Source organism: Trichechus manatus, unplaced genomic scaffold, assembly GCF_000243295.1.
Source record: "Trichechus manatus latirostris isolate Lorelei unplaced genomic scaffold, TriManLat1.0 scaffold00120, whole genome shotgun sequence".
Lineage (NCBI taxonomy): Eukaryota > Metazoa > Chordata > Mammalia > Sirenia > Trichechidae > Trichechus > Trichechus manatus.
The window spans coordinates 700833-764240 of NW_004444056.1; the positions used below are offsets into that span (position 1 = coordinate 700833).

The 63408-nt window shown below is 38.9% G+C and overlaps 1 protein-coding gene and 1 pseudogene across 1 annotated transcript; one reads left to right on the forward strand and one right to left on the reverse strand.

Moving 5' to 3' along the window:
• Positions 1–22143: 22143 nt before the first annotated feature.
• On the forward strand, positions 22144–54862 carry LOC101342355 (zinc finger protein 782-like). The gene is made up of 5 exons (XM_012557790.2): positions 22144–22188; positions 25183–25241; positions 48186–48312; positions 50147–50242; positions 52369–54862. Exons 2-5 carry the CDS (start codon positions 25227–25229, stop codon positions 54492–54494), a joined length of 2364 nt encoding a protein of 787 aa, XP_012413244.1. The 5' UTR covers positions 22144–22188; positions 25183–25226; the 3' UTR covers positions 54495–54862.
• LOC105756687 (zinc finger protein Pegasus-like) lies at positions 28666–30235 on the reverse strand (annotated as a pseudogene).
• Positions 54863–63408: the final 8546 nt, after the last annotated feature.

The following is a 63408-nucleotide window of genomic DNA, read 5'->3' on the forward strand; positions in this document are numbered from 1 at the left end:
ATCCCATAAGTTTTTTTTTTATTTTATTTTTCAGTTCTCTAATTTCCATTTGGTTCTTTTTTTTTTTTTTTTAAATAACTCCTTTTCTTTGCAGAGATTTTTATTTGTTTCAAGAAAACTTCTTATTGTAGCATTTTATGATGGCTGCTTATAAAACTCATGCCAGATAATTCTAATGTCTGATTCATCATGTTGTTGGCATATGTTGATGGTATTTTCATTTATTTTGTGATTTTCCTGGTTCTTAGTATGAGTGACAGAAATGATGCTGGAGATCGCATGATAGAATTTTGCAAGACCAATGACTTCTTCATTGCAAATACCTTTTTTCACCAACATAAACAGTGACTGTACACATAGACATTGCCAGATGGAATACACAAGCATCAGATCGACTACATTTGTGGAAAGAGACAATGGAAAAGCTCAATATCATCAGTCAGAACAAGGCCATCAATTGCTCGTATGCAGTTTCAAGCTGAAGTTGAAGAAAGTTAGAACAAGTCCACGAGAGCCAAGTACAACCTTGAGTATATCCCACCTGAATTTAGAGACCATCTCAAGAAGAGATTTGACACATTGAACACTAATGACTGAAGACCAGACGAGTTGTGGAATGACACCAAGGACATCATACATGAAGAAAGCAAGAGGTCATTAAAAAGACAGGAAAGAGAGAAAGGTCTGGAATGAATGTCAGAAGAGACTCTGAAACTTGCTCTTGAACATTTAGTAGCTAAAGCAAAGGAAGAAATGATGAAGTAAAAGAACTAAACAGAAGATTTCAAAGGGTGGCTTGAGAAGACAAAGTAAAGTATTATAATGACATGTGCAAAGACCTGGAGATAGAAAACCAAAAGGGAAGAACATGCTCAGCATTTCTCAAGCTGAAAGAACTGAAGAAAAAATTCAAGCCTCGAGCTTCAATAGTGAAGGATTCTATGGGGAAAATATTAAACGATGCAGGAAGCATCAAAAGAAGATGGAAGAAATACACAGAGTCATTATACCAAGAAGAATCGGTCTACATTCAAACACTTCAAGAGGTAGCATATGATCAGGAAGCAATGGTACTGAAGGAAGAAATCCAAGCTGCACTGAAGGCATTGGCAAAAAACAAGGCTCCAGGAGTTGACGGAATACCAGTTGAGCTGTTTCAACAAACGGATGCAGTGCTGGAAATGTTCACTTGTCTATGCCAAGAAATTTGGAAGACAGCTACCCGGCCAACCAACTGACAGAGATTCATATTTCTACCTATTCCCAAGAAAGGCAATCCAACCAAATGTGAAAATTATCAAACAATTATCATTAATATCACATGCAAGCAAAATTTTGCTGAAGGTCATCAGTATGTCAACAGGGAACTACCAGAAATTCAGGCTGGATTCAGAGGATGTGGAGCCAGGGATATCATTGCTGATGTCAGATGGATCCTGGCTGAAAGCAGAGAATACCAGAAAAATGTTCACTTGTGTTTTATTGACTATGCAAAGGCATTTTACTGTGTATCATAACAGGTTATAGATAACATTGCAAAGAATGGGAATTCCAGAACACTTAATTGTGCTCATGAGGAACCTATACACAGATCAAGAGGCAGTAGTTCGGACAGAACAAGGGAATACTGTGTGGTTTAAAGTCAGGAAAGGTGTGCGTCAGGGTTGCATCCTTTCACCATACCTATTCAATCTGTATGCTGAGCAAATAGTCCAAGAAGCTGGACTATATGAAGAAGAAAGGGGCATCAGGATTGGAGGAAGACTCATTAACAACCTGCGTTATGCAAATGAAATAACCTTGCTTGTTGAATGTGAAGAGGACATGAAGCACTTGCTGGTGAAGATCAAAGACCACAGCCTTCAGTATGGATTACACCTCAACATAAAGAAAACAAAAATCCTCACAACTGGACCAATAAGCAACATCATGATAAACAGAGAAAGATTGAAGTTGTCAAGGATTTCATTTTGCTTGGTCCACAATCAACACCCATGGAAGCAGCAGTCAGGAAATCAAAAGAAGCATTGCATTGGACAGATCTGCTGCAAAAGACCTCTTTAAAGTGTTGAAAAGCAAAGATGTCACCTTGAAGACTAAGGTGCGCCTGACCCAAGCCACGGTATTTTCAATCACGTCATACATATGCAAAAGCTGGGCAATGAATAAGGAAGACCGAAGAAGAATTGACACCTTTGAATTGTGGTGTTGGCGAAGAATATTGAATATACCATGGACTGCCAAAAGAACGAACAAATCTGTCTTGGAAGAAGTACAACCAGAACGCTCCTTAGAAGCAAGGATGGCGAGACTATGTCTTACATACTTTGGACATGCTGTCAGGAGGAATCAGTCCCTGGAGAAAGACATCATGCTTGGTAAAGTACAGCGTTAGCAAAAAAGAGGAAGACCCTCAATGAGATGTATTGACACAGTGGCTGCAACAACGGGCTCAAGCATAACAACGATTGTGAGCACGGTGCAGGACCGGGCGGTGTTTCATTCTGTGATTTTTTAATAGTATCCTGGACATTTTGTATCTTATGAGACTGCGAATCCTATTTAATCTTTTTTTTTTTTTAAACAGATCTACCATGAGCACCAAGTGTATATGTATGTTGATCTTCCCACTGGGCTCTGCTGACTCACACTGCTTTGTTGCAGATTGGTAGGGTGGAGTTTAGACCCCTATTCACCTCATTTTCACCTTCCCAGTGAAAGCAGGGCACTGACGAGCACCACCTCATCGCCTCTGAATGGTAGTGTATAATCATCTCACTGCTGGGCTTCACTGCCTCTAGCGAGGGGGAAGCAGAGGACTGACTCATACCACTTTATTGTTGCAGGCTAGAGGTGGAGGGGCAGCTCACCAGTTGTCCTTGCAGATGGGGAGTGGCGTTTGAAGCCTACTTGTGACTATCCCTGCATTATTAAGTCTCAGTGCCAGGTGTAGGGAAAGGCTTAGTTCACTACTGGACCCCAGTAACACTACCCTGATAGGGTAATTGGAGCAGTGCCTGCTTCCAGGCAGGAGATGGAAGATTAGTCGCACGCTCAGCCCTGCGGACACCATCTAGTGAAGGAGTTGGAGAGCTGCTGTTTGCTTCCACTGGGATACGGGGAATTGAGGTTTTTCATTGGTGTTTGCCTGAGTAGAGTGGGTATTTCCAAAAAAGGTTTCTGTTGGTAACCCACCCGTTCCTGGACCTTTGGCTAAGGACAACCAGATTTTTCTTGGGGCTTTGTCTGTTCCTGTGGGTGGTTTGGGTTGGAAGCTTCTGCAGTGCCCTGTTCAGGGTATATGGGAGGTAATAACGAAACCCCCAGGGAACTCATCACCATATAGTCCTCAAGTCCTGTGTCCCTAGACAGCCTGTCTTCTTTATTCCATCTTTCAGGGACTTCCTATCCTCTGAAAGCTGTTTTAGTTGTAAGAGGGAGGACCTAGGAGAAATGGGGCTATTCCATCTTGGCAGAACCAGAAGTATCCCCTGTTGCTTATTTAATGTGAAATTAGTTTTTCTGAACTTTTAGAAAGTGGTAGGATTCAGAAAAATCTTTCAAACTTCACACAGCTTTCTCTTCTGTTGTTTGTGTCCACTGCTCAAAATATGATGGTTCAAATAGGAAAAAAGAATATCTTATAGAAGGTGAAAATTAAACTGGCATCACGAATCAAGAACAATTTTGTAAAATAGGAAAGAAACTATCATAACCTGGCAGCTTCTTCAAGCATTCTAATGAGTGTCCCCAGGCATTGTTGTTGTTATTGTTAGCTGCAATTCAGATGGCTTCCAACTCGTGGTGACCTCATGCACAACATAACTGAAAGGCTGGTGGTTTGAACTCACCCAGCAGCACCATGGAATAAGGTGGTGATCTGCTTCTGTAAAGATTACAGACAAGAAAACCCTATGGAGCTCAGATGATCTACTTTGTAACACATCAGATCACCATGAGTTGGAATTGGCTAGACAGCAATGGGTAATGGGTACCCTTCTTTTAGAAATGTCCAATTTTCTGTTTGTGCTCAAGCCCAAAAGGAATATCTCATGTGAAATTAACACAAAAAAATATTGAAACATATACTGTGTGATGGCTGCTAATAAGGCTTTATTATGAATAATTGAGGAATATGCTCAACTTCCAAGTAACTAAAGCTAATTCAAGTCCCTGGGTGGCAGCAAACGGTTAAACACGCGACTAGTAGCCAAAAGTTTGGTGGTTCAGACTCACCCACAGACACCTCAGAAGGCAAGCCTGGTGATCTGCTTCTGAAAGGTCACAGTCTTGAAAACCCTATGAAGCAGTTCTACTCTGCATACGTGGGGTTGCCATAAGTTGGAATCAACTTGACAGCAACTAACAACAACAACAACAAGGCTGATTCCATCCAATAACTCAGCAAATGGTTTTTATTTTTAAAAACCTAGATCTAATTGCCTTTTTCATAGCCTTTAACATTCCTTTCTTCACAGAGACCTGTAGGATCCTAAAATATAAATCAACTTATCTTTGTTAATTTAGTCTTTTTGTGTGTGTGTGAATACATTTTTTGGTCACCTCATTCTATATAAATGCCAAAAAGTTGACTAATGAAAGTCTGAAAACTTTTAATATGAATATGATTTCCTATATTACCATTTAGATCTCTAGTAATAAATTGAGTGACTACACACACACACGTATACACACTCACACACATTTCCAAACAGTTTCATTTTAAATAATTCAGGATTTTTTGGTATAAAATTTATACAAAAATTTGCATTTATATTCATATTTATAAAATTAAATTTATATTTGAATTCTGGTCATGTCAACAGATTTTCTATACATATACCAAGACAATTCAATAAGGGGAGGATAGTTTATTTCTATAAATAATAATGGAACAATTGGATATTTGTGGGGAAAAAGAAGCTCAACCTTTATTCCCAATTCCATACCACACAGAAAAATTAACACAAAATGGACCATAGTCTTTAATTTAAAAGGTAAAAACATTATGTTTCTAGAAGAGAACATAGGTGAAAATTTTTATGACTGTGAGGTAGGCAAAGCTTTCTTAGATCACAAGTAACACTAAACACACACACAAAAATGATAAATTAGATTTCATCATAACTAAATCTTCTGCACTTTAAAAAACAGTGTTAAGAAAATAAAAAGCAAATTACATGATGGAAATGTTCGATATGTCTTGACTGTACCCATGTCAATATCCTGGTTGGGACACTGTACTACAGCTTCACAAGATGCTACCATTGGGGGAAACCGGGTGGAGGGTACTTGGGATCTCTGTGCGTTATTTCCTTCAACTGCATGGTAATCTAAAATGATCTTGAAATAAAATTTTTAATTTAAAAAATAACACATCACAAACAGGTAGAAGATATTTGCAAAACACACATCTGGATACAAAGGACTTGTATCCCAAATACGTTTTAGAATGTTACAACTCAAAAATAAGAAGACAAAAGCCCAATAAAAGAGGCCAAAATTGGAACAGATCCTTTATAAAAGAAGGTTCGAATAGAAAATATGACAAAATTATGCTGAACATTATCGTCAACCAGAGAAATGTAAATGAAAACCACATCCATTAAAATGGCTAAAATTAAATGACTGACAAGATTCTGGTTCCAGACTAGATGTCGTAAACAAATTCCACTCTGTTCGTTCCACTAGTTATAAAACCCTGGACAAAATTTATAAAGTAACTGACAAAAGACTCTGAAGGTGGAGAGAAGAAGACTGACTGGATATGGACCTTGGGAGGAAAACCCTGCGATGATTTCCCATGGGTTTTTTGTTCTGTTTTGCTTGTTTGTTTTTTCCTATAGGGTTTTTTTTCTTTTTTTTTTTTTTAAATTGCCTTCTATGTATCCCAGCCTAGGCACTGGAGAGGCCCATGACTGGAAATGCCAATGGGCAGAGACAAAAATTCTCCAGAAAAACCCACTCTCTCTAGCAAATGGATCAGGAAAAGGACAGCTCAATAGGACAGGAACGTTTTGATCACTCCTGCCCAATCCAGGAAAATACCGGGAAAGAAGCCCCTTCCCTCTTGCCCTTAACTGGGCACTGAAGCTACAGAGACTGGGGGAGAGACCTTTCTTCGTCCCTACCCTAGAGTAACAGAGACACCTTTGGTGTCCCATGGAAACTAGGGGTAGAGTCCTGACAGTCAGCCCGGTCCAGTAATAATGAGGTGGCACCCCATCCCCAGCCCCCAGCTGTGGAGATTGTGTGCAAAGACTGATTTTCCATCCATGCCCCTCAGTAACTACATAGCACTCTTACCCTCCCTACCTGACCAGCTTTGGAGACTGTGGGAGGGGACTTAGCTTCCATTCCTGCCCTGCAATAACAAGATGGGGCTAATCCCGCTCCACACCAGGTACTGCAGCAGCAGTGAATGTCACAGAATTCTGTTTTCCATCCCTACCGTTCAAGGAAAAGGGATGCCTCTCCCAACTAGAGAATGCAGGAGGATTATAAAGGGGACCGAGCCAGACAAGTGGATTTTATAAACATGTGTATGAAGTCCTGAGCAGAACTCTGACCATCACATGCACAAAATTGACAAGAAACAACACAACAAAAGGTTTGAGAATTGAACACTGGTATGGAATACTGCCTGGGTTTCAGATGGGCCTCTGGACAGCACACAAGTGGGGCAGATGAGAATAGCATTACAGAGGCTTTGAAAACTAAATTAATATCAGACAATGTAGACTTCAAAACAAAGAAAATCACCAGGGACAAACGGAATGATTAAAGGGTCAGGTTACCAAGAAATATAGCAATCCTAAATATGTATGAACCAAACAACAGAGATTCAAAATATATGAAGCAAAAACTGACAAAGTTGGAAGGAGAATTAGGCAAACCCACAAGTATAGTTTGGGACTTCAGCAGTCCTCCTTCAGGAATTGATGGAAGCACTAGACAGAAAATCACTGAGTATATAAAAGAATTGAACAATACTATCAATCAACAGGATCTAATTGAAATTTATTGGACACTCTCACTAACAACAGCAGATTTACACCTTCATTTCAAGTGCACCTGGAACAACAAGATAGACCATATCCTGGGACATAAAATAAACATGAGAATATATTAAAATAATTGAAATAATATAAAATATATTCTCTGACCATAGTGGAATTAAACTGGAAGTCAGTGATAGAAAGATAAAATGAAAATCTCCAAACATTTGTAAATTAAACAAACTGATTCCAGTGTTCCTGTGGTTGAAGAGAATGTCTCATGGAAAAAATGTATATGTGAATGAAAGTAAAAATACAATGTAACATATGTGAGATGCAGCTAAATCAGTGCTTACAGGGAAATTTATACCATTAAATGTTTATATTAGAAAAGAAGAAAGGTCTCAGATCAATAATCTAAGCTCGTAACTCAAGTAAATAGAAAAAGAAGCACAAAAATAATCTCGATGGCTAGAAGGAAGGAAATAATAAAGATAGGAGCAGAAATCAATAAAATTGAAAACAGAGAAAATAAAAAGTTTTTTTTTTTCTTATGAAAGATCAATACGATTGATAAACCGCTAGGAAGACTGACAAAGAAAAAAGGAAGATACAAATTGCCGGTATCAGGGATGAAAGAGGGATTCTAACTAAAGACACCACAGACATTAAAAGCAGGGGCAGATTAACTAGTAAGCATGGTAAGCACCAGGTACAAGATAGTTGGGGGGTGTTATCATGGAAAACTATCTGGGGCATGGCGAGGAGGCCAGTTAGAGCCCACAACTGTTGAAAGACTGGGTAGCAAGATCGGAATGGCCTTGTCAGAAACTAGGTGAAAGGGCAACTAGGAGGAATTAATGGATGCTGATGCAGCAAATGATATAAAACTCAAATTGGTTTTATGACAATTTCCTAAGCATCTCTGATAATCATTATAAAGAAATGTATGCTATCTGGTGTTGGAATGGGTGTGAGGAAACAGCAGAAACTGGTATAGCCTTTCTGAGCTCTATTAATATCAAATTTTTAAATATGTACGTTTTAAGTGGGCGATTCTGTAATTGTGGAATTTGTGCCAAAGAAAGAATCACACAAATATGCAAAGAAGTATGAACACTTATGTTCACTGTGTATTATTTTTTATAGTGAAAATTAGAAACAAACTAAACATCCATCAAAACGAGATTGATTAAATAAACATGATATATCCCCACAATGCAGCTAAGGAAAAGAATGATTTCGTTTTCCATGGCCTGATCAGATAACTAGACGAGAGACAATTTTAAGTGTAAAAACAAGTTGTAAGTAAGTAGTAACTGTGCTTTTTGAGGAACCCTGGTGGCACAGTGGTTAAAGCGCTGGGCCACTAAATGAAAGGTCGGCAGTTTGAACCCACCAGTTTTTTTCCGAGGGAGAAAGGTGTGGCAGTGTGCTTCCCTAAAAGATTTACAGCCTTGGAAATCCTATTGGGCAGTTCTACCCTGTCCTACAGGGTCACTCTGAGTTGGAAAGGTGGGTGGGTGGGTGCTTTTCGAAAAATGTGTTAACCCCAGTCGTGAAGTGTAGTGAAGGATTAATTAACATAGATTGTACTTGGGGGAAGTGGGATGGAGTGTTTGAGAGAGTTTCCACTATCCCATCATGCACTGGTGTTATTTTGACCAAATTGAGCATTTATTTATAACTTTAAAAGAAGTGTTTCTTTATATTAAAAAAACCAGCAGGAAAAACTTTCAAGTGTTTAAGGAATAATATGGTTTATTTAACACAATTTACGGGGGATAAAAAATCAAGTTGCAAAGTTTATTACAAAACGAATACACGTGGTTGGGTTGGCAGTTTATTAAATATACTATCACAATTAGCTTCTGCATTAAAGGTTGAAAAATTTTTATATAGAAAGTTTCATTTAATTAAAAAGAAAGGTATTTGATTATTTTAAAAAATTTTAAAAAACCGTTGTTTACAGAAAATACGTTTTTGGTTTTTCCCAAAGGACGGCGACCGGATATCGAATAGGGTTCATTTTTGCAAGGACGGATAGTCAATTCGCTTAGAAAGACAATTTACTACCATCGAGAGACGACCATTAGACCCCACAGCTCTAACCCACAGCCCAGCACACCCAGGGTAGACGGAGACTCTGTTCACCGTGGCCGGGACGCGGCTGCGGAGTTGTCCCCTAGACCCGGTACCGTGGGCGACGCTCCCAGATCCGGCGGAGCGAGACAAGAGGACGCTCCCAGACGCGGGATCGCAGGAGACCCCCGACTCGGCTTCCCGAGGGACGCGCCCAGACCCGGTCGAGCGAGCCGGGAGGACGCTGCCAGGGAGGCGCAGCGGCTTGGGGGGCTGGGGGAAGCGGGAAGAGCAAGACGCCGCCGAAAGTAGGCTAGTTAAAATTGTGAAAAATAATCCTTTGAATTAGCTCAAAACAATAATACAATAATTGTTTGTTTCACAATTTAATAAACAATTTGCAGATTGGGGGAGTGGAGTCTCCCATGCATGAAGGAAAAACGAAAAACGCTCCCGAGAACTGAAGAGTCCACAGAAGCTTAAATTTTTTTTCTTTGTGAATACAAGTTCCCATGGCGACCATAATTCTTAATGGTTACTGAGTTAGCATTAGAAAGGTAACTGATGAAAATTTAGCCCTGTACCCATTTGTAGCTAACATACCTCTTGCAATTAAAATTGAGGAAGCCCAGCAGAGTCTTTATTAAATCACGAGGTAATGGTTTTGTTATTGACTAGCTGGAAAAGACAAATTTACAATGCTGCAGAGAAGCTTTTAGTAAAAACAAAACACGAGTCAATACTTTTCGGTTTGGGCCAGGCCTTTTTGTGGTTAATTTTTGGTTTCGTTGGTAAGAAAAACCTTTTAAAATCAAACTAAGATTTCTGTTATTAATTTTTTTCTTTCACATATGTCACAAGTTTATTCTCAAGAAATATCTGCATGTACCTTGATTTCTCTGGGCAGCTTTGAGCATAAAAAGGCACAATGATGGAAAGCGAACCTATCTTTTTCTTTTTTTCCTATTTTTTGTTTGCATTGCAAAATTTCCAAACACACAGAGAAGTAGACAATGGTAAAACAAACATCTGTATATACCCATTTCCTCGATTTGATAAATCTTAACATTTTGTCATGTATGCTTTGTACATTTTTGTTTGTTACAATTTGTAAATTTAAAGATATATAACTTCAATCCTAAACACTCCATTATGCATGCCTTTATAAAATTACTACATTTTCCTATATAGTTCTAATATTTCCACACTTGACAGGAGTAACCTTAATGCTCCTTAATATTTCTAATTCACATATCATGTTCAAATTTACCAAATTGTCCTCATCGTTTTTGACAGCTGTTGTTTTTTGTCTGGAATTGATCGAGGACCACATTGTATTTGGAGGTAAAGTTCAAATTTAATCATAACGTGTGGGGACTGAGAGAACCCGGGCAGGACCAGGAGGCTCTGAGAAAACCTGTCCCGACACTGATCACATCTTCCATCCCTCTTAAAAAGCGTACAGAATGCAGAGCTACGTCAAGGCACGGCCCCCGCGGTTTATGTGAAATGTCTTGAATTTGGCAAACTCTCGGCTATGAACTCCGGCAGCTCTGTCTACGCGTGTGCAGCTCCCGCCCCAGCCTTCTGCTTGCGTACTCTGTGCTTCACGTGCAGAAAATTGCAGAGACTTCCGCTTCTGTGTGGGTGCGAAGGGTAGCACCTCAGGTGAGAAAGGTTGGGGCAGGTGTGGCTCCACACGGCCTAGGCACTTTCTGAAAGGGTGGACTTGTGACCTGGGGGCGGGAGCAGGAAGTCCAGGGGACCCCTAGGCGGGACCCGGTGCCCTGGTGCAAGTGGGGCTGAGTCCGGGGTGGGGGTGGGGGGCGGAAGCCCATGCCGGAGTCAGGAGCTGAATGTGTGTTTATAACTTTGAGGACTAGTTTGCTAGAAAGCGCTGGCGTTTGCTCTGAGGTGAGAGCTCTGGAGCAGGATGTTGTTACTAGTTGCCGTAGAGTCAGCTCCCATTTAGGAGACCCCATGAACCAGGGAGCTGAACGACTGCCTCGTCCTGCAACTTCCCCATGATCAGTTTCGGATCTGACACCGTTCCGTTTTCTTTTTAGTCTTGGTCTGGAATCTCCACTGAAACCTGGCCAGCATCATTGCAACACACAAGCCAACATGTATGACAAACTGACAGACTGGTGGCTGTGCATGAAGTGGAAATCAAACCGGGTCTCCTGCATGGGAGGCGAGAATTCTACCATTGAACTACCAGTGCCACACTCTGGAGTCAGGAAGACCCAGGTAAGTTCCTGCTCTGTCACCTGTAAACAGGGTCAAGAGAAGTAACCCGGTAAGAGTCATGTTTCTCGTTTGAGAATGAGGATCTGTATAATTACTGCTTCGTGAGGTTGGTCTGAGAGTTAGATAAGCCATCAACTGTAAACAAGGTGGATACTAAGCACTAAGTGATAAGTGTGATTATATTTAGAACACACTGTTCTTTTCATGGGTGGCTTATGTAAATTTCACAACCATTTTGTGAGGGTGGTATTACCATACACATTAAAAACAACAAAAACTGAGGCTCAAGTTTGTGGAGTGATATGCTCAGGTCACAAGCTAGTGGTGAGGAAGCTTGGATTCAGTGCCAGGTGGGCTTTATTCCCAAGCTCAGGCTCTTTCTAATATCACACCTGTCTACAATCAGCATTGTGTCTTTCACAGCACTTAAAAGAGTGAAATCCTCAGCGATGTTTTGGAAGTGAAGGTAGATGGAATCCCACCATGTGTCAAAAAAGGATTCTGTGATTTCCAATGTCTCTTCAGCTCCTTATGTCAGAAAATGTTCCCGACCCTTCCTGCCCTGGCAGGCTGTCTGTGTGTTAAGTCTGATATTGTAGTGAATCCCAAGAGTCAGGCTTGTGGCCCTCAAATTAGTGTCCCAGGCCCAGGGCCCAGCTTCTAGGAAACAAATTCTTTTTAGAACAAAGCAGCTTTTATGAGGTGGGAATCAGGTGACCTCTGGGAACAGGAATCTTACCTGGAACAGAATGCCCCTCTGACCTTTGACTTTCCAGAATTTCAGAGCAGAAGCAGGAGAGACCAGAAAGGAGCAGGTCCTAGATTTTCTTTGCCAGAAGCAGTTCTTGGTTCTCCTGACCTGACTTGGAGATGTTGCCATCTCTAGAAACCACCATAGACTGGATGACAGTGGAGGGTTTGAGTAAACTTTGAGAGGAGTGAGGTGAGTTGGAATGGCCCGGGCAGGCTACCCAGGAAAGGCCACTTCATTGGAGAGCTTCCACGACTGGGTCTGGGACTGAGGGATAACTAGCCAGAGGTGAGGAAATTGTCCTCACTTATTCCTAAACAAGAAGCCCTGGTGGCAGAAACAGTTAAGCACTTGACTGCTAACCAACAGGTTGGTGGTTCAAACCCACCCAGCGGCTCCATAGGAGAAAGACCTGGTGATCTGCTCCTGTAAAGACTGCAGTCAAGAAAACCATATGAGGCAGATCTACTGTGTTGCCTGGGGTTGCTATGAGTTGAAATTGACTCGATGGCACCTAAAAACAACAACAACATTCCTGACCAAACCATTTGCCATCAAGTCAATTCCTACTCGTGCAACCCCATGTGTGTCAGAGTAGAATCGTGCTCCATAGAGTTTTCAATGGCTGATTTTTCAGAAGTAGATCACCAGGAATTTCTTCCAAGGGGTGAACTCAAACCTCCAACTTTCAGTTAGCAACCCAGTACGTTAAACCGTTTGCACTACCCATGGGGTTACCATGAGTTGGAATCTACTCGACAGCAATTGGTTACCTGTTCCTAAATGGCCCTCAAAACTTTCGTACTTCACTCTTCACAAGTTCTGTGCTGCTCTCACATGTGTCCATTGCCACATGTGACACTAGTGATGTTATCCTGATCTTGCAGAGTCCCAGAATGATGATTCATGAAGGGTTTCCATGGTTATCTACTCTGACTGGTTTAATAGCTTTCAAGAAATGGAACCTGAGAGTGTCAGTGAATGTCCAAGGCCACTTAGTTTGTGTCAGAGCCAGGAATCAAAGATGGTACTGTTCACTCTATCATGGGTCAGTCACCATAAGCATCTGATCAAAAGGACCTTTTCAGAAACTGCAACCCAGTTTAAACATAAATTTTAAAATTTTTTACATAATTTCATATAATTACCTAATACACCCCTATCCTAACTTAAGTGGTACAAAATTTTACTAGGAGAATAGGTGAATGATGCAGTCTTGAGTATTTTTCTGCTCTGTTAATTTTTTATATATGAATATTTATATAAAGTATACATGAATCATTTCATTTAAATAATCTTCTCTTACTAGATATTTAGTTATTGTCAGTTCTTTGCAATTACAAATGTACCTTTAAGAAATATCCTTAAATAAATTTTTTTTGCATTCTTTCTTGAGTATTTCTGGAGGAGAAAGTTTTGTATGTGTAATTTCTGGGTCACAGTGTCTGCTCTGTTAATTTTAGTAAGAGTGTCTTATCATTTGGTGTACTTCAGTTTTACTATTTCGTTTTTAAGGCTTTTTTTCTGTTAATCAGTTTTAAGAACACAAATTATTGCTAAATCAATATAAAAAAATGTTTATATTTGACTGATTAAAAGATGCACCTTCAAGTCCACATGATCCCTTCAGAGTGTTATGTGGATAGATGTTGTTTCTGTACAAGGTCCTTTTCAAGGTTTAGGCCGTATTCCCACAGGGAGGCTGCTCCCCAGCTGTAGTGCTGAGATTTCGGGACATGACTCCAGTTGCTATAAGGCAACCAGACCTCATGACACCAGTCCTGTTTCTGTCCCCACAGCTGAGCCTTCACAATTCTTTACACTCTCTCAAGAGCAGCAAAAAATGAACAAATCTCAAGTGATATCTTCCTTTATTCCCCACTTTATTGTAAAGGATTTGTTATGTTTATAAGGGTCTATGCATTAAATGGAAACAGATAAATAGAAATTGATCAAGTCAGTCTTGAGGGAAAACATGCACACCCATCCCATTTAACTCTGATGTTTCCTGACACCTCTTGGTAACTTTTGTCAGGGTAAGGAAGTTCCCTCCAGTTACTTGTTTCATTAGATTTCATGTTAGTCATAAACGTGCACTGAATTATATTGAATAGCTCTTTTAATATGGTGAATAACATTTGAATTTCTGTGTAGACCTTACTTGGCGATGAGTGTGATGAGTTGCATCTGGCATGTTCCTAGAATTTTGTTTTGCTAATCCTGTATTTAGGATTTTTATTCCTCTATTTATAAGTTCGATTAGAATATACTTTTCTTGTGTTCCTATGCAATTATGGTATCACACTCATAGCCTCATAAAAGGAATTGGGGCACTTTCCCACTTTTTCTTGTCACTTTTTTTCTTTAATACGAGAAAATTACTTGGTCTTTGTGAATTTTGTGAAACTCATCTATAACTTGGGCTTTGTGGGGATTTTTTGTGTGTGCAAATTTTAGTTATTAAATCAGTTTATTGAGTGGTCATATGTCTATTCTGGTTTTTTTTTTTTTCCTTGATTTTATTTACATTTTCATAGTAAATTGTACATATTTATCTAAGTTTTAAACTTTATTTTCATGAACTTTCTCGCAGTATTCTCTTATATTTTTGAAGTCTTTATTTGTTTTTAGTAATTTAAAAAGTTTTTTAGCGTAGACACTGCTGTTCAGAAATGGAAAGTAGAAGTAGAGTCGAACTGCCCCATAGGGTTTCCAAAGCTTTAAATCTTTATGGAAGCAGACTGCCCTATCTTTCTCCCTCGGAGCTGCTGGTGGCTATCACCTTTTTTTAAATAAGTAATGTCTTCATATGTGTTTATCAGTTTGTTGTACTATGGGGCCTTGCATGTTGCTGTGATGCTGGAAGCTATGCCACCAGTATTCAAATACCAGCAGGGTCACCCATGGCAGACAGGTTTCAGCTGAACTTTCAGACTAAAACAGACTAGGAAGAAGGACCCGGCAGTCTACTTCTGAAAAGAATTAGCCAGTGAAAAGCTTTTGAATAGCCCTGGATATTCTGCTGGTTGGAAGGCACTCAAAATACGACTGGGGAAGAGCTGCCTCCTCAAAGTAGAGTCAACCTTAATGACATGGATGAGTCAAGCTTTTGGGACCTTCATTTGCTGATGTGGCACGACTGAAAATGAGAAGAAACAGCTGCAAACATCCATTAATAATCAGAACATGGAATGTATGAAGATGAATCTAGGAAAATTGGAAATAATCAAAAATGAAATGGAACGCATAAACATTGATATCCTAGGCATTAGTAAGCTGAAATGGACTGGTATTGGCCATTTTGAATTAGACAATCATATGGTCTACTATGCCAGGAATGACAACTTGAAGAAGAATGGCATTGCTTTCATCCTCCAAAAGAACATTTCAAGATCTGTAGTGAAGTACAGCGCTGTCAGTGATAGGATAATATCCATACACCTACACGGAAGACCAGTTAATATGACTTTTATTCAAAGTTATGCACCAACCACTGAGGCCAAAGATGAAGAAACTGAAGATTTTTACCAACTTCTGCAGCCTGAAATTGATCGAATATGCAATCAGGATGCATTGATAATTACTGCGATTGGAATGCAAAAGTTGGAAACAAAGGAGAAGGATTGGCAGTTGGAAAATATGGCCTTGGTGATGGAAATGATGCTGGAGATTGCATGATAGAATTTTGCAAGACCAACAACTTCTTCATTACAAATACCTTTTTTCACCAACATAAACGGCAGCTATACACGTGGACCTCACCAGATGGAATACACAGGAATCAAATAGACTATATCTGTGGAGAGAGACGATGGAAAAACTCAGTATTATCAGTCAGAACAAGGCCAGGGGCCGACTGTGGAACAGATCATCAGTGCAAGTTCAAGTTGAAGCTGAAGAAAATTAGAACAAGTCCACAAGAGCCAAAATACAACCTTGAGTATATCCCACCTGAATTTAGAGACCATCTCAAGAAGAGATTTGACACATTGAACACTAATGACTGAAGATCAGACGAGCTGTGGAATGATACCAAGGACATCATACTTGAAGAAAGCAAGAGGTCATTAAAAAGACAGGAAAGAAAGAAAAGACGAAAATGGATGTCAGAAGAGACTCTGAAACTTGTTCTTGAAAGTTGAGTAGCTAAACCGAAAGGAAGAAATGATGACGTCAAATAGCTGAACAGAGGTTTCAAAGAGTGGCTCAAGAAGACAAAGTAAAGTATTATAATGACATGTGCAAAGACCTGGAGATAGAAAACCAAAAGGGAAGAACATGCTCAGCATTTCTCAAGCTGAAAGAACTGAAGAAAAAATTCAAGCCTCGAGTTTCAATAGTGAAGGATTCTACAGGGAAAATATTAAACGACACGGGAAGCATCAAAAGAAGATGGAAGGAATACTCAGGGTCACTACAGCCAAAAGAATTGGTCAACATTCAACCATTTCAGGAGGTAGCATATAATCAGGAACCAATGGTACTGAAGGAAGAACTCTAAGCTGCACTGAAGGCATTGGTGAAAAATAAGGCTCCAGGAATGGATGGAATACCAGTTGAGATGTTTCAACAAATGGTTGCAGCACTGGAAGTGCCAAGAAATTTGGAAGACAGCTACGTGGCCAACCGACTGAAAGAGATCCATATTTCTACCTATTCCCAAGAAAGGTGATCCAACCGAATGTGGAAATTATTGAACAATTATCATTAATATCACATGCAACTAAAATTTTGCTGAAGATCATTCAAAAGTGGCTTCAGCAGTACATCAATAGAGAACTGCCAGAAATTCAAGCTGGATTCAGAAGAGAACATGGAACCAGGGATATCATTGCTGATGTCAGATGGATCCTGGCTGAAAGCAGAGAATACCAGAAAGATGTTTACCTGTTTTATTGACTATGCAAAGGCATTCAACTGTGTGGATCGTAACAAATTATGGGTAGCATTGCAAAGAATGGGAATTCCAGTTCACTTAATTGTGCTCATGAGGAACCTGTACATAGATCAAGAGGCAGTCATTCAAATAGAACAAGGGGATACTGCATGCTTTAAAGTCAAGAAAGGTGCGTGTCAGGGTTGTATCCTTTCACCATACCTGTTCAGTCTGTATGTTGAGCAAATAATCTGAGAAGCTGGACTATATGAAGAAGAACAGGGCATCAGGATTGGAGGAAGACTCATTAACAACCTGCGTTATGCAGATAACACAGTCTTGCTTGCTGAAAGTGAAAAAGACTTGAAGCACTTACTGAAGAAGATCAAAGACCACAGCCTTCGGTATAGATTAAACCTCAACATAAAGAAAACAAAAATCCTCACAACTGGGCCAATAAGCAACATCATGATAAACGGAGAAAAACTTGAAGTTGTCAAGGATTTCATTTTACTTGAATCCACAATCAACACCCATGGAAGCAGCAGTTAAGAAATCAAAGGACGCATTACATTGGGCAAATCTGTTCAAAAAGACCTCTTTAAAGTGTTAAAAAGCAATGATGTCACCTTGAAGACTAAGGAGTGCCTGACCCAAGCCATGGAGTTTTCAATCACCTCATATGCATGCGAAAGCTGGACGTTGATTAAGGAAGACGGAAGAAGAACTGACACCTTTGAATTGTGGTGTTGGGGAAGAATATTGACTATACTATGGACTGCCAAAAGAACCAACAAATCTGTCTTGGAAGAAGTACAGCCAGAATGCTCCTTAAAAGCAAGGATGGCAAGACTACGTCTCACATAATTTGAACGTTATCTATCAGGAGGAATCAGTCCCTAGAGAAGAACATCATGCTTGGTAAAGTAGAGGGTCACCAAAAAAGAGGAAGACTCCCAACAAGATGGATTAACACAGTGAGTGCAAAAATGGGCTCAAGTATAACAACGATTGTGAGGATGGTGCAGGACTGGGCAGTGTTTTGTTCTGTTGTACATAGAGTCGCTATGAGTCGGAACCAACTAGACGACACCTAACAGCAATACAACAATATCTTCATAGGGCTATAACATTTAAGTACCATAAAAAGATATTCAGTAAGAAATCCTACTGAGTATCCCCCCTCCATGTATCTGAATGTCTTGTATAGTAATACTAATCACTATTAATGTAAGTTCTTCATTTATCTTTCCACTGTGTATTTATAAAAAGACAAGCAAATATGTTTATTATAATTTCCTGCCATTTTAACCCAATTTGCATACCATACACTTATGTTCCTTACTTATTTATATCACACAACAATACATATATATATACAGTACTTTAGATGAAGGTTTACACAGCAAATCAGTTTCTCATTAAACAATTAATACACATTGTTTTGTAACATTGGTTGCCAACCCCACGACATGTCAACACTCTCCCCTTCTTGACTTTGGGTTCCCCATTACCAGTTTTCCTGACGCCCTCCTGCCTTCTCATCCTGGGCTAGTCTGCATATTTAGTCTCTTTTTATGAGCCTGTCTAACCTTTGCCTGAAGGGTCAGTACTGAGTTAAAAGGGTGTCCAGGGGCCATACTTTTAGGGTTCCTCCAGTCTCTGTCAGACTAGTAAGTCTGGTCTTTTTTTTTTTTTTTTGTGAGATAAAATTTTGTTCTGCATTTTTCTCAAGCTCTGTTTTGGACCCTCTATTGTGATACCTGTCAGAGTAGTTGGTGGTGGTGCCGGGCACCATGTGTTTGTGCTGGACTCAGTCTGATGGAGGCTGTGGTGGTTGTGGTCCATTAGTCCTTTGGACTAATCTTTTCCTTATGTCTTTGGTTTTCTTCATTCTTCCTTGCTCCGGACGGGGTGAGACCAGTGGAGTGTCTTAGATGGCCGCTCACAAGCTTTTACAACCCCAGATGCTACTCACCAAAGTAGGATGTAGAACATTTTCTTTACAAACTATGTTATGCCAGTTGAGCTAGATGTCCCCTGAGACTATGGTCCCCAGCCCTCAGCCCAGTAATTCGGTCCCTCAGGGAGTTTGGATGTGTCTATGAAGCTTCCATCACCTTGCCTTGGTCAAGTTGTGCTGACTTCTCCAGTATTCACACAATAATATATCCTGAATACTTTTCCCTGTTGCTGCTTTGTGAGCTTCCTCATTCTTTTTTAGTTACATAGTGTCATGGACTGAATTGCATCCCCCAAAAACATCTGCCAGCTTGGCTAGGTCCTGATTCCCAGTGTTGTATGATTGTCTACCGTTTTGTCATCTGATGCGATTTCCCTATGTGTTGTAAACCCTGTCAGTATAATGTTAATGAGATGGATTAGCAGCAGTTATATTGATGAGATCTACAAATTAGATAGTTTCTTAAGCCAATCTCTTTTGAGATAAAAAAGATAGAAGTGAGCAGAGAGACAGGGGAACCTCATACCACCAAGAAAGCAGTGCCGGGAGCAGAGTGTGTCCTTTGGACTCAAGGTTCCTGTGCTGAGAATCTCCCAGACCAAGGGAAGATTGATGACAAGGGCCTGCCCCTAGAGCTGACAGAGAGAGAAAGCCTTCCCCTGGAGCTGATGCCCTGAGTTTGGACTTCTAGCCTACTAGACTGTGAGAGAATAAATTTATTTGTTAAAGCCATCCACTTGTGGTATTTCTGTTATAGCAGCACTAAATGATTAAGACACATAGTATTTCATATGCAAGCATAGCTTAGATTGTTGTTGTTGTGTGCCATCGAGTCAATTCCGACTCATAGTGACCCTGTAGGCCAGAGAAGAACTGCCCCAGAGGGTTTCCAAGGCTGTAATCTTTACGGAAGTAGACTGCCACATCTTTCTCTTGTGGACCCGCTAATGTGTTCAAACCTCCAACCTTTTGATTAGCAGCTGAGTGCCTAACCACTGTACCACCCGGTGCTCCTTTACCTTTATCAGTTTCTTATTGAAGGACACTTAAGTTATTTAGAATGAGTAAGCTTATATATGGAGCCCTGGTGGCACAATGGTTAAGAGCTATGGCAAACTATGGCTGCTGACCAAAATGTTGGCAGTTCGAATCCACCAGCTGCTCCTTGGAAATCCTATGGGGCAGTTCTACTCTGTCCTATAGGATCGCTGTGAGTCGGAATTGACTGTATGACAACAGGTTTTTTTTTTTTTTTCAGCTTATATATGGAGCCCTGGTGATGTAGTGGGGGCCCTGGTGGCACCGTGGTTAAGCATTCAGCTGCTGTCCAGAAGGTTGGCAGTTGGAATTCACCAGTCACTCCTCGGAAACCCTATGGGGCAGTTCTTCTCTGTCCTACAGGGTTTCATGTATGTGTCTGAGAATGAGTGGCAAGGGTTGAAACCATAAGGTGAAATGGTAGAAGGGAGATTACCTAGTCATAGATTAAATGCATTTTTCATTTTCATAAATATTCTTCTCTTGCCCCTTGTAGTGGTTGTACCATTTTGCATTTCTGCATACTAAGTATTTGTTCATTCATCATTCCTTAACTGAGCGTCTGTTGTGTAGCACGCACTCTTCTAGTCAGAAATGGACAAAATAAACGGGGGATAAAAAATAGACAAAAATCTCTAACCTCATGTAGCATACTTTCAGGTGAGAAAACACAAACTTTAAAAAATACATTATGCTTTATGTTAGAAGTTGTTCATTGCTGTTGGAAAAATATAACTGCTTAAGGATTGTGGAAGAGTGTTGGGAGGCAGATTTAAATTTTAAACGAAATGTTAGGATTGGCTTCCCTGGAAAAGAGGTTATTTGAGAAAAACTTTTCAGTAAGTGAGGGAGCAAGTCACGCAGATATCTGAAGAAGAATATTTCAGGCTGAGGATATCTCTAGTGCAAACACCCTGAGGTAGGATTGCTCCAGGCTTGCTCAGTGAAGAGCCAGCAGGCCAATGTGGCTGGGTCAGTATAAGGAAGGAGAAAATAGCAGAAGAGGTAAAGGGAGACAAGTCATATGGGGCATTGAAGGTGATTGTGAGGAATCTGGCGTCTGCTGGAGGGAGGTTTCAGGTGGTTATTGTAGAGGGTGAGTTATTGAACCTTTCACCTAATTGAGTTATGGGCTGAGTCCCTGTGGGAACACTTCAAGGAACCATAGGAACTGTCCCCAGGAAGGTTTCACCTGGGAGAGGAGGTGGAACATTTATCCACTGGCTTCCCTCCTTAGTTAAGAGCTTCCCTTGAACACATTCTTTTCCTTTATCAAATATATGATGTACCAATATGTTCTTTCAATCTAGAAGTGCCTTTTCACTTTCTTGATGGTGTCTACAAAGCACAAAAGTTTTTAAATAATGAAGTCCAGTTTATATAATTTTTTTCCACTTGGACTTTTGGTGTCATATCTAACGGACCATTGCCTAATCTAAGGTCATGAAGATTTACTTCTGTGTCTACTGTGAGTTTTATAGCTTTAACCCTGTTGAACTTGAGTCAATTCCGACTCATAGCGACCCTATAGGACAGAGTAGAACTGCCCCATAGGGTCTCCACGGAGGAGCTGGAGGATTTGAACTGCTGACCTTTTGGTCAGCAGCCGAAGCTGGTAACCACTGCAGGCCACCAGGGCTCTTTATAGCTTTAGCTCTTACACTTAGGACTGTGATTCATTTCTAGTTAATGAAAATCAATTAACCATAAATCTAAGTATTTATTTCTGGCCTCTCCATTCTGTTCCATCGATCCATATGCCCTTATGCTCATAGCACACTGTCTTGATTACTGTAGCTTTTTAGTACAGTAAAAATTTAGATTTTGAAATCAGAAGCGGTAGTCCTCCCACTTTGTTCTTTTCCAAGTTGGCAAATCTGCATCCCTTGCATTTCCATATGAGTCCCCCCACCCCACCCCTTTTTTGTATGAATTCGAAGATCAGGCTGTCAATATTAGCAAAGAATCCTTTGGGCTCTGGGAAATCCTTGGCAGGAGACATCTTTAAGAAAATCTTTCTCCAGTGTTATAAAAATGCAGAAGAGGCACAAGATTCACTTGAAAATGGGAGGCAGTGCTTTATGGGAAATGTAGTCTTGAATCGTATTGACTCCCCGAGCAGCACTCTGGGAACGGGATTCTGGGCTCCTTCTGCGCATGTATAGTCATAGCCCTGTCTGTTCGTTCCAGAACGGTCGGTGTTTACTCGGAAAGTAGGTGTGCAGGTGAGGTAAGAACGGGTGGGGGTCCGTGTGCGAGGTGTAGGCTCTCCTTGGGAAACCCTACTGCTGCCTGTTCGCGGCCTGAGGGGGCGACCCCGGCCCGGGCCCACGGACTCCCGGAGGCAGATGAGGTAAAGCGCGTGGGGACCATCCCCGAGGTGTGGGGCTCGTGCCCAGGATGTGGAGCGGGAAACCTTTGGGACCGCTGTTATCCCAGCGTGCTGCCGGCGGGGTAATCACCGGCCCGGGTCTCCGGGCTCCCGTGGCACTCAGTTCTCGTCAGGAGGAGGTGCTCTGTGTGCAGAGTACCGTGGGCCCGGCCCAGCCTGCCACCCAACTGGGATAAATCCATGTTGTGGGCAGGAGGGGAATTTGCGTTTAATAATGTTGATGATGAACTTGCCGTAAATCGCAGTTGGTGGGTCTACAGGGAGAGGTCGAGTTCTGGAGCCAGAACCAAAAAACCAAACCCTGTTGTGGTTCAGTCTACTCTGACTCATAGCGATCTTTTGTGTTTCAGAGTAGTACTGCGCTCCACAGGGTTTTCAGTGACTGATCTTTTGGAGGTGGATTTCCAGCCCCTTTTTTGAGACATCTCTGGGCGGATTCGAACCACCAACTTTTCAGTTAGTAGCTGAATGCTTAGCCATTTGCATTCTGCCACAAGCAAATGGTACTGCTATACACATTCAAAACAAAACAAAATTGGGACTCAGATTGGTGGAGTGATATGCTCAGGTCATAAGCAAATGGTCAGGGGCCTGGATCCAATGGTAGATGTGCTTCACTCCCAATCTCAGGCTCTTTCTAGTATCACACCTGCCTACAACCAGCATTGCAGCCTTCATAGTACTTAAAAGAGTGGCCTGTCTCCAAATGCTAAGTGATATAATCGGTAGTAAATGTAGATGGAATTGTACCAGGTGGCAAACGTATTGTTGGATTTCTAGTATCGGAAGTTTCTGTGTGGTGCAAGTGGTGAACATGCTTGCTTGCTAACCAAATGGTTGGAGGTTCAAGTCCATCCACAGGTGCCTCGGAAGAAAGGCCAGGTGATCTATTGAAAAATCAGCCATTGAAAACTCTCTGTAGCACAGTTTTACTCTGACACATGGGGGGTTGCCATGAGTTGGAATTGGTACGTGGTTTAAGTGTCTCTTCAGGTTCCTTAGGTCAGACTGAACTTCCTGGCCCCTCCTGCACTGGCAGGCTGTCTGTCGTTTAAGTCTGATATTATAATGAATCCCAAGAGTGAGATTTTTTTTTTTTTAATTTTTTTTATTGTTGTAGTTTAGATGAAGTTTATATTTCAAGTCAGTCTCCCATACAAAAATTTATACATACATTGTTGTGTGACCCCAGTTGCTCTCCCTATACTGAGACAGCACACTCCTCCTTTCCACCCGACTCGCCATATCCATTCAACCAACTCCCAACCCTCTCTGCCTTCCCATCTCACCTCCAGACAGAAGCTGCCCATTCAGTCTCTTGTGTCTACTTGAGCTAAGAGGTACGTTCCTCACCAGTATCCCTTTATGTCCCACAGTCCAGTCCAATCCCTGTCTGAAGAGTTGGCCTCAGAAATTGTTTTAATTCTGGCCCGATAGAGAATCCGGGGGCTATGCTTTCCAGGGTTCCTCCAGTCTCAGACTGTTAAGTCTGGTCTTCTTACCAAGAGAGATTTTTGACCTTAAAGTTAATTTGTTTCCCTGGCCCAGGTCCCAGATCCCCTGGATCAAAGCAACCTTTGTAAACCAGGGAATCTCCAGGAACAGGAATCTTACCTGGAAGAGAATGCCTCTCTGACCTTTGAACTCTCTCCAGATCTTCAGAGCAGAGGCTGAAGAGCCCGGTAGGAGCAGGTCCAAGATTTGCTTGGCCAAAAGTAGTTCTTGATCCCCCTGCCCAGAATGAGCCAGACTTGGTGATGTTGCCACCTCCAAAAGCCACCACAGACTGTGTGGCAGTGGAGGGTTTGGGCCAGTTTTGAAAAGAGGTGTGATGGCCCAAGGGTAGGCTGCCCAGGAAAGGCCGCTTCATTGTAGATTTTGCACTTGCAGGGTCTAGGGGTGAGAGGTAACTAGCTGGAGGAAGGAAATTTTGTCCCCACCTATTCCTAAACATCCTGCAGTCTTTTTCTTCATTCTTTACAAATTCTGTGCTGCTGTCACACATATCCATCAACACATATGGCACTAGTGATGTTATCCTGGGCTCAGAGAAATGCGGAATGATGGTTCACAAAGGTTTCCAAAGTACTCTGACTCATTTAAGAGCTTTAAACAAATGGTATCTGGGAGCATCAGTGAATCATCAAGGGCCACCAAGTTTGTGAGCGGCAGGAGTCAAAGACATGCCGTTCTGTCCATCATGAGTCAGTCACCAGGCTTAAAGGGGCCTTTTCAGAAACTTCAACCCAATTTAAACATAATTTTTACAATTCCTTGTAATCCCTATTGTCACTCAAGGATTAAACAATATACCAGGAGAATAGGTATTTGATGCAGGCTGAGTATTTTTCTGCTACATTAATTTTAATGAAAGAAGAGTGTACTTTTTTTTTTTTTAAAGATATCCCCCCAGTATATGCATATTGGTTTATATACATGTTATTGTTAGTTGCTATCAAGTCAGTTCTGACTCATGGCGACCCCATGCATGCAGAGTAGAACTGCCTTTGGTGTGCTTTAATTTTACTAACCATCTCTTGTTTTTAGGTTTTTTTTTCCCTCTGTTAATCAGTTTTAAATGCATGTAAATAATTGCTAAATGAATAAAGTTCATATTTAACCAATGAAAAGATGCACATTCAAGTTTATATGATCACTTCAGTCTCATGTGGACAGGTGCTGCTGTCAGTATATGGTCTGTTCCAAGCACTAAAGGGCATATCCCTATTGGGAGGCTGCTCCCCACCTGAGGTGCTGAGATTTGGGGAGGTAAATCTAGTTGTTGTAAGTCAGGCAAATCTCGTGACACCAGTCATCATTCTGTCCCCACAGCTAAACCTTCAGAATTTTCTACAGTCTCCCAAGAGCAGCAGAAAATGAACATGTCTCAGGTGAGCTCTTTATTCACTCCCCACTTTGTATTGGGATGGATTTATGAGGTTTATAAGGGTCCATGCATTAACTAGAAAAGGAAAAATAGAAATAGATTAAGTCAATCTTGAGGGAAAATATACACAGTTTCTCCATGGCTTTTGGTAGGTAACCTTGGTCAGGGTAGCTTCCCCCCTGTTACCAGTTTGCTTAGATTTCAGTTTGGTCATGAATATATATTAATTTATATTGAATACTTTTTCTGTATCTATTGGAATAAAGATAAAGCTTATTTCCTTTATCTGTGAAAATGTTTTAATTTATTTTGTTTTTTGTTGTTGAGAATAATGTACAGCAAAACATGTACAAATTCTAGTTTCTACACGTACAATTCGGTGATACCGATTATATTCTTCAAGTTGAGCAACCATTCTCAGCCCTCCTTTTCTGAATTGTTCCTCCCCATTAGCATAAATTCACTGTCCCCTGAGGTTCCTGTCTAATCTTTAGAGTTTATCAGTTTGATTCCGTATAGATAGATCTTAACACAGCACAATACTCAGGCAGACATACTTTACTAGTTAAGCTAATAAGAAGATTTCAGGGGATATTTTTGACTTAAAGTTTAAAGATTATCTCATGGCAGTAGTTTTGAGGGGGGTTCATCCAGTTTCCATGGCTCCAGAAATTCTGGATTGCATGAGCATTTGAAATTCTGTCCTGCGTTTCCCCCTTTTGATTGGGATTCTTCTATAGGGTCTTTCATTAAAATATTCAGTAATAGTAGCCAGGCACCATCTAGTTCTTTTGGTCTCAAAGCAGAGTATGTAGTTGTTCATGGAGGCAATTAGCCACACATCCATTTCCTCTTCTTATTCCTGACTCTTTCTTTGTTGCTGCAGGCAAATAGAGAGCAGTTGTGCCTTGGGGGACAGCTTGCAAGTTTTTAAGACTCCAAGCACTATTCAGTGAAGTAGGAGGTAGAAGAGAAACACTAAACATGTTGTTAGGCCAGTTAACTGGGATGTCCCATGGAATCATGACCCTAAACCTCCAATCCAAGGAACTAAATCCCATTAGGTGTTTGGTTGTACATAAGCAGCCTCAGCAGCTACTTTTTTTTTTTTTTTAATTGTAACTATCACACAACTTTTACCAATTCAATTTTTTACAGGTGTACAACTTACTGACAGCAATTGCAGTTATCGGCTGTGCAGCCCTACCTAATCAATGCGATTTTTCCATCACTGTGAACCAAAACTCAGTACTCCATAAGCAATAATCCCCCTCCCCTGCCCCACCCCTAGTTACCACTAATAAACTTTGGTCTCTATACATTTGCCTTATCTTTAAAAATTTTGAATAGCATAATGGATTTTCTCATGTTAACTCATTCTTGAATTCCTATATAGACCCTACTTAGTAATTTTTAATGAGCATGGTGAATTGCTTTTATATTATTTCTGGGGACTTTCTGCTAATACCATTTTAAGATTTTTATTTGTTTATCACAAGTTAGATCAGCCTGAAATTTTCTTTTCTATGTTTCTGTCCGTTTATAGTACTGTGGTTATAGCATCATAAAAGGAATTGGGGAACTTTTTACTCTTTCTTGTCACTTTTTTTTTTTCCTTAATTAATATGAGGAAATTACCTGTTCTTTGTGAATTTTGTGTGACTTATCTGTAAGTTGGGCTTAATAGGAGGTTTTTTTTTGGTGTGTGTGTATGAAGATTTTGATTATTGAATCAGTTTATTGAATGGTCATATGTCTACTCTGGGTCTTTTTTTTTCCTTGTACTTACTTTACATTTTCATAGCAAATTCTACATTTTTTTCAGTAACAATATATTTTATTGTTTGACCAAGCTGTTCTTCAGAGTAAATTAGTTATTACACAGTATGAAAATAATAGCCTTCTATTCAAAATGAATGATTCTAGGTTTATTTAACAAGTCTTATTTTTGTAAACATCAAGTTTAAATGCATTTTATATCCATTTTCACACCTTTTTATTCTTTGCTACTGAGGTGACAATTCAATCAAAGTTTCCATAGTTTTTTCACTGTAATGAAGATTGGTAAAATTGCAAATAAACATTACAATTTGAATTCACAGAAATTATTTAAAATGGCTAAATCTGAGGAGGACACCAGAATCCGTTTTGAACACATGCTCTCATTTTTGTAAATGTTGGTTCACCATCGCATTTTTCCACGTGTTCCTGTACCCATAAAATGGGAATAAAATGGACAGAAGGCAGGAAGAGGAAACATCAAAGATTTGTTTTTGAAGGACTGGCTTTTTCTAGGACTAATAATGTGGATGACATTCCACTGTACCTCTTTGATCATCAGAGGAATGGGAATAACCTCATCTGATGGTAATAACATTAACATCAGAATGGAGAATTTAAATGAAAAGCTCAAAAGAAAAAAGAAGACATCTTTATAGATATCCCTCTAATTTTTCTAGTGCTTTCATTTATTTGCCTTTGTGTGTGTGTGTTTAAATAAACCAGGCATATAATAAAAAGAATCCAGTGTTTAAACTAGAAATTGAATGTATTTTAAATATTAAACCCAATTTCTTCCCTTATGGAGGGAAAAGATAATTTTCAATTTAAAGTCTTAGGTTTCATTTCTTTTCCGAATTTCCATTTATTCACAACTTTAGTTTCATATTTTTGTAACTTTCACTAAAAAAAAAAACAAAAAAACTGCTTTACATTTCCCCTTGTGGAAAAAAGAAAGATTTACTATGTAGTGATATAACTTCACTGTCAGTTAAGATGAAACTATTGCTTCTCAGCTTAAACTATGAATTAAATCATATTACAATTCAGAGCAAAGGTAAAGACAACTCCCTACTAAACACTGAAATAATTTGTAACAGATTTTCTAAAAGAAAATCGTCTATTCTACCATTGTGAAATACAGCAGAAATAACATCTAGCTTCAATGTGTGTGGAGCCGTGGTGGTACAGTGGTTAAGAGCTCAGCTACTAACTAAAAAGTCGAGCATTTGAATCCACCAGCCGCTCCTTGGGAACCCTGTGGGGCAGTTCTACTCTGTCCTGTAGGGTCGCTGTGAGTTGGAATTGAGTAACGAGTTTGATTTTTTTGGTTTGCAATATGTATGTTGAAAATACCAAGAGTATGAATAAGCTCTGAAGTTTTTATGGACCATAAATATGGGAAATTTAAATGAACACCTGTGAGATTATGATTGGTCTCCAATTCTCAAATGTCTGAATGAAAGGAAAAAACAGACATCAATTTGTCTAGCTGTTCTAACACATAAGTGGCCTTGGCCTGAGTTTTATGGGAAAAAAAAAAGGGACAATTTTGTTTGCACTGTCAAGTTAATACTCTATTAATATAATGTATAAACTTTAAATTAGCAGACATCTTATTAGGGATGGCAGAAAAGAAACCTCACAAAACACAAAATGGCAAAAACAAAGCATGGGATGATTATTTTCAGTCAGTGGTGGTTACGTGCCCTCTTGCAAAATGACAGGCAGTATCATACTTGCTTTTCCATTTGCATCCACATGTATTACACAGAAAAGGGTTTTCATTTCCATAGCATACCATATGGATAGTGTAAAGGATAAAAAAAACCTGTTGCCATCAAGTTGATTCCGACTCATAGCAACCCTATAGTCAGAGTAGAACTGCCCCATAGGGTTCCCAAGACTGTAATCTTTACAGAAGCCAACTGCCACATTTTTCCCCCATGAAGTGGCTGGTAGGTTCAAACTGCTGACCTTTCAGTTAGTAGTCAAGCCCTTAACCACTGTGCCACCAGGGCTCCTTAGTGTAAAGGATAAAGTGATGCAGAAACTGAGGATCCTGGACCATGAGGGTTGGGGGTGGAGTGCTGGGCTGGCTGTTAACTATGCTAGGAGTGCTTGTGTGGGCACTTGGTTCACTGCTCAGACCTGCCACTAGACTATAGTTCCTTTGATTGTGTGATGGTCAAGCGTCAGGGCTTGTGGGAGAGGAAGTCTGAGGAATACTTGCTGACATGGCAGAAACTGCTGCTTCAGCACAGGACGGCTGAATCATGAAAGGCTTTTACTTGGGGCAGGGAACTCCATCAGGGGATGTGGTGTTTTGGTTTTCAGGTGGCAAACTGGGCAACTGTCCTGCTAGAGTCAAGAGCTGATTTAAAGGGTTGCCAACCATGAGTTCCCAGGGGTCTCTTGGTAGGCCACCAGTGAGAGTGGTTTTTGTCATGCTTTCATAGGAATCAGTCTGAATATTTGGGATTTCATGGGTGAAATCATTAAGGTAGTCTGGTTTCTGAACCACCAGGGAAGGTGTACTTAAGTCGATTAGTGCTTTTCTGCTGTACCATAGATTACTTGGTTTCTTCTGTAAACCTCTCCACACACATTTTCTTGCTTCTCAAGAAAGACCTAGTACCTTTAATTGGTACCATTTTATGCTTGCCCCTTCGATGATGGGACAGGTTACTCCAGTCACTGCAGCAGAAGGAACATAATTCATATTTGTATCATTTTTCTCCAGTATGGGAATATGTATGGGCCTCAAGATGACACTCATAAGCAGATACAAATGGAAGGAAGTGACATCTATGAGGTTTCTCACTTGTGTGAATTCTAATATGTTGGATAAGCCAGGCTGTTCTTTTGCTGGCATAGTTGCAGTACTGACACTTGAGTCCCTGTCAAAGGTTGTTTCAAACCCGTCTACTAACATTCCTGAGTTTTCACCCAGGGAAACTTCCACAGTCCATTTTGATCACCATCTGTTTTAGCCCCCTGAAGAACCTCTGCTTGTTTGTTCCCACTAACTGATCCAGAATTTGTGTTCACATGATGGGTCTGCTGAGCCAGATATTCCTGAAAATCTTTCATGAAGTCCAAAGACTCTGGTTTCTTTTTACCCATCTTTGCTGCTTTTGAAGTTTACAGTTCCTTGTACCTAGGAAAAACAGTTACCCATTTATTATAACCAGAAAGGATACAACCAAAGAGACACATCAGGCAAAGTCTGGGACAGAGGTCCCAGCTTGAGGCTTCCACTGTCCACAGGTATATGCCACACCATTTCCCCTGCATGCCCCTAAGAGAGGCAAATTCTACATTTTTTAATCTAAGTTTTTTTTTCTCTTTTTTTTTTTTTATTGTGAAAACGTACACACCAAAACATTGCTGTGAAAATGGCATAGCAGAGGCGTCTGACCTCCTCTAACTTCACGAGGAGGAAGGAGAATTAAGATGGACGGCCCAAGGCTGATTCCTATGAGGTGGAGGTAGACATGCTTCCTCCTCCTGCCTTCTTTACAAATTCCAACACCAACCATCCCTCCCATGGCATTCTCTACTTTGCTGAGTTCTATAGTTTGTTGTAATGGCCACACGGAACTCACAGACCATACTCACAGCTATGGAGTTTATTAGGGAAATAACAGGTTACAATTCAGGATCAGGAACACTCAGGATATAGTTCGTCCATCAGGACAGCCTCTTCTCAGCTGAGCCCGCCAGCACGCTGCTCTCTGGCCCTCAGCATCTGCCCTGTTCAGGCAAGTGTTACAGAGCTCTTTTAGTGCTGCTGGTAAGTGCCCTGAGGCACCCCACTCCCTAGTAAGCCTCAGGCCGAAGAGCCCACCTCCAGCTCTGTAGGTCAGCAAACCTAGCTCCACCAAGTGCCCAGAGGTACCCTACTCTGCCAGCAAGCCTCCTGCCCAAAGGCATTCAGGGAGGCGGGGCCGAGATGGCGGAGTAGTCAGATGCTTTCAGTGTTCCCTCTTACAACAAAGACCCGAAAAAACAAGCGAATTGATTACATATGACCGTCTAGGATCCCTGAAAACCAAAGGCAAAGTTGAGGAACCAGACTGAGTAGCAGGGGGAGGGAGAGAAGGTTCAGAAGCAGCGAGGGGTTGCCAGACCTGACTCAGCAAGAGCCTGAACCCTTCAGCCGGGATCAGCTTGGGGGTTAGAGGTGAGGCAGGCAAGCAGCGGTGCTTGGGAGGCATTTTCCATACCAAGAGAGACCCAACAGCAGAGAGTCTACTCGGACATCCAAAACCAGTGAGAAGCAGCCCTGCATTGGTGAAAGATAAGTACTCACATCCAGCCTACCGCGCGGATCAAAAACACCCCCTTAGGGAAAAACCTCTTTCCCATTTATCTCCCTTCTCCCTGCTCTGCACTGGGTCCTGGACTGGCTTTAACAATTGCGGAGTCCCGTGGGCCAGAAGCAGGACCGATTACGTGCCCTGAGCCATTCTCCCGGCCTTGCAGAGTGAGCAAATTAACAAATGGGAAAAAATAATTTGTCAGCTCCCCTAAGCCAGGAACTCAGGGTAGGCACATCTCCTTTGCCTAGGCACAGGCATAAGGGATCCATGGAATTTGAGTGCCTTTCCCCTGCATAGACTTGTGTGGGCCCATTTCAACAGTGTAGGCCCTCATTACCGCAGTACAACAGGGTATATATCTGAAGTCTGACTTCAACTGTTTTAGCTGTGAAGTGGCAAGTTCATGACATTTGACACTGCTCTGCCCATTAAGCAGGGTCTTCACCTACCCACATCAGGGGCCTGAGGACTGGTGGCTCCACCCATGCCACCTAGCCACCTGCTACAGGGCCCAAGAATAAGAGGCACCCCCACCCCCACCCCAGTCCTTACAGCCAACAGCATTGGGTGCGTATAGTCTGTGTGCAAAGCCCACCCATCTGTGCGCTCTAGGGAACAGGGACATCCTTTCCTCCTGGGCACTTGGGAGTGGCTGTCAGCCCCCTGCCTTGCTCAGCCTGTGTCCCCCTGCTACAGCCAGATGCCTGTGCCTACACCAATCACCCATACCTGTCAAGAACTGTAGGTGAGAGCCTGCACTACACACTTGGTGGCCGACTACCTGGACACCTAAGCTGAATCCATACAGGAGGAGTGGGCAGACTCCTGGACTCACATACTTAGTGGCAGATCTGACCACCTGGGGGCAGGACGTTGGAGCTTCAAGGGTGCTGGTGACTGGGCTAGCTCACACGAGCAGCCTATTTGGGCATATCAAAACAAAACAAAACAAGAAGCTAGGACACAGTAAGCAAACATAAATAAATACAACAACTTATTGATGGCTCGGAGACAACAGTCAATATCAAATCACATGAAGAAGCAGACCATGATGGCTTCAGCAAGCTTCCAAAATAAAGAACTGAAAAATTTTCCAGAGGAAGAAAATTTCTTGATATTACCAGAGGCGGAATACAAAAGATTAGTATACAGAACTCTTCAACAGATTAAGAAGGAAATCAAGCAAAACGCAGAATACCCAAAGGCATTCAGCTTTCTTGCTCTGTGGGCTGGGTAGCTGTCATGGATTGAGTTGTGTCCCCCAAAAAATGTGTGTAGCAACTTGACTAGGTCGTGATTCCCAGTATTGTATGATTGTGTTATCTGATGTGATTTCCCTATGTGTTGTAAACTCTACCACTATGATGAGATTATATGTGATCTCATGTGTTGTAAATTCTATCACTGTGATGAGGTTATACTGATGAGGTTGACAAGATTAGCGTCTTAATGCAATCTCTTTTGAGATATAAAAGAGAAGCGAGCAGAGACACGGAGGAACCTGATACCACCAAGAAGGCAGTGCCAGGAGCAGAGCGTGTCCTTTGGACCTGAGGTTCCTGCACAGAGAAGCTCCCAGACCAAGGAAAAACTGATGCATCACAAGGACCTTTCTCCAGGGCAGACGGAGAGAGAGGACCTTCTCCTGGAGCTGATGCCCTGGAATTGGACTTGTAGCCTGCTGGACTGTGAGAGAATAAACTTTTCTTTGTTAAAGCCATCCACTTGTGGTATTTCTGTTAGAGCAACACTAGATGACTAAGACAGTAGCCTACCACGCCGTCTCCTGCCTGTGATGCTGCCATTTCTTTGCCGCCACTTTTCACTGTCTTCAGTGGTACAGCTCTTTTCTCTCGATCTGGTTGCAGGAGCCTCTCAGCTCAGGGATCCTGGGTCCAAAGGACATGCTCCACTGCTGGTTCTTCCTTCTTAGTGGTGGTGAAATCCTCCTTCCTGCCTCTAGGGTGGCTCATTTTAAGCCTAGTGCGATGGCAAAACTGACCAATCGCCTTGGTGGGCCACAAGCCCTCATTTGCATAGTCCCACTCAGTCTTTCCGTGGGAGTTACAGGACCATGGCAAGAAAGGCCATATAAAAGTGATCCATCCCACTGCATCTGCCATCACAAGAACGTCCACCTTTACAACTCAATGCCATTGATTACATTTTTTATGTTGTGCCACTGCTGTCACTATTCTCATCCAAAACATCGCATCACCATTAAAATGAACTCAATGCCTTCCACAGAAGAAAGCTCCTTTTCCTCCTCCCTCCCACCCCTGGTAATCATTAATAATCTTTGCTTATTTCATAGGAGTGAAATCATACAGTATTTGTCTTTTTGTGACTGACTTATTTTACTCAGCATAATGTTTTCAAGGTTCGTCCATGTCGTGGCATGCATCAGAACTTCATTTCTCTTCATGGCAGCATGATATTCTGTTGCATGTATACAGGTAGTCCCTGACTTACAACAGGGTTCTGTTTTGGTGACACCGTAGTAAGTTGGTTCTGATGTAAGTCAAATACCTCCTTTTTTTTTTAAGTTTTCATTGTTGTTGCCTTTTATTATCAGTATCTTTATAAATCTGATCTTTGTCTTTGGAGGTTGGCATGAGAATGATAGCGTCAGCAAGTTACATGCTGCAACATTGTACGTGGTATAAATAATGATAAGATTAAAAAAAACCATGGTTGTACATGCGATTCATCATAACTCGAATAAATTGTAAGTTGGGGGCTACCTGTATACTACATTTTGCTTATCCATTCATCTGTTGATGGACATGTTTGTTGTTTCCACCTTTTGGCTATTGTGAAAAGTGCTGCAATGAGTATTGGTATACAGGTTTTTGTTTGAGCTCCTGCTTTCATGTCTTCTGGGTATATACCTAAGATTGGAATTGCTGGGTCGTATGGTAATTGTATGTTCAACTTTCTGAGGAACCACCAAACTTTCCACTGTGGCTGCACCATTTTACGTTCCTACTAGCAATGGATGAGGGTTCCAATTTCTCCACAACCTCGCCAACACTTATTGTTTTTTTTTTTGATCACTGCCATTCTGATGGCATTGTGGTGATAAAACCTCATTGTGGTTTTGATTTGTCTCTCTAGTGGCTATAGGATCACTATGAGTCAGAAATGATTTGATGGCACTTAACAACAATAGCTAATGATGTTGAGCATCTTTTCATGTGCTTGTTTGAATATCTTAGTTTGATTATCTTCTTTGGTGAACTTCTGTTCAAGTCCTTTGCCCATTCTTTTGATTGGATTGTTTGTGTTTTTGTTGTTAAGTTGTAGAAGTTTTATATATATTTTGTGGCTATTAGGCACTTATCTGACATAGGGTTCCTGAAAATGTTCTCCCAATCTGTAGGCTGTTTTTTTTTTTTTTTTTTTACTTTGCTGATAAAGTCCTTTGATATATAAAAGTATTTGATTTTTATGAGGTTCTACCTGTTTTTCTTTTGCTGCTTAGACTTTTGTTATATCTGATAATGTGTTGCTAAACACTAAGTCCCACAGCCTCACCTCTGTTTTCTTCTAAGAATTTTTTTGTTTTAGTTTTCACATTTAGGTCTTTGATCCATTTTGAATTGGTTTTTCTATATGATGTGAAGCATGGATCCTGGTTCATTGTTCTGCATGTGGAAATCCAGTTTTCTCAGCACCATTTAATGAAGAGACTCTTCCTTCCCCATTGAACGGACTTAGCACCCTTGTTGAAAGTCAGTTGATGACAGATGTATGAATTTATCTTTGAGCTTTCATTTCTACTCCATTGGTCTATATGTCTATTGCTGTACAAGTACGAGGCTGTTTTAATTACTGTAGCTGTATAGTATGTTTTGAAATCAGGAAGTGTAGTCCTCTTACTTTATTCTTCATCTTCAAGATTGCTTCCCTATTTGGTATCCTTTACCCTTCCATAAAAATCTGAGGATTGTCTTTTCTATTTTTGCAAAGAAGGTTGTAATTTTTTATGGGTATTGCGTTGAATTTATAGATTGCTTTGGTAGCTTTGACATCTTAACTATATTAAGCCTTCCAATCCGTGAATGTGGACTGTCCTTCCATTTATTTAGATCTTTTAAATTTCTTTTAGTAATGTTTTATAATTTTCTGTCTACAAGTTTTCACCTTGCTGGTTAAATTTATTCCTAGCTTAATCTAAGTTTTAAAGTTTATTTTCATGGTCTTTTCCTCAGTATTCTCTCTGATTTTAAAGTCTTTATCTGTTAGTAATTTTAAAAGTTTTAAAAGTTATATAGGCATTACTGATCAGAAATGGAAAGTGTGTTTTTTCGTAGCCAAGTCCGCAACACAGAATTTCTGGGTTTGAGCGTGGTCTCAGCATTTCACGTGCTCTATCTACTGAGAGTTAAGGGAACATACAGCCATTTTGGGGTTCTTCACCTCTGCGTCCTCAGCTGTCTTTATTTTTTTTTAAGTAAGTAATGTCTTCATAAAAGGAGCCATGGTGGCGCAGTGGTTAAGTGCTCATCTGCCAACCAAAAGATCAGCAGTTTGAATCCACCAGCCCTTCCTTGGGAGAAAGAATTGGCAGTTTGGTTCTATAAAGATTTATCCTTGGAAGCTACAGTGCAGTTCTGCTCATCCTGTAGGGTCTCTATGAGTCAGAATCGACTTGACAGTAATGTTTGATTTGGTTTGGTCTTCATAAAGGAACCCTGGTGGCTCAGACAGTTAAGCACTCAGCTGCTAACTGAAAAGTTGGTGGTTTGAACCCACCCGCTGGCTCTGCAGGAGAAAGACCTGACAATCTGCTTTTGTAAAGATTACCACTAAGAAATCCTTATGGGACAGTTCTACTCTGTCACATGGGGTCACTGTGAGTTGGAATTGACTTAATTGCACTTAATAACAACACAAGTGTCTTCATAAGGCTATAAAATTTAAGCACCATAGTAAGCTATTAATTAAGAAATCCAACTGTCATCCCTCTCCCCAACTATCTGAATGCCCTCTGCCTTCTATAGATAATCCGTTTTAAGTTTATTGTTTCTTTCCCTCTATATTTAGAAAAAGAGAAGAAAATATGGTTATATTTACTAAAATTTGCTGTCAGTTCTTAATTGACTGTTTGCAAACCATATATTAGTGCTCCGTACTTGTTGATTTCACACAATATATTCTGTATACTTTCTTCTGTTGGTACTTTGGGAGTGTCCTCATTCTTTTTTATAGCTGCATATTATTCCATTATATAAACATTCCTTAGGTTAATCAGCTTATTGAAGAAAACTTAAGTTGTTTATAATGAGTAAGCTTACATACGAATAATTTCATATATGTGTGTGTGGGTGGGAGGAGGGGTTGAAACCATAAGGTAAAATGGTAGAAAGAGGTTGTCCTGGTCAGAGGTGAAATGAATCTTTCATTTTCATAAATATTGCTCCATTGTCCTCCATGGTGGTTGTACCATTTTGCATTTCCACATGCAAAAGATTTGTTTTTTCGTCGTTCGTTAATTGAGCATCAACTACACAGTGCATATTCTTTTAACCAGCAATGAGCAAAATAGACAGAAGTAAATAAAATAGACAAAAAAGCCTCAGCTCTCATGTAGCATGTTTTCAGGTAAGGAGAAACAGCTCAAAAATATACTTTGTTTTATGTTACCAGTACCAGTTGAGGTCAAGTTGCTCCAGCTCATAGTGACCCTGTCTGTGTCAGAGTAGCACCATGCTCCATAAGGTTTTCAGTGGCTGATTTTTTGGAAGTAGATCTCCAGACTTTTTCTTCTGAGGTGCCTCTGGGTGGACTCGAACCTCCAACCTTTTGGTTAGCAGCTGAGTGTATTAACTATTTCCACCACCCGTATACTCCCAAAAAGCAGCCAAAAAGAGAAAAAGATAAATTGAACTTCATCTATTAATTTTCTTTTATGAAAAGGCAAAAAAAAAAAACAAAAAAAAAACAGTAAAAAGGCAACTCTCCCAGAAAGAAAGAAAGAATTTTCAAATCATATGACTCATAAGGGAATTGAATGTTTTCAGGGGAAGCCGTTAACAAATGATGGAAGACAGTGAGTAAATGGTATATCACATTGATTTTTTTTTTAATGTTGAACCACCTTTGCATTGCTAACATAAATCCCTTTTGTTTATGATGTATAATACTTTCTACGTTACTGGTTTTGGCTTACTAGTATCTTGACAAGTATTATTTCATCTATGTTCATAAGGGGTAGTCGTCTGTTTTCTTGTGATATCTTTGTGGTGGTTTTGGTATCAGGATAATATTGGCTTCATAAAATGGGCTGGAAAGTGTTCTCCTATTTTCTGGAGAAGTTGGTAAAAATTTTTTGTCAATTATTCTTTAACTGGTGTAATTCACCAGTACAGCCATATGAACCAGGGCTTTTATTTGTGGGAAGTTTCTTATTATCAATTCAGTCTTTTTACCTGTTGTATGTCTGTTCAGGTTATCTGTTTCTTCTGGAGTCATTTTCCGTAGTTTGTGTCTTTATGAGAATTTGTCCATTTCCTTGAGGTTATCTAATATGCTAGCATGCAGTTCATAGAATTCCCTTATACTCCTTTTATTTCTGTAAAGTTTGTAGTGATAACTCTTCCTTCCTTGGTGATTGTATTAACTTAGTTTTCCCTCTCTCTCCCTCTTTTCCTGGTCAGTCTAGCTAAAGATTTGTCAGTTTTGTTGAAATTTTCCAAGAACCAACTTTGGTTTTTGTTGATTTTCTCTATTTGTTTTCTGAACTTTATTTCATTAATTTCCATAATTTCTTGATTTTTTCTTTCTTTCTCTACTTGCTTTTGCCTTAGTTTGCTTTTCTTTTTCTAGTTTCTTGATGTGGAAGGTCATGTGATTGATTTGAGATCTTTCCTCTTTATTTAGGCATTTAGAGCTTTTAATTTCCATTTCTTCCATAGGTTTTGGTATGTTGTGCTTTCACTTTTCATTCATCTTAAACTATTTTGTTCTTGTGATTTGTTCTTTGATCCATTGGTTATATAGCAGTTTGTTGTTTAATTTTCATTTATTTGTTAAGTTTCTAAATATCCTCTGTTGTTGGTTTCTTCATTCTGTTTTGGTTGGAGAACATATATGTATGATTCAGTTCTTTTAAATGTACTAGGGCTTGTGTTATGGCCTAGAGTATGTTCTGTCCTGGAGAATGTTCCATGTATATTTGAGAAGAATGTATATTCTGCTCTTTATATGGAGTGTACTAAGATATGTTAGATCTAGTTGGTTTATAGTTTTGCTCAAGTATTTTATTGGTCTTCTGCCTTTTGGTTCCATCAGTTATTAAAAATGAGGTATTGAAGTCACCCACTATTATTGCTGAATTGACTATTTTTTCTCCCTTCAAGTCTGTCAGATTTTGCTTCATGTATTTTGGGGCTCTGTTAGGTGCATATATGTTTATAACTGTTATACCTTCTTGATGGATTAACCCTTTTACCTGTATAAAATGTCCTTTATCTGTAGTAGCAATTGTTGTCTTAAACATATGTTTTGTCTGGTATTAATATAGCTACTCCAGTTTTCTTTTGGGAAATGTTTCCATGGAATGTGTTATTCCATTCTTTTATTTTTAACGTATTTGTACCTTTGAATTTAAAGCATGTTCCTTGTAGACAGCATATAGTTAGATCAAGTTTTTTTAATCCATTCTACCAGTATCTGCCTTTTATTTTGAGTGATTAATCTGTTTACATTCAGTGTAATTACTGATAAGGCAGTACTTAAATCTATCATTTTGTTATTTTCTTTTATGTATTGATATCTTTTGTGTTTCTCTCTTCCTTCTTTATCACTCTCTTTTGTATTAAATAGGTATTTCTTAGTATACCGTTTTAATTATTTTTGTTTCTTCTACTCTATCAGTCAATTCTAATTCACAGTGGTTATGTCATTGCAAACAGTGAATTAGCAAAACCAAACCATTGCTCCTAGGGGAAGTAGAGGGTTAGGTTCCTATGAGAGTGTGGGCACATTTTCATCAACTGATTAATACGTTACATTGCTTTATGTGTGTTTCTGTTTAAAGGCACATTATTTAATATATAACTGATTTCTTAACATTGAACTGATGGCCAGCAGCACTATGAATCATGTCTAAATGAAGCTTGTCTCCCACACGTTTTCTCCAGAAGATACATTATAGTCCTCTTGTGCTTAGAAACACTAGACAGCACTTTAGCACTGTGCAGAGACCATTTTAAACAGCGAAATTAACAAACGCACAAAATGCAAAAAATGTGGCACTAAGTAGACCACTAAAGGACACTTGTTTATAGTATCAGAGTTGAAACAAAGTCTGAGCACTGCCTTGTTCGATTTCACCTGTAAATGTATGCATCAGGTGGCTCAAAATTTTCACCACTCTTTGCATGTCAAGAATGTTTAGGAAAGTGCTGTGAGTATTGATATTGGAATTACAGATAAATTTTAGCAAGTAGATGAATTTGCAGTTGTGGAATCTGCAAATATTGAGGCTCAACTGTATATGAAAGTTAATACGCTTTATTTTCTAAGTATGTAGAAAATTAAGCAGATTGTAAGGAGAGTTGATATCCCGGCTGTTCTCCCCCACAGTTTTCCCTATTATTAACGTGTAATATCTCACATTATGTGGTATATTTGTTAAAATTGATGAACCAATATTGACACATAATGAACTAAAGTCCATAGTTCCCATTAGTGTATATTCTTTTTCTTGTACAGTTTTATGGGTTTTGCCAAATGCATAATGTTATGTACCCACCACTGCAATATCATACAGAATAGTTCATTGACCTAAAAATCCCCTGTGCTTTACCTGTTCATCCCACCCTCCCCCTCCACTTCCCATCCCCTGGGCAACCACTGATCTTTTTATTGCCCTTATAGTTTTACATTTTCCAGAATGCTGTGTGCTTGGATTCATGCAGTGTGTAGCCTTTTCAGACTGGCTTCAGTCATTTAGCAATGTGCATTTAAGGTTCCTCCATTTCTTATCGTGGCTTGATAGTTCAGATCATTTTATTATTGCTGAATAATATTCCATTTTATGGATGTACCATAGTTTGTTTATCCATTCAGCTTTTGAAGGATGTCTTATTGCTTCCAGTTTAGGGCAAAAATGAATAATGCTGCTTATATTTTATGTGGATAAAAGTTTTTAATTCATGTGGATAAATACCTAGGAACACAATTGCTGGATCGTATGGTAAGACTGTTTACTTTTGTGTGAAAGTGCCAAACTGTATGCCAAAGTTACAATACCCTTTTGCTTTCCCACCAGCCATGAGTGATAGATACTGTTGCTTCACATTTTCATCAGCATTTGGTGTTGTCATTTACAAAAAAGTTTAACTATTCTAGTAAGTGTTTATAAGCGCCCTGGTAACACAATGGTTAAGTGCTCGGCTGCTAACCAAAAGGTCAGCAGTTCAAACCTACCAGTGGCATCACAGGAGAAAAGACCTGGAGATCAGCTCTCATAAAGATTACAGCCTAGGAAACCCTATGAGTATAACTGCCCTGTAGGGTTTCCAAGGAGTGGCTGGTGGATTTGAACTGATGACCTTTTGTTTATCAGCTGAACTCTTAACCACTGTGCTACCAGGGCTTCCAACAACAAGAAGTAGGTGTTTAATGCTATCTCGTTGTTGTAATATTCCATTCCCTAATGACATATGTCTGCATTTCCTAGGGCTGCTGTAACAAAATACCACAAAGTGGGTGACTTTAAAGAACAGAAATTTATTGTGCCACAGTTCTGGACTCTAGAAGTCTGAATTCAGGTTGTCAGCAGGGCCATGGCCTATCTGACTGTTCTAGGGGCAGAGCCTTCCTTATCCCTTACAGTTTCTGTTAGCTCCGGGCATTTCTTGTCATTTTTGGCTTTTAGATGTATCCTTACATGATGCCTTGTTCTCCTGTGTGTCTCTGTATGTCTGTTTTCTTCTTCTATATAAGCCAAGACTCAGCAGGGGTTAGGAGCCACCTTACTCTGGTATGACCTCCATAACTTAACCAATAACATCTTCAGAGAATACACTATTCCTATACAAGGTCACAATCACAGGTACAGGGGTTAGGACTTTTGACATATTTTTCTGGGGGACACAATTCAATGCATGACAAGACATGATTTTGAGCATCTTTGCGTAGCCTTATTTGTCATCTGTATTTCTTCTTTAGTGAGCTGTCTCTTCAGTTCTTCGGCTTATTTTTTAATTGAGTTGTTGGTTTTCTTATTGTTGAGTTTTAAGAGTTTTTTTTATATTTTTTGGTTATAACTTCTGTATTAGATATAATTTTTGAAAATATTTTTCCCAGTCTGTGGTTTATCTTCTCATTCTCTGAACATTATCTTTTGCAGAGCAGAACTTTTTAATTGTACTGAAGTCCAACTTATTAATTTTTTCTTTGATGGAATATGCTTTTGGTTTTGTATCTTACAAAAACTCTGCCAAGCCCCAGGTTACCTAGATTTTCTTCTGTGATGTCTTCTAGAAGTTTTATAGTTTGTGTTCTTGTATAGATATAAGATTGATTTTGCATTGATTTTTGTGAAAAGTATAAAAGCCTGTGTCTAGTTTCAGTTTCTTTCTTTCTTTTTTTTTTCCTAATGTGATTGTCCAGTTGTTCCAGCACCATTTGTTGAACAAGGTCTCCTTTCTCCATTGGATTGACTTTGCTCCTTTTTCAAAGGTCAGTTGACTGTATTTGTATAGGTCTATTGCTGAGCTCTCTCTTCTGTTCTGATTCATTTGTTCTATCTGTCACCAGTACTACACCGTCTTGATCACCATAGCTTTATAATAAGTCTTGAAGTCAGTAGTATCAGACCTCTGACTTTGTTCTTCAGTATTGGCAGTTTGGGGTCATCTGACTTTCCATGTAAATTTTAGAATTAGTTTGTCAGTATCTACAAAATAATTTACTGGGATTTTTATTGGAATTACAATGAAACTATAGCTTAAATATGGAAGAACTGATAACAATATTGAATCTTCTTATCCATGAACATGAAATATCTCTTGATTTCTTTAGATCTTCTTTCATTTCTTTCATCAGAGTTTTGTATGCATTTTCTTACATTCATGCTTAAGTATTTCCTTTTTTTTTTGGTGCTAATGTAAACAGTATTGTTTTTCATTTCAAATTTCCACTGTTCAGTGCTGGTGTATAGAGAAGAAATTGACTTTTCTATATTACCTTTGTATCCTGCAACTTTTATATAATCACTTATTAGGTCCAGGAGTTTTTGATTGTTGTTTCTTTCTCTAATTCTTGGGGGTTTTCTGTATAGACAATCATATCACCTGCAAAAAATGACAGTTTCATTTCTTCCTTCCAAATCTGTATAGCTTTTACTTCCTTTTGTTTTCTCATTTCATTATCTAGGACTTCTAATATGATGTTGAGTGAGAGTAGTTAAAGGAAACATGCTTACTTTGTTCTAGATCTTAGGGGAAAGCATGTAGTTTCTCATCACTAAATATGATGGTAGGGTTTTTTGTGTTTGTTTACCAACGTTAGGAAGTTCCCCTCTATTCCTAGTTTACTGAGAGATTTTATTGGGAATAGGTGTTGTATTTCATCAAATACATTTTCTTTATTGTTATGATTGTAAGATTTTTATTCCTTAGTCTGCTGATGTAGTAGGTTACATTACTGTATTTTTACACAAATAATGCATGTATTCTATGTTTTTTGCCAACCACACCCTCTCTCGTCCCCCACAAGGTATTTTTGTAAGCATTCTATGCTAATTTTGTTACAGCTTGGCAAAAAATGTAGATGTGCCTGTTATTTGTGTAAAAATATGGTAATTGGTTTTCAAATGTTGAACCAGCTTTGTGCACCTTGAATAATTTGCATTTGCTCGTTATCTTAGTTATCTAGGGCTGCTATAACAGAAATACCACAAGTGGGATGGCTTTAACAAACAGATTTATTCTCTCATGGTTTAGGAGACTAGAAGTCCAAATTCAGGGTGCTGGCTCCAGGGGAAGGCTTTCTCTCTCTGTCATCTTGGAGGGAAGATCCTTGTCATCAGTCTTCCCGTGGGTCTAGGAGTTTCTCAGCACAGAGACCTCAGTTCCAAAGGACACACTCTGTTCCTGGCTCTTCTTTCTTGGTGATGGGAGGTTCTTCTCTCTCTGTTCACTTCTTTTTCCTTTTGTCTCTTATAAGATAAAAGGTAATGCAGGCCACACCCCATGGAAACTCCCTTTACATTGGATCAGGGCTGTGGCCTGAGTAAGGATGTTGTGTCCCACCCTAATTCTCATTAGCATGATCTGATCTTGCCTCCTCATTAATATAATGGACAGCTCACTCCTAAGTGGGACCATAACCACAGCCATAGAGGCTAGGATTTACAATACATTACAAAACGGAGGATAATCAGATCACAAAATGCATAACCACACAATACTGAGAATCATGGCCTAGCCAAGTTGGCACATATTTTTGGGAGACACAATTGAATCCATGACAGTGGCGCTATATAATTCCTTTTATACATGTTGGATTTAATTTGCTAACGTTTTGTTGAAGATTTTTATACTTACATTCATGAGCAGTTTTCTTCTATGGTTTTCCTTACTTGTAATGTTGTCATCTGGTTTTGGTATTAGGGTAGCAAGAATGAGTTATGAAGTATTCCTCTGTTTCTGTATTTTGCTTATGTTTTCTGGAAAACACTGTAGAGAACTAGTATTACTTCCTTAAATTTTTATAGAATTCACCAGTGAAACCGTCTCAGCCTGGTACTTTCATTTTTGTAAGGTAGTTAATTATTGATTTAATTTCTTTACTAGATAAAAGTTTATTCAGGTTATCTATTTATCCTTGTGTGAGGTTTGGTAATTGTATCTCTCAAGGATTTGGTCTGTTTCATCCAAGTTTTCAAATTTGTGGGCATCGGGTTTATAATTTTTCTTTATTATCAATGGGATATGTGTCAGTGGGTTCAGTAGTGCTGATCCCTCTTTAGTTTCTGATATTCATAATCTATGTCTTCTCTTTTTTCTTGCTAAGTCTAGCTAGAAGTTTATCAATTTTATTGATCTTTTCAAAGAGCCAGTCTTGGTTTCATTGATTCTGTATTGTTTCAATTTCATTGATTAATGCTTAACCAGAAGTCCTGTGGCTCAACAGTTAAGTGCTCAGTTGCTAACCAAAAAGTTGGCAGTTTGAACTCACCCAGCAGCTCTGTGGGAGAAAGACCTGGTGGTCTGTTTTCGTTATGATTACAGCCAAGAAAACCTCTGGGGCAGTTCTACTCTGTCACATGGGGGTCATTATGAGTCAAAAATCAACTCAACAGCACCTAACAACAGCAACAATGCTTATGCTTAACCTTTTATTATTTCTTTTTTTTCTGTTCGCTTGAGTTTATATTGCTTTTCTTTCTCAGGTTTACTAAGGTGGAAGCTTATTGATTTTAGCTCTTTTTTCTTTACTAATATATGCATCGAATGCTATACATTTCTCTCTAAGCACTACTTTTGCCACATCCCACACAGTTTGAAGTCAAATTTTAATTTAGTTAAAACCATTTTTTAATTTCTCTAGAGACTTCTTTGACCCATGTGTTATTTAATAGTAGTTGCTTAATCTCCAGATATTTTGGGTTTTTCCAGCTGTCTTTCTGTTACTGATTTTTAGTTAGTTTTACTGTAGGCTGAGAGCTTACTTTGTGTGATTTATAGCCCTTTAAATTTGTCAGAGTGTGTTTTATGGCCCAGAATGTGGTCTGTCATGGTAAATTTTCCATGTAAGCTTGAAAAGAATGTGTATTCTGTTGTTGTTGGATAGAGAATTCTGTAAATGTCAATTAGATCCAGTTGGTGGGTAGGGTTGTTCAGTTCAACTATATCTTTAGTGATTTTCTGGCCCACTGAATTTGTCAGTTACTGATATAGGCGTAATAAATTTCCAACTGTAATGGTGGATTTGTCTATTTCTCCTTGCAGTTCTATCAATTTTTGCCTCACATACATATATGCTCTGTTCTTAGATGTAGACACATTCAGGACTTTTATGTCTTCTTCTGGAATTGATCCTTTTTTTTTATGTAATGTCCCTCTTTATCCCTGATCATTTTCCTTGTTCAGAAGTCAGCCTTGTCTGAAATTAATATGGGTATTCCAGTTTTATTTGATTAATGTTAGCATGGCCTATCTTTCTATATTCCCTTAATTTTAATCTATCTGTGCCTTTTTATTTAGAATGGGTTTCTTGTGGACATGTAGTTGGGTCATTTTTTTTTTTAAATCCAGACTGTCAGTCTCTTTTAATTGGTGTATTTGTACCATTCACATTTAAAATTATTATTGATATATTTGGTGTCATGGATTGAATTGTGTTCCCCAAAAATATGTGTATCAATTTGGCTAGGCCATGGTTCCCAGTATTGTGTGATTGTCTACCATTTTGTCATCCGATGTGATTTTACTATGTGTTGTAAATCCTACTTCTATGATGTTAATGAGGTGGGATAGGCAGCAGTTATCTTAATGAGGCAGGACTCAATCTACAAGATTGGATTGTGTCTTGAGCCAATCTCTTTTGAGACATAAAAGAGAGAAGCGAGCAGAAAGACGGGGGGACCTCATACCACCATGAAAGAAGAGCAGGAGTGCGTGTCCTTTGGACCCAGAGTCCCTACGCTGAGAACCTCCTAGTCCAAGGGAAGATTGATGCCAAGGACCTTTCTCCAGAGCCAACAGAGAGAGAAAGACTTCCCCTGGAGCTGATGCCCTAAATTTGGACTTGTAGCCTACTAGACTGTGAGAAAATAAGTTTCTCTTTGTTAAAGCCGTCCATTTGTGGTATTTCTGTTATAACAGCACTAGATGACTAAGACAGTTGGATTAATATCTACCATATTTGTCACTGTTTTTTATCGTTGCACTTGTTCTTTATTTTCTTTTTATCTGTCCCTCTTTTTTTTGCTGTCTCTGGTTTTAATTGAGCACTGTATATTATTCCATTTTCTTTCCTCTTTTAGCATTTCAGTTCTCCTTCATTTTAAAATTATTTTTGTGGTTACCCTAGAATTTGCAGTGTACATTTACATTGCATACAAGTCCATTTTGAAAGTTATGGAACCATTTGTTAAGAAGTATAAATGTTCTCCATTGAATTGCCTTGACACCTCTTTTGGAAATCAGTAGACACACACACACACATATATTTCTAGACTGTATATTCTGTTCCAGTAACTGAATCTGTTTTCTTTTGATAATACTGTATGTTCTTCATTACTGTTGCTTCACAGGTAGTTCTGAAATCAGGTAATGGGAGTTCTCCAGCTTTACTCTTCTTTTCAAATGTGTTTGGGATAGTCTAGGTCCTTTACTTTTCCATATAAATTTTATGATCTATCTCAACAAAGCTTCTTGGATTTTGATTGTGAATACTCTGTCTGTAGATCAATTTGGGATGAACTGATGTCTTGACCATATTGACTTTTCCAGTTCATGAGCACAAATCTCTCTCTTCTTTTATTTCGGTAATATTATGGGATTATGGCTGAGAAACGATAGTTCTGACTTTATCATTTTTGCAAAAATTAGATTGACAATATACACATTTGCAAATTGTGGTTAAACAGGCACTTGCATACTGCTAGCTCTACCTTCAAGATACAACCAAAAGCTGAGGTCTTCAAAGTTAACACCACTGCCAACACCCTTAACACCATGTCCATTTGCTGGGATTATGGAAGTAGTTTCTGAATTGTCACTGCTCCCACCATTGCCCCACTGTAGTCTGTCTTCAAACAGACGACAGTTATTATCTTGAACTAGAGGAATCATTTATGTTTGAAATGGTCTCTTCTCTTAATTTTTAACACTCTACTCTCTCCAGTTTTAATTCTCACCAGCTATAAAATTACTTCTTAGCTTTCATTGCCTATTTGTTTTCTGCCAGCCTCTTAAATATTGGTATGCCCTTGAATTTTGCACATGGTCATTTTCTTTCCTCAATGTATAGGTTCTTTTTGAGCCAGTGGATACTCTCAAGATTTTAGTTACTACCTTAATGGCTAATGTCTCCTAAATTTTTATCTTCATCCTAGACTTCCCTTGTGTGCTCACAGATAATTCCACCTATATGTTCCACGGCTAAGATTAAAACAAGATTGACTGCACGCTGATCCTCTGCCTAGCTCCATACTTCCAGTCTCAATTAATTAATGACATCAGCATCTATCTAACTGCTTGTGTACTTTTTCTGTGTAATTGCCCAGTAAATCAGTGATCAAATTTTGTTTCTTTCTCTTCTAAAATTAGTTCCCTATTCTTTATCCCTATTGCATTTCCTTAATATAGGTGTTCATCTCTTAATTTGTCTCTTCTTTTTAACTGCTTTTAAAACATTCTACACTTCTTAAGCATTGCTTCTGAAAGACAATCCTGGTTGTCTGTGATAACTCCAGGACTTATATCAATCTCTTTATTGGGACTATGAGAGAGGGTTGGTTGTGTGTACCCTAGGAAGTGTTCAGGGCAGTCCTTATCATATTAGGGTGTCTAGAAGATTACAGGAAGCTTATTTATAATAACTTTATCTAAAAAATGGTGGTAAGCTTTATCTGGTAGTATATTAACTGACAGTATATGTATATATTTTATAAGTACAAACAAATTAGGGTGTGAGAATAATATTTGTACTAATTGTATGATATTTCCAAGGTCTAAGAAAAACTTAGGGCTATAATACTCATCCTTTATAATATTTTGTTTTAAACTCTCAACAGTAGACATGCTGCGTTTCCAAAAGTATTTTCAGTGTCATCTGTTTCTGAACCTTTCAGATGGATCAAAAATGTGTTTTTACAGGCATTAGTGTCATTCAAGGATGTGACTGTGGAGTTCACCCAAGAGGAGTGGAAGCACATGAACCTTGCTCAGAGGACCCTGTACAGAGACGTGATGCTGGAGAACTACAGTCACCTTGTCTCAGTGGGTGAGCACACCTTACCGTGTAACTATAGAATGCAGTTTTCATTGTTTTCAACTTTTCAGTCTATGAGCACAAATCTCTGTCTTCCTTTATTTAGGTAATATTATGGGATTATGGCTGAGAAAGGATAGTTTTTCATCCTATGTGTCACTTCCTGTTGTCTTTCCATTGATGCTGGTTTCCTAGGACTGTCTGAACAAATTATCACAAACTGGTAGCTAAAAACAGCAGAAATTTATTCTCCCACAGTTCTGGAGACTACAAGTCCAAAATCCAAGGGTTGGCAAGGCCATGCTCCCTCTGAGGGTTCTATGGAAGAAGCCTGCCTTCTCTTTTCCTAGCTTCTGGTGGTTGCCAGCAATCCTTGGCGTTCCTTGGTTTGGTTTGTAGGTGCATCACTCCAGTTTCTGCCTCTGTTTTCATATGGCTCTGTGTGTTTTTCTTCATCTCCAAATAGTCCTCTTATAAAGATGTCATTTATTAGATTTAGGGCCTACCCATATGCAGTATGATCTCATCTTAACTTCATTACATCTCCTGATTTTCAAATAAGGTCACAGTCACAGATCTCAGATGTTAAGACTTGAGTATATCTTTTTAGGGGACACAGTTCTGCCCACTAAATTATTGATCGACTTTTCTCCTGTTGAGGGTCATATGTGCCTACTTTGCATACCAGGTAATTTTTGTTCGGATGCTGTGAATTTTACTTTGTAGGTTCATAGATGTGTTGAATTCTTTTAAATATTTTTGTACTTTTTCTGGAATGTAGTTAAGTTACTTGGATTAGTTTGCTCACTTCAAGGTTTACTTTTAAGCTTTATGATCTTGGATTCAGAGCACCTTTTAGTATAGGACTAATTTGGTCCCTCTACTAAGGCAGTGCCCATTATGTTATTCTACTGCATTCTCAGACTGTTAAGAGAGATTCCCACCTCTGTGTGCTTTTGGTGACTTTTCAGCCTACTCTTGTTGTTGTTGTGTGCTGTTGAGTCAATTCCGACTCATTGTGACCCTACGTGACAGAGTAGAACTGCCCCATATGGTTTCCTAGGCTATAATCTTTGTGGGAGAGTAGATTGCCAGGTCTTTTCTTCATGGAACCGCTGGTGTGTTTGAACTACTGATTTTTCTTTCGGTTACCAGCCAAGCACTTAACCATTGCACCATCAAGACTCTTCAGCGTATCCTATTCTGGTGCTTTTTCCACCAACCTTTGGTCGTTTCCTTACATTGTTGAACAAGTTAGTACTCTGTGGAAGATTCACGGAAACCTTTCTGCAAATCCCTGTGGCTCTGTCTTAGTACAGCCCTTTCTTCTTCAGTATTTTGTCCCACAAATTCTAGTTGCCTTGGACTTCCTAAACTCCTAGCTCTAGCTCCTTAACTTTTTGAGACTGTCAGGCTCTCCTTTGGCTTCCTCTTTCTGTGCTGTGGCCTGGAAACTCTCCAGGCTGTAAGCTGTGGCAGTCATAGGACTCATCTAATTTGTTTCTCTTTTCTTAGGAATCCCTGCTCTGCACTGCCTGTTGTTTAATTTTGTATGATTATCAGTTGGACATGGCAAGGTAAATTGGTCCCTGATACTTCATCATGGCCAAAAGTGTAAGTCCCTTGTAGTTCCTTTGGTAAAACCCAGTACACCTGGACCATTATTAAACTTTGATGTTAGGGTTGAGATTCAGGGAATAAGGAGATGTATTCCTTTTGTCACCTCACCCCAAAAAGGTCAAATTACCACATTTAATGTGCAGCAACTAAGTTATACCTTCCTTCCCATTCATAAGTATCGAAGCCCATCAGCTGATCCAAATGCTAAATCATTTCTTATTTACAGGGTATTGCTTTACAAAACCAGAAGTGATCTTCAAGCTGGAGCAAGCAAAAGATCCATGCTTATCAGAGGAAGACTTTCTAAACAGAAGCTACCAAGGTTAGTTATTTAATACTAACAGAAGGTATTCAGAAGAAATTGAATCTACAGTGATCAGTTAGAAGTGGGTGCTTTTAGAGCCTTTTTTATTTGGAAATTTATGAAGCATAGATTTAATAAAATACGGAAGATGAAGGTATAACATAGCTGATCAATGTAACCATGTTGATTTTCTCATCTTCAAAAGCTGGGGTCCCAAATAAATTATTTACAGCTCACAAATCAAGGAATAGTTACATTTAATAGTGAAATGCTAAAAAACAAAGAAAATTATGAAAGCAACTCAAAATGGGAGTTAAAGGATTGGAATGGAGAGAGAGAAAACAATGTTCTCATTGATTACCTACTATAGAATTACTGTTGTTAGGTGCCATTTAGTCCATTTTTGACCCATAGCAGTTAGATACTGTCTCAATAGATGATTAATGAAATATATGTTTATAATTACAAAGGTACCTAATAGAGCAAAAGTACAACCATCCTTATTATTAGAAGAAAAACTTACTTAACAGAACGACAAAATTAGAACTCTTGTAGGCTTAGCATAACTCAACATAAGATAAACATATCTGCTATATTAACTAATGTCAGTGCATTAGAATCACCAATAAAAGAAATTGCTATATATTGCACCAAAGAGATACACCTAAAAAATTATATGGAAAGTTTAATATATAAAATACAGGCAATCCCCCAGGTTACAAACGTATGACTGACATACAACCTGTAGTTACAAACTAACCCCCATAAAGCCTACTATATTAAAAATTCGAGGTACATACAATGGTTTATAATAACAAATGGGTACTACTTTGCGACATGCGTCAAAACATATTATTATCACTGTATTATGTTAAAGATGTTTTAGTGTACCTGGAAGTGTTTCTTTAATGTTTTTTATGCATAGAAAGGTATACTGTGTACTATATACTAAGACAAACATTTGACCAAGTGATGTTAGGTATGAACCGTACCTAACTGTTCCAACTTACGTACAAATTTGACTTAAAGACAGATTTAGGAACAGAACTCATTTGTAATCCAGGGACTGCCTGTAGTAAATTAATAAACCAGTAAGCACAGAAATAATGCAGGGATCTTTTATCTATTATTCAGGATTGAATTTAGGCAAAACATACACATTAGAAAAAATGTCTTAGTTTCCTGGGGCTACCATAACAAAATACCACAGTGGGTTGCTTTAAACAAAAAAATGTATTGCTTCAGAATTTTGTAGACTTGAAGTCTAAATCAGGGTATCGGCCATGTTAATTCTTTCTGAGGGCTCTGAGTGAGGAATGTTTCATACCTCTCTCCTAGTCTCTAGTGGCTGTCTGCAATCTTTGGCATTCCTTTCCTGCTTGTAGATGTATCTTCACCTGCTGCCCTCCCCTATGTGTGTGACTCTGTCTCCATGACTGATCTCTGCTTTTGTAAGACACCATTCAGTAAGGATTAGGACCCATCCTACTCCAGTATGACCTCTTTAACTTAACTGGTAATATCTCCAAAGAAAGATCCCATATCCAAACAAGGGTGACATTCACCAGCACAGAGTTTAGGATTTTAACATATTCTTTTGGGGGACACAATTAAATACATTACAGAGGTCATATCAATAATAATTGTAAAATAAAGACCATTTTTAAAGGACAGAATCAATTTTTTGACTATCTGTGCACCAACTAAACTTCATCAAGATCTATCAATCCACGATTGTAAATGCTTTAAGGATAAATAGAAACACTTAGATATAGTAGACCCTAATATATTTCTCTGGTTTTATACCAAATATAGTGGACAACAGCTGAGACTCTAGAACAAGGGTTGGCAAGCTATAGCCCTTGGGCCATCTGAACTGTTACATGTAGATTTTGGAGCTCAGCCATGCCAGTTCTCTTATATGTAGTCAATTGCTGCCTTCATACAACAGGGCTCACTAGTAATGTGGACTATGTAGCCTGCAGAGCTTAAAATATTTTTTATCTTGACATTACAAAGAATGTTTTTCGACCTCTACTTTACAATAATATTTTGCAACTGAGTATGTTTTTACCCACCAGAAGACTTTAAACGATAAAAATTATGTTCAGTTTCATATGTTGTTTTCAATTTCTAATTTTTAGAAGACTGCCAACTTGATGACTGGTTAGAGAAGAGCCTGGAAAACCAAGACAAACATCTTTGGCAAGTTTTATTAACCACCAATAAAATATTGACCACTGAGCAAGAGAAAATTTCAGGAAAACCATGTAAACAGAATGTAGATACATTTACTTCAAGAAAAATGCCCTGTAAGTGTGACATTACAGGGCCTGCTTACCAGAGTCTCATACCATTGTTTCCACATTGTAGTTCTTCAACAAAGAAAGATTATGAGTTTAATGCACATGAGAAATGTCTCACTGTTCGACATGAGAGAACAAATACTAGAGAGAAATCTTTAGCTTATAATCAAGATGTGAAAGTCCTCAGTCAGGAGGAGGCATGTGTTCAGCATCAGACAGTTCAGACTTTTGGGCAAACTTTTGTAAATAATGAAAATGGAAAAGCCTTCCATGAGAAGCCAGCCCTCATTACACCTAAGAGTGCCCAAATAAAACTAAAATCCTATACTTACAATAAATTTGGTGAAAACTTATGTGAGTCAACCCTTGTCTCTGATAGCATTCACACAGAAGAGAAGAGTAACTATGAATTTAATGAAAATAAATTTAACAAAAATGGGGATAATTTCATTAGGATCACCCAATTTCAGAGAAAAGATACAGGAAGCAAAATGTCCAGCAAAAAATCAGACCTCGGAGGACATCAAACAACTCATACAGGGATGAAACCACTTGAATGTGGTAAAAGCTTCAGTCATAACTCAGCCCTTGTGGTATGTCAGAAGACTCACACAGCAGAGAAATCCTGTATTTATAACAAATGTAGAGAAACCATTAACTTCCAGTCAGCCTTAAACATACATCAAAGAACTCATCCAAGGACAACACCCTATGAGTGCAAAGAATGTGGAATATCCTTCTCTAGGAAGTCAAACTTCATTTTCCATACAAAAACTCACACAGGGAAGAAACACTGTGAATGTAATGAATGTGGGAAAACTTTCAGGAAGAACTCAGCACTAAGGAACCATCAGAGAACTCACCTGGGGGAGAGACCCTTTGAATGCAATGAACATGGGAAAGCTTTCAAGCTGAAGTCATACCTAAGCAAATATCAGAGCACGCACACAGGTAAGAGGCCCTATAAATGTGATGAATGTGGGAAGTCTTTCAGCTGGAAGTCACGCTTCAGTGAACATCAGAAAACTCACACAGGGGTTAAACCCTATGAATGTAATGAATGTAGGAAAGGTTTCAGGTATAAGTCAGACCTAAGAAAACATGAGAGAACTCACACAGGTGAGAGACCTTATGCATGTGATGCATGTGGGAGATCTTTTAGTAGGAAATCAAACCTCACACTACATCAGAGAATGCACACAGGAGAGAAACCCTTTAAATGTAATGAATGTGGGAAAACTTACAGTGATAAATCAGCACTAAGGAAACATCAGAGAACTCACACAGGAGAGAAACCCTATAAATGTGATGAGTGTGGGAAAAGTTTCAGCCAGAACTCAATCCTCAGAAGTCATCAGAGAACACACACAGGGGAGAAACCCTATGAATGTCATGAATGTGGAAAAGGTTTTAGCCAGAGCTCAATCCTTAGAGGTCATCAGAGAACTCACACAGGGGAGAGACCTTATAAATGTGATGAATGTGGGAAATCTTTCACCTGCAAATCATATATCAGAATCCATCAGACAATTCACACAGGGGAGAAACCCTGTAAATGTAATGAATGTGGGAAAGGTTTCAGGAATAAGTCAGAGCTAACACAACATCAGAGATCTCACACAGGTGAGAGACCGTATATATGTGATGAATGTGGGAAATCTTTTCATTGGAAGTCAAACCTTACAGTACATCAGAGAACTCACACAGGAGAGAAACCTTTTGAATGTATTGAATGTGGGAAAACTTTTAGCAGGAAATCAAGAGCAATGAGACATCATAGAATTCACACAGGAGAGAAACCTTATGAATGTAATGAATGTGGGAGAGCTTTCAGAGAAAAGTCACACCTTAGAGGTCATCAGAAAACACACACACGGGAAAAACCATGTAAATGTGATAAATGTGGGAAAACTTTAACCTCTAAGTCAACCCTCAGAGTCCATCAGAGAATGCATGCAAAATAGAAACTCTAAGGTAGTAATGAAAAATTTCCACTGTCAGTCACACTTCAGATTATAAGCGTGAACACACACAGGAAAAACCCTATGAGTGTAATGAATGTGGGAAAGGTTTAACCTAGAAGTTACACGTCAGAAGTCATCAGAGAACTCCCACATGGGATAGACCCTATACATGTAATCAACGCGTGAAAGCTTTCAGCCAGAAGCCGCATCTGGGAGATCATCAGAGAACTTACACAGGTTATAAATGTGATGAATATAGGAAATACATAGCTGGAAGTCACCCCTCTTACTACATAAGAGAACACACACAGGAGAGAAACCCTTTGAATATAGTGAATGTGGGAAGATTTTCAGGCAAAGTCTGGGATAAGAAAAGATAACTCATAGTGAAAAACCCTATGAATATAATGAGTCTGGGAAGTTCCTCTTCAAGAAACCAACTTTCACTGCACATAAGCGAACACACAGGAGAAAAACCCTATGAGTGTAATGAATATGGGACAACATTCCACAGAAAGTCAAACCTCACTTTTTTACCTACCCAGGAAAGAAAGCTGATGAAGGTAATATAGGAAATAGTATAAATTCAACCCTCGGAAAACTTACATTTCACAGAAGCCCTCCAAAAGTAATACAGATGTGCAGACATTCTGCCAGAAATCACAGCTCATTGAACATCAGGGGAATCACACAGTAAAGAAAACCTAGAATGTAATGGTGATGATTGTTAACTGGAAGCCAGCTTTCTCAGTATAGCAGAAAACACAGAGGGTATTTACACACACAAAAGCAGTCTTAGGGAGACCAAGGATGTGGGACATCCTCCATACTTGAAGTCACCTTTCAACTTGACTTACACACTGGTAATTTCCATATGTCATGTATTGACTAATTTCATACCAATAACCATTTCCTCTTCTCCTTAAGCTCACACCTATTGTAAGTTTCCCAGCCACTATTTCTTTCAAGTGAGGTACATCACTAATTTATGGCTACTGGACCTTGGTGGTCAGTGTTGAGTCGTATGAAAGATGCCTCTTCAAATCTTCCATGTTCTATACTGTTCCTCTTCCAAATGGAATAGAAATTATTCACATGGAGACCTTGGGACTCATGAACAGAAGATAAACAAGGTCACATAATGGAAGAAGCCAGGGTCCAAGAGTGACAGAGGAACAGTTTCTCCCATGTACAGTGTTGCAGTTTTGGTGATAGGGACATAAGTTATTTTCTACTGAGATTTTTCAGGTTTGCCTCTACTGGTTACGTAGACATCCGTCAGTCGGTACAACCTATGAATATGGTTGTGTTTGAAGTCAGCACTCAGTGTATAACAGAAAAACCACACAGGAGAAAGTCCTGACCACATTCTCAATGATCATAATTTTTAATCCACAATTCATTATTAATGAGACGTTAATACCAGTGGAGAATCCAACATTTCAGCAGACACAGGGAAGTCTTTACCAAGAAATATCTCAGTAAATATCAGGTAGTTAAGAGGATTGATGTTCTGGATATGTGGAAGTTTTCAGCAAATTTTTTAAACTTTATCTCAGTGATTGAGGAAAATATATCCACTTGGAAAACGTATGTAGAAACCTTCAGAGATTGTTACGTCAGAGCTCTTATTTTATATGTAATGTCAAAACTTTTAATAACACTGCAGAATATTCATTGACATGTCGTGGGTGTAGAAAGCTTTTGAAAAACCAGGAATAAAGCGCAGTATAAGAACCAGAGCATTAAATGACATGAATATTCCCTGCACTTTGTAGTACTTGTCTGTATGTATGCATGCCATTTAACAGCTATCTGTTTGATATGTGATGGAGCCCACATCATCGTAGAAGGAATTATATGCTCTGTGCTTAGTAACTATTATGACATAAGCATAGTTTTGCCATATAACTCTTGAACAATAAACCATTTACAAGAAATGTTTGAAAAATTCAAAGTGCCATCCCTTATCACTTTTTTTCTGTTGTCTTCTGCATTTGTGTATATAGGAAAGGTCATTGTTACTGAATGGACTCTTTAGCAAAGAAGCCAAACTATTTTCTGTAAACTTTTGTATTGCTTCAGGGTCAGCAATGCATTTAGTTTTAACAGTATATAAAATATGCAAAGGTTGCAGTTATTATAAGAATGACCCTGATTAATTGTAAGAGCAGCTGTGAATAGTAGTGCTTAGTAAGAAAGTAGTCTATCTCTTCCATATTCTTTATATGCTTCAGTGAAGTGCCTGCATAGCTTGGTGTTGTGGATTGAATTGAATTTGTGTACCCCAAAAACATATGTTGAACTCCTAACATCTGGTACCTCTGAATGTGACCTTGCTTAAAAATAGGGTCTTCAAAGATGTTCTTTAAGTTAACGTGAGATCAAATTGGAGAGAGTAGGTCCTAATCCAGTATAAGTCATGTTCTTATAAAGGACAAGAGACACAGAGACAGAGGAAGGACAGCCATGTAAAGATGAATCTATAAACCATGGAATGCCAAAGGTAGCCATTCATCACCAGAAGATAGAGAGGCATGGAAGAGATTCTCAGAGCTGTCAGAAGGAATCAACATGGCTGACACCCTGTTGCCAGACTCCTAGCCTCCTGGACTGTGACACAAATTTCTGTTCCTATGAGCTACCCATTTTGTGGTACTGTTATGGCCATCCTAGGCAAATAATATAGTTGGATTGTGTAAATCCTAATTCTGTATAACCCATGCAGTATCTGCATTTGTGCTTTCTTATGTTAGAGTGTCATGTAGTGTCCTCTGCTCTTTTCTTGCAGGTGTTGGTGATATAACATAGTGATTGATAACATGTACTTGGAGCTAGACTCCCTGTGCTGAAATACCAGATCCCAGTGAGACATTGGATAGGACACTGAAACTCTGTACTTTAGTGTCCCCATCTGCAAAATTGGGATCATATCACCTACGTCATAAGATTACTATGGTGACTAGATTTATCTAATGCAAATGGAAGAATGCCTGTCACATGGCATGTACCATGTATGTGTTAGGTACTTTTTTTTTTTATTACCACCACCACCATCATTAATATTTCTGGAATTTACTTGGAAAAACTGGTAGATAGTGGTGTGTATTAAAAATATATATGCCAAAACATTTGTCATCAGTCTTTACATGTTTGTCTTCTGTTGTTCAGTTGTAGGAGTACTTTATATATTCTGGATTGTAAATACTTAGCACGTATATGGTTCCAAATTTTTTCTCCCAGTCTCTAGACTATCACTTCACTTTGTTGATAGTCTTTTTATGCACAAAAGTTTTTAATTTTGATGAAGTCCAATCTATCCATTTTATCTCTTGATACTCATGCTTTTGGTGTCATAGCTAAGAATCCATTTGTTAAAAACTAGGTCCTGAAGCATTACCCTGATGCAAAAACTAGGTCCTGAAGCATTAAGATTGGATTTAGCAAATTTGTTGAAAATCAGCTGGCCCTAGATGTATGGGTTTATTTCTGGACTCTCTGTTCTAACATTTTACCAGTACCAGGCGGTTTTCATTACTGTAGCATTATAGTATGTTTTGAAATCAGGAAGTGTAAGTCATCTTAGTTTGTTCTTCTCTTTCAAGATTGTTTTGGATATTTGAGGCACCTTGTTGTTCCATATAAATTTGAGGATTGGCTTTTACATTTCTGCAAAGAAGGCTGTTGGAGTTTTGACATGGATTGCATTGAAACTGTAGATTCCTCTGGGTAGTGTTAACATCTTAATGACATTAAGTCTTCCAATTTGTGAATGCAAAATGTCCTTCCATTTATTTTGTTTTTAAAATCTCCCTTAGTAATATTTTACAGTTTTTAGTGTACAAGTATTTCACCTTCCTGGTGAAATTTATTGCTTGATATTTTATTCTTTTAGATGCCATTGTAAATGGACTTATTTCCTTAATTTACTTTTCAGAATGCTCATCACTAATGTTTAGAATCCTGACTGATTTTTGTGTATTGACCTTGTATTCTGTCAGTGTGCTGAATTCATTTATTAGCGCTAATAGCTTTCTTGTGGAATCTCGGGAGTTTTCTGTGTATAGGTTCATGTCAAAGAGGAATACTTTTACTTCTTTCCTGCTTTGTTGTTGTTTTTAGTTGCTGTCACCATTCTCACAATTGTTGCTGTGTTTGAGCCCATTATTGCATCCACTGTCTCAATCCATCTCACTGAGGATCTCCCTCTTTTTCGCTGACCCTCTACCAAGCATGATGCCTTTCTCCAGCAATTGGTCCCTCCTGGTTAAATGTCCAAAGTAAGGGAGACAAAAATCTCACCATCCTCGCTTCCTGTTTTGGATACCTTTCTTTCTTTTTCTTAATTCATCTAACTTGGACTTCCATAACAATGTTTAGTAGCAGTGGTGAGAACAGGCAGTGTTGTTTTGTTCCTGTTCTTAAGGGGTAGGATCTTCATTGGGTTTTTCATAAATCATCTTTAGTATATTGAGGAATTCCCCTTCTATTCCTACCATGTTGAGTATTTTTATGATGAAAGGGCACTGGATTTTGTGAAATGCTTTTTTGCGTTAATTGAGATGATCATGTGGTTCTTTTCCTTTGTTCTTTTAATGTGGTGTATTACACTGATTTATTTTCTAATGTTGAATCCCTTATGTTCCTGGGATAAATCGCACTTGATCATGGTGTATAATCCTTTTGATATGCTTTTTAAAATTCAGTTTGCTAGTATTTTCTTGAAGGTTTTTCATCTATGTTCATAAGGGATATTGGCCTGCTGTTTTCTTGTGGTGTCTTTCTGGCTTTGCTATCAAGGTAATGCTGGCCTCATAGAATGAGTTTGAAAGTGTTCCTTCTATTATTTTGAAATGTTTAATGAGTATTGCAGTTACTTCGTCTGTAAATGTTTGATAGAATTCCCCACTGAAGCCATCTGGTCAAGGAGTTTTCTTTCTTGGAAGGTTTTGAATTAGTGATTTAATCACTTCACTTGATATGAGTGTATTGAGATTTTCTATTTCTTCTTGAGTAAGTTTAGGAAGTTTATGTATTTCTAGCAATTTGTCCATTTCCTGTAAGTTATCTAATTTATTAGTGCTACAGTCATTCATAGTATTCTCTTATGAGCCTTTTTATTTCTGTAGGGCCAGTTGTAATGTCTCTATTTTCTAATTTTAGATCTTTTCACTGTCTTTTTTTTTTTTTTTGGTCAGTTTTGCTAAAGGTTTGTCGATTTTATTGATCTCAAAAAACCAACCTATGGTTTCTTTGATTCTGTGTTTTTCTGTTTTCTGTTTCATTTGTCTGTTCTTACCTTTGTTATTTCCTTCCTTCTGGTAGCTTTGGACATGCTTTTCTCTTTTTGTAGTTCATTTAGTTGTAAAATTAGGTTATTGATATGAGATCTTCCTTTATTTTTAATTGTTGCATTTCTTCTTTTTTAATGTAGGTAGTTACCACTCTCAGTCTCCCACTAAGCACTGCCTTCACTGCATCCCATACATTTTGGTATGCTGTGTTTTCATTTTTATTCAACTCTTAAGTATTTCCTAATTTCTCCCTTGACCCATTGGTTTTTTAATAGAGTGTTATTTAATTTCTCTGTATTTGCGTATTTCCCAATTTCCTTCTGTTATTAATTTTTTGTTTCATTCCACTGTGGTCATAAAAGATGTTTCTTGTATGATTTTAATCTTTTTAAATTTACTGACACTTGTTTTGTGACCTAACATATGGTCTACCGTGGAGAATGATCCATGTGCCCTGGAGGAGAATGTAAACTGTTCTGCTGGGTGGAGTATTCTATGTATGTCTGCTAGGTCTGGTTGGTTTATAGCGTTGGTCAAATTCTGTATTTCTCTATTGATATTCTGTCCATTGTTGAAAGTTATGTATTAAAGTTCCCAACTATTACTGTAGAAATACGTATTTCTCTTCAATTTTGTCAGTGTTTGTTTTATATATTTTGGACTCTGATGTTAGGTTCTTATACATTTATAATTGTTACATCTTGATTATTGATACTTTTACTGTTATATAATGTCCTTTTTTATAATAGATATTGACTTGAAGCCTATTTTGTCTGATGTTAAAATTGCTATGCCAGCTCTTTTGATTACTATTTGCATAAAATATTTTTCCATGCTTCCAACTAAGTTGTATTTTTGTGCCTAAGATGTGTCTCTTGTTGACAGCATATTGTTGATTCATATTTTTTTAGTTCATTCTGACACTCTGCAGTTTGATTGAGGTATTTAAGCCATTTACATTCTTTGTAATTACCAATAAGGGAGGACTTTTGTCATTTTGCTAATTATTTATTGTGTCTTATACCGTCTTTGCCCCTCATTTCCTTCAGTATTGCTTTTTGTGTATAGTTGATTTTTTTTTATAGTGAACCATTTTGTTTCCTTTCTCCTTCCCCTTTGTGTATATTTTTTAGTTATTTTCTTTGTGGTTACCATGAGGATTATGTTTTATATCTTAGATTTGCAAACCTAGCTTAAATTAATACCAGCTTAACTACAGTAACATACAAAAACTTTCTATAACAGCCTCTCCCTGCTCCTCCATTGCATTTTTATATATCACGTACCATTTGACATAAATTTACATTTATTTTTATGCATTTTGCATTATAAAGCCTGAAGGACATAACAACTGTATCAACCAAAAATACCTGAAATCTGTCCCTTAAACTTGGCAAGAAACTACCTTTAATGGAGATCCCCCTCTACCTCATACATATGGCTTTGTGTTTAGTCTCTTGTCTAGTGTGTCTTTTCTTTCCCAATAAAGGACTCCCTTTAGCATTTCTTGTATGACAGGTCTAGTTGTAGCAAATTCCTCAGTTTTTGTTTATAGAAAGGATTTCTGGCGGCTCAGTGGTTAAGCACTCAGCTGCTAACCGACAGGTCAGCAATTTGAACCTATAGGCCGCTCCATGGGGGAGAAAGATGTGGCAGTCTGCTTCTGTAAAGATTACAGCCTTGGAAACCCTATGGGGCAGTTCTGCTCTGTCCTATCCAGTAGCTATGAGGCAGCATCTACTCTACGGCAATGGATTTGGTTTTTGTTTATACGTTGTTGTTAGGTGCCTTTGAATCGATTCCAGCTCATAGCGACGCTGTGTACAACAAAATGAAACACTGCCCGGTTCTGTGCTATTCTCACAATTGTTGCTATGTTTGAGCCCATTGTTGAAGCCGCTGTGTCAGTCCATCTCATTGAGGGTCTTCCTGTTTTTCACTGACCCTCTACCAAGCATGATGTCCTTCTCCAGGGACTGGTTCCTCCTGATAACATGTCCAGAGTGTGTGAGACAAAGTCTTGCCATCCTTGCTTCTAATGATCATTCTGACTGTACTTCTTCTAAGATACATTTGTTCATTCTTCTGACAGTCCATGGTATATTCAATATTCTTCGCCAACACCATAATTCATAGGTGTCAATTCTTCGGTCTTCCTTATTCATTGTCCAGCTTTCACATGCATATGAGGCGATTGAAAACAGCATGGCTTCGGTCAGGCACACCTTAGTCCTTAAAGTGACATCTTTGCTTTTGAACACTTTAAAGAGATCTTTTCAGCAGATTTGCCCAATGCAATGCGTCCTCTGATTTCTTGACTGCTGCTTCCATGGGTGTTGACTGTGGGTGGATCCAAGTAAAATGAAATTCTTGACAACTTCAGTCTTGCTTATCATGATGTTTATTATTGGTCCATTTGTGAGGATTTTTGTTTTCTTTATGTTGAGGTGTAATCCATAGTGAAGTCTGTAGCCGTTGATCTTCATCAGTAAGTGCTTGAAGTCCTCTTCACTTTCAGCAAGCAAGATGTGTCATCTGCATAACGCAGGTTGTTAATGAGTCTTCCTCCAATCCTGATGCCCCGTTCTTCATACAGTTTAGCTTCTCGGATTATTTGCTCAGCATACAGATTGAATAAGTATGGTGAAAGGATACATCCCTGACATACACCTTTCCTGACTTTAAACCATGCAGTATCCTCTTGTTCTGTTCGAACGACTGCCTCTTCGTCTAAGTACAGGTTCCTCATGAGCACAATTAAGTGTTCTGGAATTGCCATTGTTCGAAATGTTATCATAATTGTTATGATTCACGCAGTGGAATGCCTTTGTGTAGTCAATAAAACACAGGTAAACATCTTTCTGGTATTCTCTGCTTTCAGCCAGGATCCAACAGACATCAGCAATGATATCCCTGGTTCCACGTCATCTTCTGAATCCAGCTTGAATTTCTGGAAGTTCCATGTCAATGTACTATTGTAACCGCTTTTGAATGATCTTCAGCAAAATTTTACTTGCGTGTGATATTAATGATATTGTTTGATAATTTCTGTGTTCTATTGGATCTCCTTACTTTGGAATGGGTACAAATATGGGTCTCTTCTGGTCGGTTGGCCAGGTAACTGTCTTCCAGATTTCTTGACATAGATGAGTGAGTACCTCCAGTGCTGCATCCGTTTATTGAAACATCTTAATCGATACTCTTAATTCATAATTCTTGGAGCCTTGTTTTTCGCTAGTGCCTTCAGTGCAGCTTGGTCTCTTAGTACCATTGGTTCTTGATCATATGCTACCTTCTGAAATAATTGAACGTTGACCAATTCTTTTTGGTACAGTGACTCTCTGTATTCATTCTATCTTTGATGCTTCCTGGCTTGTTTAATATGTTCCTTGTAGAATCCGTTAATATTGCAACTTGAGGCTTGAATTTTTTCTTTAGTTCTTTCAGCTTGAGAAATACTGACTCTGTTCTTCCCTTTTGGTTTTCTATCTCCAGGTCTTTGCACATTTCATTGTAGTACTTTACTTTGTCTTCTCAGGCCGCCCTTTGAAATCTTCTCTTCGGCTCTTTTACTTTATCATTTCTTCAGTTTGCTTTAGCTACTCTACGTTCAATAGCAA

Coding starts and splice junctions, on each gene's coding strand:
- LOC101342355 (XM_012557790.2), top strand. Junction 48,313..50,146: donor CAGTCACCTTGTCTCAGTGG/GTGAGCACACCT, acceptor TCTTATTTACAG/GGTATTGCTTTACAAAACCA. Junction 50,243..52,368: donor TCTAAACAGAAGCTACCAAG/GTTAGTTATTTA, acceptor TCTAATTTTTAG/AAGACTGCCAACTTGATGAC.